Below are 72,089 nucleotides of genomic sequence, written 5' to 3'. Positions count from 1 at the left end.
TTGAAGACATGACACCAAGGCTGATGCGAAGACATCACGGACCAATGGTCGATGCGACGGCATCCCGGATCAGGGTCAATGCGATGACATCAGGAACAAGACATTGACATGATACCAAGACTGATGCAACGGCATCCAGGACGAGACGAGGAACTTGACGAAGTCCAGACTAGACGAGAGATTGGGCGGAAGGACATTGGCACTGTCTCTCAGGGCGCCCTACACAGTCCACCCGCGGGACTGGTTGCAGACCACCCTGTCCCACTGCGCGCCCTACACAGCCCGAGGAGGCTGGTCACGGACCATGCTGAGAACGGGACAAGTGCAGGGAAGAATCCAGTCGAGGTGGGACTCCGACGACGGAGCCAGATGTCTCCCGAAGCACCACAAAGGCTGGCAGGACATGACGGCTCAGGAGCACAGGACACCAGTCCACCTGCTGGCCACTCCATGCTTGGGAAAGATGTTATCCGAGGGAGTCGGGCCTGACAGGACCAGAAGGCTCAGGAGCGCAGAAGCAAACTCCAAGAAGGGCAGGACACCAAGGAACCTGGGACATCAAGAAGCAGAAGATCAAGACGAGACACCAAGACACCTGGACGGGGACCTCAGGCACAAACATGACTTGACATGAAGAAACGAAATGAAGAGGAGCTCCACGAAGAAGACCTGACGGAGCTCTGGCAGGCAGGAGCCTGCAGAGTGAAGTAACTCTGATGCAAGGCGAAGACTGAAGTGATGGAGCAGCTCTTTATAGGGCTGGAGCAGGAAGTCCAATCAAAATGTGGGGCCAGCACACTTCCTGTGTCTGGCCCTTTAAATTAAGTAGAGAGGCATGCGCCGGCGCCTAAGGGAAGCAGGAAGCTGGCTGAGCAGGACCGTGGACAGCGGCCTGCACAGCATTGACGTCGCAGATGCAGGGCTGGCCTGATGGCAGGCCCCGAAGACGGCAGTGGCTCCAGCCGCTGCAGGAGACCCCAGGGGCAGCTCCAGCCACCAATCGAGCCCGGAGCTTGTGGCCTCCGTGCCGTGAAGATGACGTGGACGTCGGGGGTGGCTCCGGCCGTGAAGAGGAACATGAAGCACGGCTTCCGGGCTGCGAGGGGAGATTAAGTCAGCGGCTCCGGCCGCGTAGGCAGGCCCAACTTTGGCGGCGTCTGGCCGCATCGGGTAAAGGCAGCATGGGGGAAGGTGAGTGCAGCCTGCTCGCGGGGAGACCCGTGGGCAGCGTTCCATAACACAAAGATCAAGACTTTACATTAGGCATGAACAAATTCTTTGCTTCTGTCTTTACTGAGGATGATGTAAGGCAGATATCCATGCCAGAAGTGATATTTAAAGGTGATGATTCAGAATGAAACAAATCTCAATGAATCTGGAAGATGTACTAGGGCAAATTGACAAACTAAAGAGTAGCAAATCCCCTGGATCAGATGGTATACTGAAAGCACCAAGGTGCTGAAAGAACAAAAATGAAATTGCAGACCTACTGTTGATAATCTGTAAACTGTCATTAAAATCAGTTACAGTACCTGAAGTTGGAGGGTGGCCAATGTAATCTGGTTTCCTAAAAAGGGTAACTCACAAGTTATACATCTAAATGACAAATTTGGAATATTCAGCCACTTATCTGGCCATAATTTAAAAAATTTCTGGTTAAGTAGTGATCCTTAAAAAAAAAAAAAACTATTGCAGGCCTCCATGCCCAATTTCCATCCTCTACTACAAAAGTCCCAACCCACCCCCATCCCCTTGAAATGTTCAAAAGAAAGAGTTTGAAAATCACAAAAAAGCAGCCAGGAGTTAACCAAATCATCTGGTGTAGCTGCCAACCAATTGCAATATAAAGAAGATTCCAAGAAAAATACATCCCGGATATGAATATCAAACGTTTTCAAAAAAATTAAATTTTTGTAGGACTGTCTCAAACCCAGCCTATGAACTGGAGCTACATGGGCTGATAGGTCTTTGTTTACTATATATTTTTTTGAAATTTTTTAAGCAAGTAAAAACGTCCAAATGAAGCTAAACCACTGCAAATATTCAAAACATAAGTGAGCCAACAACAGGGAAATAATCCAAAAAACAGGAAGGGTACCCCATCGGCTGGGAAGAAATTAGCTGGGCCCAGCGGCAGTGGTGGCTCGGCACTACACCCTCCCTTCCCTCCCTGGGACAGGGCAACGCCGAGCAGAGATCTTTGAGAGCAGATACTGATGGCCATTCACTAGTGAGCCTGAACAGCTAGAAAAGATCCCCTAAAGCAATTCTTCACAAAACACAGCTCCATGTCGTGGAACGTTTTGGACAATTTGCTAAAGTGAAGCTAAGTGCTTCTTTTGGATTATTTTCCTGTTGTTGGCTCATCTAGGACCTGATTTTCAAAAGTATTTACAGGCATAAAAGTGTGTTTTATGCATAAATGGCTTTTGAAAATTTCTCCTTAATTGGAGCGGACTGGGAGGGAACTGGGCACCGGCTGATCGCATCGCCACGTGTAGATTATAAAATCCACTCCCCCATGCGTGAGTCGCGGGCTGCCCACATGTGCGTGTGGCCATTGGATTTTTATAACATGTTATAAAATTGGCATGTCCTTGGACCCACACACGCGGGTCTTAAAATCGACCCCATAAAGTGTACTTATGCAGGTAAATCCTATGGACTAAATGGAACATATTGTAGCAATTTTCAAAAGTCCACGTGCATGAATAAAGTTCATTTACACATGTAAACCCAGTTTTAAGTGAGCAAATGCTTTTGAAAATCTGGCCCTTTATGCACATAAATGGCTTTAGAAAATTGCTACGTGATATGTTACATTTATATACATAACTTCTTTGAACATTCACCTATTATGGTTTGAACCTTTGCAGTGGTTTAGCTTCATTTGGATGTTTTTAATTGCTTAAAAAAATATAAAAAATGTATAGTAAATAAGGACCTGTAATTTTCAGTCTATGTAGCCACAGTTGATAAGTTGGGTTTGTGATGGTCCTACAAACATTCAATTTTTTGGAAAATATATATTTTATGAAGAATCTTCTTTATATTGTAATCAAAATAAAGAGATAGCATCACTGGACCCAGCCTTCCAGCCTTCTCTCCCCGCTAAATATGCATTAAAATCTAGCCTTCTCCCCCCTAAACACCTCCCCCATGCCACCACCCTCTCACCCACCCGGTACCTGAATCAGGGCTCCCTGTATGTATGCCATGATCGCAGTGGAATGAGATCCCAGCCACTTCTAGTAGCTGAATATTCAAAATGTTCCATTTAGACGGACAACTTGTGAGTTTGCACTGATTTTTAAAGCAAAAATAGATGCATACTTTTACTTTTAATATCTGTAGAGTTACACCTGCTTTTTGTGTGGATCTTTTTTCTAAAGGAAAATAATGCACATAGAATTGAAAATACAGTGTATGTGCATGCATTACCTCCCCCAGGAATGTCTCCTCTAAGTGGAGATAAAAGTCAATGGGTTGTGGGACAATCTGCTTACATTTAGCCCCTTTAAAGGTGGGCAATCATCAGACAGTCAATCTGCATGCATGAATCGAGTTCACCCTTCTAAATGGCTTTGAAAGTTGCTCTCAAATTTAGGGGGGAACATTTTTTAAATGTTGCTTTGGGACAAAGTCTGCAGGTGCTTTGTATCCACAGACTTTGCATCAAGTTTCCAAGAGAGAGTATGCATGTACCTTCACTTTGAAATTTGCTACAGGCACAATGTACTCAAGGACTTTATCACCTGCTTTTCACATGGAAACGAACACACGTTGGGGGTAATTTCCAAAAAGATTTACACGTGTAAAACTGGGTTTTACATGTGTACATGCACTTTCCTCATGTAAGTGGGCTTTTGAAAATTGCTACCAATATATGCCATTGAATTGTCAATAGGTTTTACGCTAGTAAGTGCACTTGAAACGTGTAAATGGGCTTTTGAAAATTGCTGTGACATATGCTACTTTTACGCACATAAATCCCCGCCTAGAGTTGAACGTGCAATCTAGGCATGTTGGAGTCAATATTCAAAAGTTGTCCCTTCATCTAAGTTAGCCGGAAAGATATATCCGGCTAACTTACTGGGAGCTTTTTCAAAGTGCTATAAATACAGCGGAAATAGTGTCCAAGATCAGACCCAGAGAGAGCAGGAATTAGGCTCGTGCCAGCTAAAAAAAGTAGGCCCCTGTGTAAGGTTCTGTTGTGATACTTAATAAGAGAAATCGTTTTCTAAATTTCCCAAATAATTTTTTATTTATTTAAGAAGGCTTTACGGGCTTTTTTGTTAGCAAATTCTTCAATTACAATTGAAATTTGTATTTATACATGTTAGAAATAGATATATTTAGCTTTTTTTAAAATTTTGCTCAACAAAAGTAGGCCCCTTGAACATTGTAGGCCCTAGCCAAATGGCCATGCTGCACCCCCTCTCTCCTGGAGTGTCCACGATAAAAAAAAAAGGGGCATGGCATAGGTAATTTCCACAAAGCACGATGCATTTTCGCACCTCATGATACATCTTTGCATCACATGCTGCACTATTTTTTGAGAGAGAGAAAGAGGACACTTTTAACTTGGGGCAGGTTTGGGGGTTGGGGTAGGTTTGGTGGGGGTGAGGAGGTGGTTCTTCATACACAGTCAAAGGAATTAACTGCAGATGTGAATTGACTGAAGAATTTCTATCTTTTGAATCGATGAAAGGTACCAAGAAGAGGAGTTGATTTGTACAATGCAGTCTCTAGCTAGCTTAAGAACATAAGAACATGCCATACTGGGTCAGACCAAGGGTCCATCAAGCCCAGCATCCTGTTTCCAACAGTGGCCAATCCAGGCCATAAGTACCTGGCAAGTACCCAAAAACTAAGTCTATTCCATGTTATTGTTGCTAGTAATAGCAGTGGTTATTATATAAGTCAACTTAATTAATAGCATGTAATGGACTTCTCCAAGAACTTATCCAATGACGCTACTTAGCAGGATAAATTATCCAACTAAGTAGTGCCCCCCCGATCCACCCATTGCCTACCCACAAATTGACCAGCTAAAAGAAAGCCGGATAAGTCCTACTTGTCCAGTTATCTGCCGGCTGAATATCTAGCCCATTATTTGCTTCCCACAACCTAAACACCTCCCCCAGGAGCACCTCCTCTCAGAGGGACTCAAAGTCCACATGTTGCGGGACAATGGGCCTACTTTCAGCCACACTGAGGGAAGGCAATTTTCAGAAGCTCAGTTTATGCAGGTAATTTATCCATGAAAATGGCTTTTTAAAATTGCCCTTCCCAGAGATGCAATTGATTAGCAATACCCAATTATGGAGAGTGTGCTTATGAAAATCCATCTAAAAATCTTCTACAAAGAATAGAGCAAACTGAGAGTTTTCAAAGGTCTGTTTTGTTATAGCTGGCCTGATGGCCCAAGCAGGGACATCTTATGCTCTCATGCACGCAACCCAGTGTGATTTCTGATTTTCTTTTCTGCTCCTCCAGCCAGCCGGTCTAAGAGCTCCTCAGAGTCCGCATGGGCAAGGAGTGCCAGGCATTGCCACAGGGCTGATACCTGCTGACTGACTAAGAATAAACTAGTAAAGTCCTGGAAAGGGATTCACCCGGACACACACATTGGCCAATGGCCATTAGCTGTGATGCGATAAGAGTTTATGTATTCTAAATGATTTCCGAAGGAGGTTACTCTCCTTTCAAATAAAGAGAACAGAGGGAATTTCAATTACTCTGTGCAAATATATCAATCAATGGACCCCATAGGGATGAGGCAGACTACGTCACCGCAGGAAACACGAAGGGAGCAATCTCTCTGGTTAAGGTGAAATACATGTCTCCGTCTTCAGAGGCAGAGATTTCTTCACCCAGAATTTTGTAGCAGTTGGCCAATGGAAACAGCCAAATAACTTCAGGACACCAAATGCTTGTTGGAATGTAAACCGAACTGATAAGTAACCCTGTTACCTGAACTTCGGTATATAAAGGCTATAAATAAATAAATAAATAAATAAATAAATAAATAAATAAATAAATAACTTCAGGAATAAACTGGACAAGTGTTTTGAGAAAAAGAGAGAGGTGAGTATGATTTTGTTGTTAAGCTCTGGAGAATTACTGCTCATACAGGAGCTAAACGCTGATTATTATGGAGGTAATTTTCAACTTGTTCTGTTAAGGGCGGATTTTAAATGCCCTGCTCGCGTAAATCCGCCCGGATTTACGCGAGCAGGGCCCTTGCGCGCCGGCGCGCGCAGAGCCCCGGGACGTGCGTGTGTCCCGGGGTTTTTTTAAGGGGGCGTGTCGGGGGGGCGAGGCCGAATGGCGCGGCATTTCGGGGGCAGGGCCGGGGGCGTGGCGCTGGCCCGGGGGCATGGTCGAGGCCTCCGGACCAGCCCCCGGGTCAGATGACGGCGCGCCAGCAGTCCGCTGGCGCGCGTAGATTTACATCTGCTTCTAGTAGGCGTAAATCGAGGGACAAAGGTAAGGGGGTGGTTTAGATAGGGGCGGGGGGGGGGGTTAGGTAGGAGAAGAGAGGGGAAGGTGAGGGGGAGGGCGAAAGAAAGTTCCCTCCGAGGCCGCTCCGATTTCGGAGTGGCCTCGGAGGGAACGGAGGCAGGCTGCGCGGCTCGGCGCGCGCAGGCTGCCCAAAATCGTCAGCCTTGCGCGCGGCGATCCAGGATTTTATAAGATACGCGCGGCTATGCGCGTATCTTATAAAATCCAGCATACTTTTGTTTGCGCCTGCTGCGCGAACAAAGGTATGCGTTCGCGCTATTTTTTAAAATCTACCCCTAAGCGTGCAAGGCAAAGCTTTTGAAGGAGATTTTTTTTGTTTTTCAGTTACGATCTGATTCAGTTTATTTGTTTATTTCCATATTTTTCTAGACCGTTCATCCAGTACAAGATGACCAGGATGGTATACAGCAAATAAAATCATAAAAAAGCCAATCGTACATAAAAATTAATAAAATAATAAAAATGTTGGGTTTGTTCCAGTCCCGGTCGCAAGCACTGTGACTGGGTCCTTACCTCTGGGCCGAGAGCGAGGGAAGCGCGGTTCGCAGCGGCTACAAGGCTGCGCGGGGCTTGCAGCAGCTTCCCGACCGGGAGCGCGGTGTGTTGGGCCTGCTCGGGCCTGGTCATGGCGGCGTCTCCACAAGGGAGATGCCGCTGAGCTCTCAGAAGATGCTCCGCCCCTCCTGGGCACGCGCGCGCATGGGGAAACCCGTTTTAAAGGGCTTTTCCCGCCGGACCGAGGACCGCCCCTAAAGTGACTTCAGACGCCAGCTTGTATATAAGCCGGCGACTGCCTCTTCCAAATTGCCTTGCAACAAGTGCCTACTTGCTGTAGTGCCTGCCTTCGTTCCTGCTGGACCTTGTTCCTGTTTGGACCTCGGCTCTGACTTCGGATTGCTGACTGCTGCTTCGGATTTCTGCTCCTGCCTCGGATCTCAACCTCTGTTCCAGGTTTGGATCTTCGGCTACCGCTCCGGATCCTGTGCTCCGGACCTCGCTTGTCTTCTTGGTTCCTGACTTCTGCCTTGTTCCTGGCTTCCGTGTTTGCTTCCTGCCTCGACCCCGGACCGGTATCTCTCGTTGCTTCTTCAGTTCTCCTAAGTCCCAGCGGCCGGGACCTCACGAGCTCCTCTCGGGGGGTCCGCAGGCTTCCAGGGTGAAGCCGTCTCCAGTTCTCCCAAGGATTTCCTAAGTCCCAGCGGCCGGGACCTCACGAGCTCCTCTCGAGGGGTCCGCTGGCTTCCAGGGTGAAGACCCCAGTCTCGAGTCATCTGCCACCGCTTCCTGGCCTTCCGCCTATCCGCGGAATTCTCCTCATTACCAACTTTCTACTCCGCCAGGCCGACCCAAGGGTTGACTATCCTTTCCCCAACAGCAACAGGGTTTGTGTCAACTTCATGGCCAGTGCTGCTTGAACAGTTTTTTTTTTGCAAACCTTTGCACACTGGATGGTGAATTACTTTATTCTGCAATGTGATGAATATCCGTTTGTATGATTTCTAAACCATCAAACCATTCTTATGTATAGTGCATGTATTTTAATTGTTTCATGATGATAGGGGAAAGAGGAGAACAGAAGGCAGTCGTGTTTTGCTGTGCACCTGAGATGCATTTCTCCAATTCTGTGTCACTGGTGTGTGTGTGTGTGTGTGTGTGTGTGTGTGTGTTGTGGGGGAGGGGAGTTCTTATCTGCCTGCCACCCTGAGATCTGTGTTTCCAAAAACTGATTTTCCTCTCATTTTGTGTGGTGCTTTCTTTCTTTACCTCTGTTTTCTAATGCTGCTGATGGACTGGCTGCATGAGAAGTCCTTCAGAATGACTAGAAAATCAAATGCAATTGTTTCCATCCTTTGATGGGGGAATGCCACCTTCTCAAATGGCTGGCGGAAACACGGTGTATTTATTAGGGCAGGGCTGATTTTATTTTTACTCTTTTACACTGGGCAATACCAAGGAAACGAGTTTCCTCCGAAGCAAACCATGTGGGTGTTATCTATGTGAGTACGGTAAAAAATAAAAAGAAGATGAGATGGACGGCACAGATAAAGAAAAGTTATAGACAAGCAAAGAAAGGAAAAGCAATTGCTGCTGAGTGCACATGCAGTCGTCATTCTAGGTAGCACTTGACTGTTACATCCTGGTGGAATTCTGTGCCAAATATTATAAATTCCATTCAAAATATTTTAAAATTCTGCCCAGTTCTGCATATTTTATTCGTCAAAGTAACACAGTATAATCACTGTCTTTGAGAAATAATTAATTTGAAATGCAGAATTTTAAAGTTGTCTGTGCAGAATTTCCCTAGTACCTCTCCCTCCTAGGCTGTCCCTGTCTCTCTTTCCCCCTATCCCCAAGGTGTCCCCCATCACACTCTCGCCCTTCCCCCCCTCCACCTGCCAGGAGGTTTCCATCAACCTCTCACCCCCTTCTATGCCACAGCTGTTCCCATCACTCTTTCTCCTCCAGCCCCTTCAAAAGTTGCTCTCATCTCCCTCCCCAGTTCCCAACTCTGTCCTTCTAGCTTGCACAGTGTGATGCGGGTGCTGATGGTTCCTCCTCCCAGCCTGAGTGACTTGATCCTAATGCTGTCGTTGCCTCCTCTTGGCCCATGCAGGCTCCCATAGTGCCAAACTCTGCACACTTTACATCTGCAGGGGGGGGGGGGAGATGTTCTGCACTAATTCAGCATTTCGCAGTAATTCAAAACTTCCCCAGGAGTAAATCCATCAATTGTCGTTTCTGATTAGCTACGATTACAATTCTACCTAGTGATTTATCTAAGTGGAAGAGCAGACTTCCATTGTTTTCTGAATCCTTTGTGAAATTTTCAGTCAGCCTATGATTTCTAGCCTGTCACGGATGTGCTTTCCTCTTGGCATTGCCTCTTTCTTTCCCATGCTGATTTATCTCTTAGAATACATTTTTTTTTTTCCTCTGCAGGGTTCCTTCCAATGTGGCTTCTCAGAGGACCTCCTTTTAGTGCTCTTTGCCTTCAGAAACAGTTATATGCAAGAAATGTGATGGAAACGAGGACAGTACTTGAATGCAAGAAAACATGAGATGAACACAGGGTATTTCTAAGTGATGGAAATTGTACAGTTAAATTAGTTGGGCGGATGGGGAGATTAGATAGACATCCGGTCTTTTTCTGTTGTCATGTTTCTATATGTCAATGTTTCTAACAGAAGTCCAGCAGTTTCCATTCTCTCAGTCAGATAAGGATTTTGTTTTATGACCCAGCTGCATGACAGGGTCAACAGGCATGCAGAAATTTCAGACTCACATGACAAGTGAATCACAGGGTTATAGCACAGCCTTCTACACAAAGATGCGACATCTGCTATATGACCTCTGTACTGCACTGCAGTCTGCCTTTTATCTGAGTTTGCTTTATTTATTTTAGAATGATATGCTAGTTTTATATAATTTAATTGTACATTACCTTGATTTATTTGTTGAAGATTTGTGATTTACCAAGTACCTAATAAACATAGGATTATTACTTATTTGCAAAGATGGTTGCCTCCTGATATATGTATATCATGCCAACTAACCTCCTTGCTTAAAGTGAAATATTTGCCCTAAAATTCTTGCCATGAATATAAACATCTAGGGGGGTTAAAATTGCAATTTTCTTATGGCACTAAATGCCTGGTTGGAATAAAGGCTGATCTAATTTGATGGTACAACTTTCAGCCAAATTTAGAGGGATTGCATTTTTGAGATATTAGAAAAATTAACTTTGAAAATTCCATTGGTTATGTCATGACCCCTCCTCTGTAGAAACCCGAGAAGACCTGTATTGGATTATAGAAACTGGTCTCAGTATTTCAAATTAGAGAGTGGTATGAGTACCACATATGCCCTTTTCTGTTTCTTTACTGTTGAACCTTTGGTACAATTATCAGATATGACGATGCCACCAAAGGTATTATGATCACTAGAGTACAGCATAAGATTATTTTATATACCAAAGACATGAGGTTTGTGAACCTACTAACCCCACTCAGCATTTTTTGGGGTATGTAATCCTATTTTGATATCCCCTTCTGCTAATGAAAGACTAATAACTTACAACAGGGGTGGCCAACTCCAGTCCTGGAAAGCCACAAACAGGCCAGGTTTTCAGAATATCCGCAATGACTATGCAGGAGATAGATTTGCATGTACTGCCTCCATTGTATGCAAATCTATCTCCTGTATACTCATTGTGGATATCCTGAAAACCTTGCAGATTTCTGGCACTTCAGGATTTGGCCACCCCTGGCTTATAACTGTTTTAGTTGTTCTGAAGATTGAGAAGAAGTGGACCCTTAACCCGGTGAGGAGTTGGTACTACCTGAGGAGGCAGCTCCTTGTGTTCCTTCATTGGATGGCGAGGCTGGGTCAAGTAGCAGCGATCGAGACTTCGCCACTGGAAGTCCGCGATTCCTCCAGGAGGAGCCCGTAAGAACCTGGACCTCTGGGACTTAGGCGGACCTTTGGGAGGTCGGAGGTTCGTAGAGAAGGAGGCAAGGGCAACTGGATCTTTTGCCCACTGGAAGCCCGTGGGCTCCCCCCGGGAGGAGCCATAGGGACCCGGGCTACTGGGACTTAGGTGAGCCCTTGGAAGGACGATTGTCGAGGTCCTGTCCGAAGTCGAGTATCAGGGATTCATCACTTGCCAGTCCAGAGTCGAGTGCCAGGGGTTCATCGCTTGCCAATCCAGAGTCGAGTGCCAGGGGTTCATTGCTTGCCAGTTCAAGGTCAAGTGCCAGAAGTCCATCAAGAAGCAAGGCAGAAGAAGTTCGCAGGGGAAACAGAAGACTCACAAAGCAAGCAGATGTGTTGCCAAGTCAAAGGACAGGAAGAGGAAGTCTCCCTATATATTCCCAGGTTCTTTCCCTTGGGGTAGATTTTCAAATACCGCGAATAGGCGTACTTTTGCTGGCGCATCAGGCGCAAGCAAAAGTACGCGGGATTTTAGTAGATACGCGCATAGCCGCGCGTATCCACTAAAATCCTGGATCGGCGTGCGCAACGCTATCGATTTCGTATAGCCGGCGCGCGCCGAGCCGCGCTGCCTACCCCCGTTCCCTCCGAGGCTGCTTTGAAATCGGAGCGGAGGGGAATCCTCTAACGCCCTCCCCTCACCTTCCCCTCCCTTCCTCTACCTAACCCACCCGCCCGGCCCTGTCTAACCCCCCCCCTTACCTTTGTCGGGGGATTTACGCCCTCCCGGAGGGAGGCGTAAATCCCCCGACAAGTAAAATAGGCTCACCGGCAGCAGGGCCCTGCTCGCCTAAATCCGCCCGGATTTGGGCGGATTAGGCGAGCAGGGCTCTTAAAATCGCCCCCTTGAGTTTAGCAGCTGCAGGCAATTAGTAATCCTGCCCTCTTTAAGAATAGGCAGGAGGCGGGGCCGCGCACCTAGGAGAGGTGCTGGCATGCCGAGGACCCAAAAGAGGGTTGTACGGCCTGATGCTGTCGCAGGGAACCAGGAAGCATGCGTCAAGCGCCACCCTGCCCGGGGGGGGGGGGGCGCATTTAGCCCAGAGAGGGAACCAGGCCTCCCCCAGAGGCGCCTTCCCGGCACTAGACCGTGATGACGACGGCAGTTCTGCCGTTGCGGCGCATGTGAGCGTGGCCCAGCCGCGGGTGGCCACGCTGGGAATGCTAACAATACCCCCCCTCTCTAGGCATCTCCCTGGCGGTTTTGGCATGGATGGATGATCAGCGTGAAATTGTACCAGCAGGCCTTCTATATAATATATTGGCAAGAGGTTCCCATGTGTTTTCTTCAGGGCCGAACCCTTCCCAGGCCAAGAGATATTCCCATCTCTTCTTATGTTTCCGAATGTCCAGCACCTCTCTAACCTGATAGGTGACATTGTCTTCCGAGGAGAGGGGTTGAGCTAAGGGAGGCTGACTGGATGGCCAAGGTAAAACCAATGGGGTAGATTTTGAAAAACTGCGCGATCGCGTTCTTTTGTTTGTGTAGCCGCACGTATCTTCTAAAATCCTGGATCGGCACGCGCAAGGCTGCCGATTTTGGGCAGCCGGCGCGCGCCGAGCCGCGCAGCCTGCCTCCGTTCCCTCCGTTCCCTCCGAGGCCGAAATCGGAGCGGCCTCGGAGGGAACGCTCTTTCGCCCTCCCCTCACCTTCCCCTCCCTTCCTCTACCTAACCCACCCCCCTGGCCCTATCTAAACCCCCCCTACCTTTATCCATGGATTTACGCCTCCCGGAGGGAGACGTAAATCCACGCGCGCCAGCGGGCTGCTGGCACGCCGAGACCGGACCCGGGGGAGGTTCCGGAGGGCGTGGCCACGCCCCCGGAACGCCCTGACCCGAAACCACACCCCCGGGTCCGCCCCCAAAACGTCGCGCCCCGCCCCCAAAACGCTGGGTCATTCTGCTCTGCCCCCGACATGCCCCCTTCCGAAAACCCCGGGACCTACGCGTGTCCCGGGGTTCTGTGCGCACCGGCGGCCTATGGAAAATAGGCGTGCCGGCGCGCAAGGCCCTGCTCGCGTAAATCCGGGCGGATTTACGCGAGCAGGGCTTTGAAAATCCGCCCGAATGGTTTCAAGAGGGAGACATGAAAGGTATTGTGAATTTTGAGGGAAGGAGGTAGTTGAAGTTGAAAAGCTACCGCACCTATGCGGCAAAGTATGGGGAATGGTCCAATGAATCTTGGGGCGAGCCGCATGGACAGCAGCTTAAACGGATATACCGTGTGCTCAACCATACTTTCTGACCAGGTTGCAGGGGAGGACAAGGTCTCCATCGGCGATCAAAATATTTTTTTGCCATTTGGTTGGCTTTCTGCAGGGCATGGCTGGTAGAGATCCAAAGTTGATGCAGTTCATCAGCGGAGAGTTGGGCCATAGGAGACAGAATGGTAATTGGAATAGGCAGTGGTGGTCGAGGTTGCTTGCCAAAGACTAGTTGAAATGGAGAGGAGCCAGTGGCCACGGAGGGGTGTGAGTTGAGGGCAAACTCAGCCCACGGAAGCAAATTGCCCATTATCTTGTCTATCGTTGACATAGATATACAGGAATTGTTTGAGGGTTCTATTCGTTCTCTCGCTAACCCGTTGGTCTGCGGGTGATATCCGGACGTGTACTCCAGTGTGACAATCAACATTTCTGGCAGATTGATCTCCAAAACTTAGCAATGAATTGAGGTCCTGATCCGATAGGATATTCTTGGGTAGGCTGTGTAATCTAAAGATGTGATGGATGAATAATTGTGCCAATTGAGATGCGGAAGGTAAGCCCAGAAGAAGTACAAAATGAGCCATTTTACTGAATCGATCCACGATTACCCAGATGACAGTATTGCCACTAGACGGGGGCAGATCTATGATAAAATCTGTAGAGATGTGTATCCATGGTTCGGTGGGCACCAGCAAGGGTTGAAGCAGGCCTAGAGGTGTCCTGAGAGGTTCTTATGCCGGGCGCAAACATGGCAAGATTCCATGTAGGAATGGACGTCCTTGGTTATCCTGGGCCACCAATAATATCGATGGAGGGCGAGCAGAGTCCGGTGTTGTCCCGGATGCCCTGAGCTGCGGGAATCGTGGCCCCAAGCCACACTTGCTTTCAGAGGTGAGGTGGCACAAAGGTTTTCCCTGGGGGAATGAGCATAGTGGCAGCCAGATGTACACGTGATGGTTTGATAATGAATTTGGGGGGTTCGAGAGTTTCGGTGGTGTCGAAGGCTCTAAACAGAGCATCAGCTTTGATGTTTTTCTTGGCCAGCCGATATCGTAAAATGAAGTTGAACCTAGCAAAGAATAAGGCCCACCGGGCTTGACGGGGGTTGAGACATTGAGCCTGGTGCAGGTATTCTAAATTCTTATGGTCTGTGTAGACCGTAATCTGATGTTGAGCTCCCTCCAACCAGGGCTGCCATTCCTCGAAGGCGATCTTGATGGCGATAAATTCTTTATCTCCAATGGCATAATTGCGTTCAGCTGGGATAAATCGGCGAGAGAGAAACGAGCAAGGAAGGAATGTGTGTGTGGCGGATATTTTGGCTGAGAATGGCCCTACACCCTCGGAGGATGCGTCCACCTCCACGATAAATGGTCGTTGAGGATCGGGGTGATGAAAGCACGGCCGGCTCTGAAATGCCTTTTTGAGACGATGAAAGGCAGATATCGCTTCTGGAGACCAGTGCTTGGGGTTGGCACCCTTCCGGGTAAGGGCCATGAGAGGTGCTATAATGGAGGCGTAATTGGTGATGAAGGAGTGATAATAATTAGCGAAGCCTAAGAATCGCTGGAGCGGCTTCAAAGCAGAAGGTTGAGATCATTCTTGTATGGTCCTCAGTTTCTGAGGGTCCTTACGGAACCCCTGACTGGAGATGATATATCCTAAGAATGGAAGGGTTTCTCGTTCGAACAGACATTTGTCGAGTTTGGCATAGAGCTTGTTTTCCCTAAGGCATTGTAGCACTTGGGAAACATGTTGACGATGAGCAGACAGGGATTTTGAGAAGATTAGGATGTCATCGAGATAGATGACACATTGGTATAACAAATCCCGGAAGATTTTGTTCATTGTGTTTTGGAACACGGCAGGGCATTACAGAGCCCAAACAGCATGACTAGATATTCGTATGGCCATCTCTTGTGTTGAAGGCCGTCTTCCATTCATTCCCCCTCTTTGATACGGATCAGATTGTAAGCTCCCCTAAGGTCCAATTTAGTGAAGATCCTAGCGCCCTGAAGATGGTCAAACTGCGAGATTAAAGGAAGAGGATACAATCCTTGACGGTGATGGCGTTTAAGCCTCGATAGTCAATGCAGGGGCGGGGCGTCCCATCTTTTATCCCCACGAGGCTCCAGCGGTGAACTAGCCTGCGCGATCGGCGCTGAAGCCCGTCGGGGTAAGGCCTCTTGTTCCGCTCACCCCGATCGGGCTCCCTCGCCGATCGCCGGCCTGTCTCTCCAGCAGCCACTTACCTGAAAGGCCGCGAATCTCTGTCTTCAGCCCAGCCAGCCCGCATCGGAGCGGAGATACGTCGATCCCACCCAGCCTCGACCCGAAACACGAGCCCCCTCGCCTCCAGCAGGCCCCCAGCCGAGGCCGCGAGCCCTCGCCCCGTACCGCCCACGAAAAAGTCGCGGCGGTGACGTCAGAGGCGCGACCGGCGGGCTATTTAAACCTCCGCTCTCCCTACATCCTCCTTTTATCCCCACGAGGCTCCAGCGGTGAACTAGGCCTGCGCGATCGGCGCTGAAGCCCGTCGGGGTAAGGCCTCTTGTTCCGCTCACCCCGATCGGGCTCCCTCGCCGATTGCCGGCCTGTCTCTCCAGCAGCCACTTACCTGAAAGGCCGCGAATCTCTGTCTTCAGCCAGCCAGCCCGCCATCGGAGCGGCGATACGTCGATCCCACCACGCCTCGACCCGAAACACGAGCCCTCGCCTCCAGGGCCCCCGCCGAGCCGCGAGCCCTCGCCCCGTACCGCCCACGAAAAAGTCGCGGCGGTGACGTCAGAGGCGCGACCGGCGGGCTATTTAAACCTCCGCTCTCCGCTACATCCTCCTTTTATCCCCACGAGGCTCCAGCGGTGAACTAGGCCTGCGCGATCGGCGCTGAAGCCCGTCGGGGTAAGGCCTCTTGTTCCGCTCACCCCAATCGGGCTCCCTCGCCGATCGCCGGCCTGTCTCTCCAGCAGCCACTTACCTGAAAGGCCGCGAATCTCTGTCTTCAGCCAGCCAGCCGCCATCGGAGCGGCGATACGTCGATCCCACCCAGCCTCGACCCGAAACACGAGCCCTCGCCTCCAGCAGGCCCCCAGCCGAGCCGCGAGCCCTCGCCCCGTACCGCCCACGAAAAAGTCGCGGCGGTGACGTCAGAGGCGCGACCGGCGGGCTATTTAAACCTCCGCTCTCCGCTACATCCTCCTTTTATCCCCACGAGGCTCCAGCGGTGAACTAGGCCTGCGCGATCGGCGCTGAAGCCCGTCGGGGTAAGGCCTCTTGTTCCGCTCACCCTGATCGGGCTCCCTTGCCGATCGCCGGCCTGTCTCTCCAGCAGCCACTTACCTGAAAGGCCGCGAATCTCTGTCTTCAGCCAGCCAGCCGCCATCGGAGCGGCGATACGTCGATCCCACCCAGCCTCGACCCGAAACACGAGCCCTCGCCTCCAGCAGGCCCCCAGCCGAGCCGCGAGCCCTCGCCCCGTACCGCCCACGAAAAAGTCGCGGCGGTGACGTCAGAGGCGCGACCGGCGGCTATTTAAAAACCACCACTCTCCTGGCGCCGTGCGCCGGGCGTCGCGCGCACGAAGGAGCGCGACAAAGGGGCCTGCCCCTTGTTTCGCCCCTTCGTTTCGACCGTCGCTTCCCCGAGCTGCATCATCACACCAACACACAACTACCGCACTAGAACCCATCCAGCATCCACCCATCATCCAATTCAACTAACCTCAGCATTCAACCCGCTGTCTCAGCATTCAACTAACAACCTCAGCATTCAACCCGCTGTCTCAGCATTCAACTAACAACCTCAGCATTCAATTCAACCCCTGTCTCAGCATTCAACTAACAGCCTCAGCATTCAAACCTCACCCGCTGTCTCAGCATTCAACTAACAGCCTCAGCATTCAACCCGCTGTCAGTCAGCATCACTACAACCTCAGCATTCAACCCGCTGCTGTCTCAGCATTCAACTAACAACCTCAGCATTCAACCCGCTGTCTCAGCATTCAACTAACACTCACTTCATCAACCTACTATCAACCTCAGCATTCAACCCGCTGTCTCAGCATTCAACTCAGCATTCAACTAACAGCCTCAGCATTCAACCGCTGTCTCAGCATCAACTAACAGCCATCCTCAGCATTCAACCCCTGTCTCAGCACTCAACTATCAACCTCAGCATTCAACCCGCTGTCTCAGCATTCAACTAACAGCTCAGCATTCAACCCACTGTCTCAGCATTCAACAACCCCTCAGCATTCATCCACCCTTCAGCATCAACCAACAGCCTCAGCATTCAACCCACTGTCTCAGCATTCAACCCACCTCAGCATTCATCCAGCCACTTCAGCAGCATTCAACCAACAGCCTCAGCATTCAACCCACTGTCTCAGCATTCAACCCACCTCAGCATTCATCCAGCCACTCAGCAGTCAACAGCCTCAGCATTCAACCCACTGTCTCAGCATTCAACACAGCCTCAGCATTCAACCCACTGTCTCAGCATTCAACCCACCTCAGCATTCATCCAGCCACTTCAGCAGTCAACCAACAGCCTCAGCATTCATCCAGCAAAAGACACAACAAACATATCATTCAGACCTCCTTAAAGAACATTTCCACAACTATTACCGCCACAATGTCATAGGACACCTGATTTGACAATACCATCAAAGTCATCTCCCTCGTACAACCATGTTGCAAGGACACCCAATACATATATACATCACAACCCTTCTCCAAGATGAAGCCTACACTAAGATATCAACCTATAACCCGTAGAAATCTAACCCCGGTAATGATCTCACCAGTTACACAATTACTTGGTTTGGCTCTATTCACCTTATCACTCTTCAATGCCCAATCAATCACAAAAAAAACCCACATCCTTAATGACCATCTGCTTGATACCAAACCAGACATCTATGCCATCACAGAGACCTGGTTAAAATCCTCAGACACAGTCCTAATAAATCAATTGCCTACACAGACATATGATGTCTTCTCCTTACCCAGAAAGAAAAAAAAGGAGGAGGTCTCCTAATAGCTGCAAAAAAACTTTTTAACCTCACGCAACAACCTATCTACTATACCCAAACTTGAGGTAGGCTTATTCAAGTCTAAGTCACTTCAAATTCTCCTCACCTACGCTCCTCCCTTTTAGATCAAGATGCCTCTCCCATGATAGAGGTTATAGCCAAATACTTAAAACTAGACTCTCCTGCCATAATCATTGGAGATTTTAACCTCCACATTGATGCCAATCCTCGATCGACCAACTGTGATGCCTTCCTATCAGCACTCTCGGACATGGGCTTCAAACAGCACATTAACCAACCAACACATAAAGCGGGTCACACTCTTGACCTTATCTTCACAAATTCTAATCTCACCCACTCTCACCCCCCTTATGCCTACCAGTCCCATGGTCAGATCATTTTATGATCAACTCCACCTTCAGGTCATTGACAGGATTGACCACACCTCATCAGCCTACAACTCTATACTACAGGAAAACTTGTTCTTCAGAAGATCTTGGCAAATCCCTGATCAGAAAACTCCCAAACTTGGATCTTTCAAATCCCAATTCAGCTATCACCTCATGGCAAAACATCACTGAAATGATAGCCAACGAATTATGCCCACTGTCAAAAAAATTAAACCCCTCCCATAAAAATAAGCAACCATGGTTCTCTAATGAACTCCGCACTCAGAAGCAAAATCTAAGACGGAAAGAAAAAGAATGGAGGAAGAATCTAATCCCCTCACTCTTTCCATATACAAAACTACTCTCCACCAGTACAGATCAGCAACACTACTCGAACAAAAAGAGATTTCTATGCTCACCGCATCCACGATATGCTGTATGATGCGAGGGCCCTCTTCTCCTATGTTTCGGAACTTACCAAAACGGCTCTTCCTAATATCCCTGACGATACAGCTCAATCAAAGGCCAATGACCTGGCCTTATTCTTTCAAAATAAAATCACCAATACCCTGGCTAGATTACCTGTCAACACAAATCCTACTCTTCCGGACACAGTTCTCCTACCAAACTCAGACATAAGATTGGACTCCTTTGATTCGACCCACACTTAGAGGTAGAATCGCTGATAAAAAGAATGAAACCTTCGACCCACCCGCTGGACCAAATACCCTCCAAGTTACTGATTCTCATTCCAGAATACATATCCAAATATCTAGCTGATATCATCAACTGTTCCCTTACACAAGGAACATTCCCGGACGCGCTCAAATTGGCCACGCTCAAACCCATACTCAAAAAATCCAACCTGGACCCGGAAGACCTCAACAATTACCGTCCCATATCAAATCTCCCATTTGTATCTAAGATCATGGAGAAAATTGTAAATAAGCAACTTTCAAATTACCTAGAAGACCACAATATACTTCACACGTCACAATATGGTTTCCGAAAAGAACACAATACGGAAACCCTCCTCACCTCCCTCCTGGATCAACTATACTTAGGTTTTGATAAAGGACAGTCATTTCTCTTAGCTCTCCTCGACATCTCTGCGGCTTTTGATACGGTAAATCACAATATCCTCCTAAACCGACTCTCAGACATAGGAATTACAGGCTCAGCCCTCAGATGGTTCAAATCTTTCCTCAGTAATAGAGGCTATAAGGTAAAAATTAAAAACATGGAATCACCTCATACTAATGCTCCTTTTGGCGTCCCCCAGGGCTCCTCCCTATCACCCACCCTGTTTAATATCTACATTCTCCCCCTCTGCCACCTACTTTCAAACCTCAAACTCAAATTTTATATTTACGCAGATGACCTTCAAATTTTAATCCCTATATCCAAATCATTGGACTCAACACTCAGGTTATGGAACTCTCATCTACAAACTATAAACCACTACTTATCCAGCCTCAACCTTGTGCTCAACACTTCTAAAACCGAACTCTTGCTAATTACTCCAGAAGGTAGTCCCATACTTCTCCAATCACAAAATATCCCTCATATATCACACGCCAGAGATCTTGGAGTCTTAATCGACAGTCACCTGAACCTAAAGCATTTTATAAAACACACTACTAAGGAGTGCTTTTACAAGTTACAAGTACTCAAAAAACTCAAACCGCTCCTATTCCACTACGATTTCAGATCCGTCCTCCAAGCCATTCTGTTCTCCAAGATCGATTATTGTAACTCCATTCTGCATGGCCTTCCAGCCTCTACCATTAAACCGCTCCAGCTGCTACAAAATGCAGCGGCAAGGATTTTGACAAATACCAATCGGAGAGAGCATATTTCTCCTATTCTAAAAGATCTCCACTGGCTCCCAGTAAACTTCCGGATCCTCATAAATCTCTCACAATCATTCATAAAAATATCCACCATCAAACCCCGCTTGATCTGTCTCATCCTCTCAGACTGCACTCGACAGCCAGGCCTTTAAGGGATGCTTACAAGGGATCTTTACACGTTCCTACAATCAAATTAGTGCACCACGCAAACATCAGAGACCGGTCATTTTCTACCGCAGGCCCTTCCATGTGGAACGCCATGCCTCCGGACCTCAGACTGGAGACTTGTCTAACAACTTTTAAAAAGAAACTAAAGACATGGCTGTTCAGCCAAGCCTTCCCCACTACAAACTCCATTGCCTGATCTAGAATTGTACACCACACATCTCTGTAAACAAAACTCTCCAAATTTTTCATGCATAATATCCATTAAAGAGAGGTTGGCCCCTTGCCCCCTCTTCTGTATATAGTATTTATTCTATTTTATTTCACTTTATATATTTATTGCTCCGTTCACCCCCTCTTTATTTTCCTACTCCAAGTTAAGGCTTCCTTGTTATAATGTAACTGTATGCTCCGTATCTCTTGTTGATTGGTTAATTGTATATTCTGCTTAGTTCATTGTAAACCGAATTGATTTGATTTGTATCAAGAAAGTCGGTATATAAAAGCCTTAATAATAAATAAATAAATAAATAAAATCTTTCTTCTCAACAAACAGAAGCCAGCCCTCGCTGGAGAAGTAGATTTGCATATGAATCCTCGATCCAGGTTCTCCTGAGTATAATGTGACATGGCTTGGGTCTCAGTGGAGGAGAGGACGAAGGTGCACCCTCGAGGGGGTTCTGCACCCGGTAGGAGTTTAATGGCACAGTGAAAAGGCCAATGAGGTGGTAATTTTTCCGCCTTTTGCTTCGAAAAGACGTCCAAATAGGCGGCATAGGGGATCAGTAGACCCTGGGGATAAGTAGCGGTAGTAGAGCATGGAACCGGAACAACAGCATAGAGACAAGTGTTTTGGCAGGCTGGTCCCCATCGGACAAGTTGTAGGGTTTTCCAGTCGAACTGGGGGCAATGAACGGGGTCCTTTGACCCACGTGGTTGGTTCACCTGTAGTTTTTGGCGGCTTCTGCTAACTTTAAATACCTGTCAGTATTGAGGGGAAGTGCACTCCCTGTCATTTCTAAGCTACTAGCTGTCAGGTATGTTGTGACTTGCTTTATTTTTTGAATAATGTTCGGCTATAAGTCCTGTTATGTATCCTGATGTTTATTTGTTATTTACAGTATTTGACTTTTGAATTCCTGGTGGCGAGCCCTCCCGATGCAGCCCGCGGCAAAACACGGGACCGTGTCGGGGGACACCGTTAAGACACATGCTGTATAAACCAGTGGAGTTGCCGTATTGAACTAACAAAACTTTTTGACCTTTGAACATCTCGTGAGTGTCCTGTCAGGATTGAACACGTACCTGCACTTTGTGTGTTCTGCGGCAATGCGTTTGAAGCCAGAGGAGCCCCAAGACAATGGGGTGAATTGAGCATTCAAGAATATGGAAAGAAAGTTGTTCCACGTGAACTAGTCCGGTGCGGACTTGAACAGGCGTAGTGACGTGGGTGACATGGCCTGGGAGCGGTTTACCCTGAATGGACGAGAGGACCAATGGAACCTGGGGGAGAAGAAGTGGAATTTTGAGGTGGTCCACTAAGCTCTTCATGATAAAATTTCTCCCGGCTCCTGAGTCCACCAAGGCTAAAGTATGGAATTCGTGCCCCCCTGACGTCAGCGCAACTGGCAGAGTTAATGGAGGTGTAGACGATGTCAGGCCCAGGAAGAGTCCTCCTTCAGGTCCTAGGCCCGAGAGTTTCCCAGACACACCGGGCAGGATGCTAGACGGTGACCGGCGGCGCCACAGTAGAGACAGAGTCCATCTTATATACGTCTACGATGTCCCAGTTGCATGGGCTCTTCGGTTGTCGCCCGTGAGGTCCCTGGCTTGCTCTTGGGGGACGGCAAGCGTTGAGGGCGTCTGATGCTACTGAAAGTCTTTTTGGAGAGCTGGACCTCTCAAGAGCATTCCTGGTGGCGTCTGTCAATGTGCCCGGCCAGGTCAATGAGGGAGTTCAGAGACCTTGGTGATTCTCGACCAGCGAGTTCATCTTTAATTCTTGAGCTAAGTCCCTCCAGGAAGATGGTCCTTAAGCACTCGGAGTCCCAACTAAGTTTTGAGGATAATGTTTGAAACTCTATCGCGTACTCCGCGAGAGTACGGGAACATAAGAACATAAGAACATAAGAAAATGACATACTGGGTCAGACCAAGGGTCCATCAAGCCCAGCATCCTGTTCCAACAGTGGCCAATCCAGGCCATAAGAACCTGGCAAGTACCCAAAAACTAAGTCCATTCCATGTAACCATTGCTAATGGCAGTGGCTATTCTCTAAGTGAACTTAATAGCAGGTAATGGACTTCTCCTCCAAGAACTTATCCAATCCTTTTTTAAACACAGCTATACTAACTGCACTAACCACATTCGCTGGCAACAAATTCCAGAGTTTAATTGTGCGTTGAGTAAAAAAGAACTTTCTCGATTTGTTTTAAATGTGCCCCATGCTAACTTCATGGAGTGCCCCCTAGTCCTTCTACTATCCGAAAGAGTAAATAACTGATTCACATCTACCCGTTCTAGAACTCTCATGATTTTAAACACCTCTATCATATCCCCCCTCAGTCGTCTCTTCTCCAAGCTGAAAAGTCCTAACCTTTTTAGTCTTTCTTCATAGGGGAGTTGTTCCATTCCCCTTATCATTTTTGTAGCCCTTCTCTGTACCTTCTCCATCGCAATTATATCTTTTTTGAGATGCGGCGACCAGAATTGTACACAGTATTCAAGGTGCGGTCTCACCATGGAGCGATACAGAGGCATTATGACATTTTCCGTTTTATTCACCATTCCTTTTCTAATAATTCCCAACATTCTGTTTGCTTTTTTGACCGCCGCAGCACACTGCACCGACGATTTCAGTGTGTTATCCACTATGACACCTAGATCTCTTTCTTGGGTTGTAGCACCTAATATGGAACCCAACATTGTGTAATTATAGCACGGGTTATTTTTCCCTATATGCATCACCTTGCACTTATCCACATTAAATTTCATCTGCCATTTGGATGCCCAATTTTCCAGTCTCACAAGGTCTTCCTGCAATTTATCACAATCTGCTTGTGATTTAACTACTCTGAACAATTTTGTGTCATCTGCAAATTTGATTATCTCACTCGTCGTATTTCTTTCCAAATCATTTATAAATATATTGAACAGTAAGGGTCCCAATACAGATCCCTGAGGCACTCCACTGTCCACTCCCTTCCACTGAGAAAATTGCCCATTTAATCCTACTCTCTGTTTCCTGTCTTTTAGCCAGTTTGCAATCCACGAAAGGACATCGCCACCTATCCCATGACTTTTTACTTTTCCTAGAAGCCTCTCATGAGGAACTTTGTCAAACGCCTTCTGAAAATCCAAGTATACTATATCTACCAGTTCACCCTTATCCACATGTTTATTAACTCCTTCAAAAAGTGAAGCAGATTTGTGAGGCAAGACTTGCCCTGGGTAAAGCCATGCTGACTTTGTTCCATTAAACCATGTCTTTCTATATGTTCTGTGATTTTGATGTTTAGAACACTTTCCATTATTTTTCCTGGCACTGAAGTCAGGCTAACCGGTCTGTAGTTTCCCGGATCGCCCCTTGAGCCCTTTTTAAATATTGGGGTTACATTTGCTATCCTCCAGTCTTCAGGTACAATGGATGATTTTAATGATAAGTTGCAAATTTTTACTAATAGGTCTGAAATTTCATTTTTTAGTTCCTTCAGAACTCTGGGGTGTATACCATCCGGTCCAGGTGATTTACTACTCTTCAGTTTGTCAATCAGGCCTACCACATCTTCTAGGTTCACCGTGATTTGATTCAGTCCATCTGAATCATTACCCATGAAAACCTTTTCCATTACGGGTACCTCCCCCAACATCCTCTTCAGTAAACACCGAAGCAAAGAAATCATTTAATCTTTCCGCGATGGCCTTATCTTCTCTAAGTGCCCCTTTAACCCCTCGATCATCTAACGGTCCAACTGACTCCCTCACAGGCTTTCTGCTTCGGATATATTTTAAAAAGTTTTTACTGTGAGTTTTTGCCTCTACAGCCAACTTCTTTTCAAATTCTCTCTTAGCCTGTCTTATCAATGTCTTACATTTAACTTGCCAATGTTTATGCTTTATCCTATTTTCTTCTGTTGGATCCTTCTTCCAATTTTTGAATGAAGATCTTTTGGCTAAAATAGCTTCTTTCACCTCCCCTTTTAACCATGCTGGTAATTGTTTTGCCTTCTTTCCACCTTTCTTAATGTGTGGAATACATCTGGACTGTGCTTCTAGAATGGTATTTTTTAACATTGACCACGCCTCTTGGACATTTTTTACTTTTGTAGCTGCTCCTTTCAGTTCTTTTCTAACAATTTTTCTCATTTTATCAAAGTTTCCCTTTTGAAAGTTTAGCACGAGAGCCTTGGATTTGCACACTGTTCCTTTTCCAGTCATTAATTGAAATTATGATCACTATTGCCAAGCGGCCCCACCACCGTTACCTCTCTCACCAAGTCCTGTGCTCCCTGGCGTAAATGGAGGAGATTGGCTCCGGAGGATACCTTGCGAGTGGGATCGCCAAAGCTAACACGGAACAGTTCCCAGAACTTTCTCAAGTTGCGTAGCACAAGGTTGTCACGCTCCCACAAGGGAGATGCCCACTCTAGGGCCTTCCCCTCGAGAAGAGAGAGAATATAAGTGGTTTTAGTGACGTCATCTTGAAAAAGGGCTGGTTGCAAGCGAAAGTGCATATTGCACTGATTAATGAAGCCCCTACAAGAGTGAGGTTCACCTGCAAAACATGGAGGAGCCAGTAGGTGAATTACTGGACGGGAGTCGGAGGTTGTTGACATTGAGGGCAAGGTAGGGTTCATGGTTCCGAAGGCATTGAACAGCTGATTCAAGCTCTCCACGGTGGAGATGAGAGCGTCCAGGGTCTTCTGTTGATCCGAAATTCATTGAGCCATCCCTGGAATGGCCTGATGGACACAGGCCTCTGCCGGATCCATGGACTTGGCAATCTGTTCTGAAGATTGAGAAGAAGTGGACCCTTAACCCAGTGAGGAGTTTGTACTACCTGAGGAGGCAGCTCCTCGGGTTCCTTCGTCAGATGGCGAGGCTGGGTCAAGTAGCAGCGATCGAGACTTTGCCACTGGAAGTCCATGATTCCCCCAGGAGGAGCCCGTAAGAACCCAGACCGCTGGGACTTAGGCGGACCTTTGGGAGGTCGGAGGTTCATGGAGATGGAGCAAGGGCCAACTGGATCTTCACCACTGGAAGCCCGCGGCTCCCCCCCAGGAGGAGCCCATAGGGACCTGGGCCACTGGGACTTAGGTGGGCCCTTGGAAGGACAATTGTCGAGGTCTGGTCCAAAGTCAAGTATCAGGGATTCGTCAGTTGCCAGTCCAGAGCCGAGTGCCAGGGGTTTGTCACTTGCCAGTCCAGAGCCGAGCGCCAGGGGTTCGTTGCTTGCCAATCCAGAGTCGAGCACCAAGGGTTTGTTGCTTGCCAGTCCAAGGTCGAGTGCCAGAAGTCCATCAAGAAGCAAGGCAGAAGATGTTCTCAGGGTAACCAGAAGAGTCACAAAGCGAGCAGACTTATTGCCAAGTCAAAGGACAGGAAGAGGAAGTCTCCCTATATACTCCCAGGTTCTTTCCCTTGAGTTTAGGCAGCTGCAGGCAATTAGTAATCCTGCCCCTTTAAGAATAGGCAGGAGACGGGGCTGCACGCCTAGGAGAGGGCTGGCCTGCCGAGACCCGGAAGAGGGTTGTGCGGCCTGACGCTGTCGCGGGGAAATAGGAAGCGTGCGTCCAGCGCTGCCCTGCCCAGGGGGAGGGGCACATTTAGCCGGGAGAGGAACCAGGCCTCCCCTGGAGGTGTCTTCCCGGCGCTGCCGTGATGCCGACGGCAGTTCTGCCGTTGCGGCGCAGGTGAGCGGGGCACAGCCGCGGGTGGCCGCGGCTGGGAATGCTAACATTAGTGAAAAATTACAAAAGATAAATATCTTTCCTATCTTTATAAATGCCATTTTGTAACGTGTTTATGACTTTTCCAAAGAGAAGCTTTGAAGGTGCTGAAGCCTCCTTAGTAATAAATTGGACAGGTTGTATTAGAGTAGTTAGATTGAATTAATTTCTATTTAAGTTTATCTGTTCCTAAACTTCCCATTCTCGGTTTCAGAGTCATTTGTCAAACTCAGCTGAATAATTAATGATTTTATCTTGTTGGTGGAAAAGGCTAGGGGGTCACTTTAAATTGCTGTAGTTTGGAAAGGCATTTAAGAATATTAGGCACAGTCACTGTGTCTATAGTGCTCCCAATTAAAGATGGGGCATCTTCCTTGCTTTCCTTGAAAAGGTATTCTTGAATGCTCGGAGATATCCATTTTTCATTCTCATTCTACAGATTGAGAGAGAGATTGCTAGGCTGCATCCCTCTTTTCATCTCCACATACCTTTTTAAGGACCTATATGGACATAGGGAGGTCTATATTCAAAAGCATTTAGCCAGATAACCCAGATGTTATCCATCTAAATGAGTATGTGGGCACTTATTCAGCTAAATGTTAGTCGGATATCTTATTAACTAGCTAAAACTGTCAGATAAATTAGGGGCATTGTGGGGTCCTAACTGGGAGGAGCTGAGGTAGCCGGAAAAGTTCTCCGGCGAAGTCTGGTCATCCTGTAGATAAACATCTGGCTAACTTTAGGATAGCTGGATATATTCAATGGTGAGGCCGTGCCACTGAATATATAGGCTCAGCCAGGTAAGTTTATCCAGCTAATTTTCCAAGCCGCATAGCAGCTGAATACGAACCTCAACATTACCACCTCAGTGCTTACAATTCAACTTGAGCACCAACACTGACTTCATCCCTGCCTCCTGTGCTGGGGTGGGGATGGGGGCCAGCGACGGAGGGCACTGGGGGACCATCAGAGCCCAGAGCTACAGCATGTCAACGTCCAGCCAGCACACACTGCCATCCTTAGCCTCCACAGAGTCTGCCTGATTGGCTGAAACTTGACCATTTGGGTTAAACTTTACACCAGTTATGTAGTAATGGTTTCTTGGTGGAAAATTCCACTTAGATATGGAACCAAAGGAATCCACGTCTCAGCATTTAACAAATAATGATATTTATATTATGCATTGGTGAATAGTGTCTGAACTACACATACAGCAAAGTCAGGGAATTAGTAACCGGAACCATTCATGCCTCAGCTGAAAGAAAACATTTTAGTGAAGGTAGTAATGGAGAAAAATGTCTTAGTATTCACAGCCACAGGAGGAACCAAATTTGCTAAAGGGTGGCAGCTGGACATACCTATAACATTTTGTGTTTTTTCTTTGTGACAATTTTATATTTTATTTTATTTTTTAATTTATATACTGTATAACCAGTAACATAATACAGTAACATCAGTTTATCAAATAACACACGCAGACAGACCGGGGCGATGTTCCCAATTTGTTAGTGTTGCTGACTTTCAGCTGGAGTAACAGTATATATAATCAAATAATTAAAAATCAAGGTCCTTAGTATTAAATTCATTAAACTAAATTGTTTTTAAAAGTCTTATGAATTCAATAAATATATATGAACACCAAAAAAAATTGACCACCTACATTTCCAGATGTTTCTCTTCTTGCTGATTTAAAATGTATAGAAATAAGAATATAAGAAATTGCCATACTGGATCAGACCAAAGGTCCATTAAGCCCAGCATCCTGTTTCCAACAGTGGCCAATCCAGGCTACAAGTACCTGGCAAGTACTCAAAAACTAAGTAGATCCCATGTTACTGATGCCAGTAATAGCAGAGGCCATTCCCTAAGTCAACTTAATTAATAGCAGTTAATGGACTTCTCCTCCAAGAACTTATCCAAAACCTTTTTAAACTCAGCTACACTAACTGCACTAACCACATCGTCTGGCAACAAATTCTAGAGCTTAATTGTGCATTGAGTGAAGAAGAATTTTCTCTGATTAGTTTTAAATGTGCTACTTGCTAACTTCATGGAGTGCCCCCTAGTCCTTCTATTATCCGAAAGAGGAAATAACAGATTCACATTTACGCATTCTAGATCTCTCATGATTTTAAAGACCTGTATCATATCCTCCCTCAGCCATCTCTTCTCCAAGTTGAACAGCCCTAACCTCTCATAGGTGAGTTGTTCCATCCCCTTTATCATTTTGGTTGCCCTTCTTTGTACCTTCTTCAGTGCAACTATATCTTTTTTGAGATGACCAGAATTGTACACAGTACTCAAAGTGGGCCTCCTATAGAGATATAAATACCTACCTAGGATGAGGACATTATGGCTAGGTTCTCTCTCTCTCTCTCCCTTCCCTCCCTCCCTCCATAACTGAAAACCAGAAAGGTTGGTCATAATCTGAGCCAGTTTTAACTCAAGGGCCCACTGTATATTGAAAGCATGGGTCCCAGTACAGAACCCTGAGGCACTCCTCTGTTTACACTTTTCCACTGAGAAAATTAACCATTTAATCCTACTCTCTCTTTCCCATCTTTTAACCAGTCTGTAATCCATGAAAGGACATCACCACCTATCTCATTGCTTTTTAGAAGCCTCCCATGAGGGACTTTGTCAAATGCATTCTGAAAATCCGCATACGCTACTTCTACCAGTTTACCTTTATCCACATTTTTATTAACCGCTTCAAAAAATGAAGCAGATTTGTGAGGCAAGACTTGCCTTGGGTAAATCCCTGCTGATTGTGTTCCATTAAACCATGTCTTTCTATATGCTCTGCGATTTTGATCTTTAGAATAGTTTCCACTATTTTTCCCGGCACTGAAGTCAGGCTAACTGGTCTATAGTTCCTCAGATCACCCCAGAACCTTTTTTAATATTGCGGTTATATTGTCCACTATCAAGTCTTCAGGTACAATGGATGATTTTAATGATAGGTTACACATTTTAACTAATAGATCTGAAATTTAATTTTTGAGTTCCATCAATACCTTGGGGTGCATACCATCCTGTCTAGGTGATTTGCTACTCTTTAGTTTGTCAATCTGGCCTACTATATCTTCCAGCTTCACAGTGATTTGGTTTAGTTCATCTGACTCATCACCCTTGAAAACCAGATGTTATAAAAAATGTAGCCTTGAATTTTGTCCTTTATCCTTGGATATGGATGCTCAGTAGCAGATGTAATCTAGTTTAAAATTTATATTCTGCCTTTCCAGATTGTGAGGCCAGTTCAATGTGAATTACAGCACCAATAACTTCTAATAAAGATCTATAAGAAATGACAAATAGATTATGCGTAATCTGTAAGACCCATGGAACATGCTTGAACATTAAGCAGATGAAAATCATGAAAATCAGCAAAAAGAATTGTAATGCTTTAGAACTAATTGTTGCTGATTATTATTATTACTACTGTTGTTGTTGTATGGTTGTGTTTGAAACACATGAATGTTTCAGTTTTGGAACCAAGTAATGGCATCAGGTGTGGCTGCATGAATGCTGGTCCTGTGTCCTAGAAAAGATAGAAGGGGGGGAGGGGGAGTCTTTAAAAATAAATTCCAAATAAAAAGTCAGCTAATAACAGCTGGATACATATATACAGTAGGCCCTATACAGACTTCAAGTAGAATAACCAATCAAAAACTAAATAAATAAATGATTAAACTTAATAAAATAAAATACAGTAAATTACCCCAGGAATATCTGATCAAAAAGCCAATAAACATTTAAAGGGAATTCCAGAGCACTGAAGTGCAACCAGGAAAAGCATGTTGGTGAATCTGAATAAATTAACCATTTTTACAGTGGAGGCTATGAGACGTGCATCACTCAAGGATCTGAATGGGCAAGAAAGTACAGGGACAGGCAAGTGCAAAGATAAGCAGGGGCCTGGCCATGAAGTATTTTAAAAGCTAGAGTCGAGATTTTGAAATGGTCATGCCAATGAATCGGGAGGCAGTGCAGGTCTTTTAGTATAAGATAATATGACCTCTACATCTTCAATCGGATACTATTAGAGCTGCAGTATTTTGAATCAACTGTAATTTTTGAGTGGTCTTTAATGGAAGACCCACAAAATGCCATTATAGTAGTCTATGCATGGATCACCATTAGAAAGTCAGTTTTATTTAAATATGCAAACAATTAAATGGATGTAAGTGCCTGAAAGCAGTGAAGCAGTGGCTGAATAATAATAAACTTGTCCTTAATGTTGCAAAAACTGACATCATAGTATTTAGTAGAACTCCTTTTGCGGATAGTCCGGCAAATGTCCAGTCGAAGACTGGATAGTTTCTTCACAGGTGCATCATTTTGGTGTGCTGTTGGAGCAGGACCTGTCAATATATGCATATATTAAATTGGTGGTAACATTTTCATTATTTAAGCTTAGGGATGCTGGGAAATTAAAACCTTATTTGAATTACTCTGATTTTAATATAGTCCTAGAAGCTTTGGTGTTGACAGACCTTGACTATTGCAATTTATTATATATTGGACTACCTGCAGCTGTTATGGTTTTGAGGTGTTGGAGTGGAGTCTTGGGTACTGCGGTGATGGCCACTCCCACGGGGAGGAGCCCCGTGAGGAACCGCAGTACTAGGTTAGACTCTATACACGCAGGCACAGAGAAGTTGTATTTATTGTACAGCTCAATGGTACTGCCCGGGGAGTGGGCAGCAGTGAAGGTAACCCAGTGAAGTAGTCCAGGGGTCCGCAGTAGTGGAGACCAGTCTCACACTCGAGTAGGTGATAGGCAGCGCAGCGTAGCCGGGACAAGTCCCAGATGTAGACACAGAGCGCTGAAGCTGCAGGTGAGACAGACTGAAAGGGTTAGTACTCACTGAAGCAGAAAGCTGTATTGTTGAAGGTCCTGGCAGGCAGAAGTTGTTCAGTGGCAGGCACCAGATTAGGGAGAGCAGGCCCTCGAGGAGCGAGTACCCGGTATCCCAAGATAGGTACCTGAAATAGAGCAGAAGGGCCCTAGAGGAGCGGGTACCCAAGTTAGTGAAGAAACATAGAAACATAGAAATGATGGCAGAAGAAGACCAAACGGCCCATCCAGTCTGCCCAGCAAGCTTCACACATTTTTTTCTCTCATACTTATCTGTTTCTCTTAGCTCTTTGGTTTTATTTCCCTTCCACCCCCACCATTAATGTAGAGAGCAGTGATGGAGCTGCATCCAAGTGAAATATCTGGCTTGATTCGTTAGGGGTAGTAACCGCCGCAATAAGCAAGCTACACCCATGCTTATTTGTTTTACCCAGACTATGTTATACAGCCGTTATTGGTTGTTTTTCTTCTCCCCTGCCGTTGAAGCAGGGAGCTATGCTGGATATGCATGAAGTATCAGTTTTTCTGAAGGGCAGAAAGAGCTTCCTGCAGCAGCTGGGAAGCAGCAGAGCAGCTTAGACCGGAGGCAATCCAATCCTTGCTAACTCAGTTTGTTAGCAAACGAAGGGCAGGCTAAATACCAGGATGTGATGACGTCACTTGGAGGGGACGCCCCCGAGGTTCCCACCATGACGTGGATATAGGCGAGGGTGGTGTGCGTGCGCGCACCCTAGGAGGCCTTCGGGAAAATCATGGCGAACACCATCGCCGTCGCCGATCCAGGGACACCGGATAGAGAGCAGCATGAAGACGCGGCAGCAGCCATCTTCCCAAGGCTTGAGGAGAGAGAAGGAGAAAGGTGAGGCACGGAGGTCGAATCTGTCTGAGGCCGACGGACGCAACAGCAGCTACTTTAAGACCTCTGCAGGTAATCCACAATATGGTGGCTAAGTAACTGTTCTTGTGGGTTTAAAAGAAATGTGAACATATTACCATTTGTTGCATGGTTGACAAACATGAAGTTCAGGGTATATATATATGGGGATAAAATAGTGGGAGGGTCAATGTGTGGACATTTGGATTGAGGAATAGTGATAGATCTTCATTGATTTTGTTCTTAAATACAGATAAATGTGAGGCTCAAGGTGTCTCTATGTAAATAAAATAGCAAGAAGATCAATGTGAGGGCATTTGGGTTGCAGGAACAGTGATGAATGTCTGCAGATTTTGCTTTTTATGTTTCATTATATATATGTTTTATGTACCTGCCTTGAATATTGGAATGTGCAGGTAGGAAATCATTTAAAATTTCTCTCTCTATATAAAAGGCTTGTGTTGGTGGTTGGTCTGTCATCATGTGGCACTCCAGCCACTAGATGGCACATGGATATTGGAAATTGCTTAGAGTAAATGTAGCCTATAAGTTAAAGTGCGGAATTTTCCAGCTTTAGGGGTCAAGTAGAGTGTGCGGAAGAGTTTGCCAGTAGTAGTGGCAGAGTGACTCAGTCCAGTAGGGGAAGGTATCAGCGTGGTATAACCGTTGTTCCACAAGGATTAGCTGCTGGTCACTGAGGAAGAAGTCTCGGGGTGGGAGACTCTGGAGGGGCTTCAGCCAAAGAGAAGGAACAGATGTTCCAGAAGGAGTTATGGAGTGAGAAACTGAAAGGAGATTAGCCCTAGAGCAGTTGAGAATGAGAAGAAGCAGAGAGAGATTGTCTGAGGAGGACCAAGGTCAGAACGGATTGGAGTTAAATAAGAAGCTGTGTTGGAGTTCTGCAGGACCTGAGGGATTGTGGTGCCTGTGAGAAATTCCAGTTAGGGCTGACAAACTGCATCTGCCTGCTGAGCCAGACAACCCAAGCAACGCCGGGTATCTTTGCCTAATAAATAAAGAAATAAATGAATAGCTAGGCATCAGCGGCATAGACCTAGAAGTTTAACGCTACATTTCCTGATCATGCAATGCTTTCATACATTGAATAAAAAGGGGGAGAGTACTGAGACCTGTGGCCCTGCATTTAACCAGTCAGGGTGCTTGAATAAAACCCTTCCAGGGCCGCTGCTTGAGATCAGGCCTCTAAAAAGAAATGAAAACGGTTTCAAATTATTTCGCCAAGGCCAAGATCCCTTAACAGCTCTATTAAGATACCAGGATCTACAGTGTCAAAATCCAGAAGATCCTCGACAGAAAATCCGGCCAAAAGAAAAATGAAATTAGCTGGTCATGTACTCAGAAGTTCTGGTGGCAAACTAGGTAATTTAGTATTGGAGGGCATTATAAAGAGCAAAACAGAGAAAAGCAAAGAGCTATCTGGGTGATAACATCAAAAAATGGTCCAACTCTGTAAACATGGGGGAAGTAAAGAGCAAAGCTGAGCAGAGAGAACTGGAACATCATAGCTGATAGCCTTCATATCAAAGATGGCATTTGATGATAATAATGCCAGAGGTGCTCAATCCTGGTCTTCAAGGCTACAAACAGGTCTGTTTTTTCTGAGTAACCAGGCTATGCAAATTAATCTGGTTCTCAGAGCAAATGTAGCTGATGAATATTCATTGTGAATATCCTGAAAAGCAGGTCTGTTTGCGGCCCTTGATGACCAAGGTTGTACACTTCTGCTCTATATCTTCCTCCTTACTAGAACTGCAAAATAAGATGATGATGCCATTAACATGCTCCTGTAAGACAAAATATGGTCATTATATTTCATATGTTATTCAATTCATATCGATCAGTCCTTTAGCAATATGAGCTCTAGTTATGTAATGGATTGATTGCAGGTTACTGTGCCTTATGACTTCAGGATTATATAGTTTTGTTATCGTAGTCCAATTATGTAAAGTGAAATTGTAACATTGACTTTCATTGATCATGCCAGTGGCACTTCTCTCTGATTCATTTCTCTTCTTATAGCCTTCGGTTAGTTCCAGGGAGAATGACACATTATAGAAACAATGAACAGTTAGCTATATGGTGTGATCAATGTGTTTGAAGACACCTAATCCCTCTTCATCTGGCATTTCTTATCATCGAATTATTCTATGATACTTTACACCAGTGGTTCCCAAACCTGTCCCTTGGGATCCCTAGTCTGTCAGTGTTTCAAGATATCCACAATGAATATGCATGAGATAAATCTGCTTGCAATGGAGGCAATACGTGCAAATCGCTCATAAGTGTTCGTTGCGGATACCCTGAAAACCAGGCTGTAGGTCCCCCAAGACTGATTTTGGAACCACTGCTCTTTGCTATTCATTCATATTATGCATCCCTTTATTCCTTGTGCTTTATTCATGTGTATATCTTTTGTATGATGTCAAAGTTTTTTGTTTCTGTTCTGTCATGTTGAAGTCACTCTTTTCAGTTGTGCATTTTATTTGTCCCTGAATGCTAATTCTTAAAAAAAAAAAAAAAAAATTCTTGAAAGAGAACTTGAAAAAAAGATCCCAGATTGTCCATTATTCATTTTGGAAGTTCATGTCTGATAAACTGCTGCCATTAAATTTGGAAATAGTATTCTTCCATTTTTAGGACATAATGTATTTGTCCACTGGATGTCCCTCTTGTTCAGCAGACAGGCATTCAGAAAGAGCTCTTCTGTATGCCATTAGTCATCCAAGCATGTTTTCCTGAGAGGAACGTTTGCATGCCATTTTAAAGATCATGGGTGTGTAAGACCACTTGCAATCATGAGATTATCGAGGAAAGGTTGATGCCCTGGAGAAAATGCTTGGTGGAAAAAAAAAGGATGATAGTATCATGAGACAGAAGTCAAATGTAATGGAGGTAAATTTATAACAGCCTGCACAAATGGTAAATAATGTTTACGTACACGTCGCATCACTTTTCAAAGGGAAACTATGTGCTTACCTCCCCTTTGAAAATCATCCCATCAATACCGCTCACATGTAATTACAACTGCTAATTTGTGCACAGTTTTTCTTTTCTGGCAGAATTCATGTGCATGGTTCTGACAATGCAAGCCCCTCTCCAACCTTGCCCCTGGAAATGCCTCTGCCCACCGCGGGTAAATCTATGCGCACATAGGAAAATGTATCTGTATATCAGGTGTGAGTCATCCCTTCCGGTAAAGCAATGTTCTATTCAATTTGTATAGGTACCAAGGAAACAAGTCCATAATAAACTGAGGCCCTCCCTTGACTAAGAAAGTTGCTGGAAAGATATTTCTAACTTAACCGGATAGTCTAACATCCTAAACAACATTAGCCACATTTAGAAATTTATATAGGAAGAAGACGGGAATCATGATAGGATCTGTGGCAATGTACAAGCTTTCCTATATTTTAGTGAATTTAACTTCACTCTCCAGGTCATCTTCCTAGCTATTTAAAAAAAAAAAAAAAAAGAAAGTGCTTCTCCCCTAACCCCCCATTTATCCTCCTCTCCCACCTGCAATCATATTGCCTTGCAAACCCCCCTTTCCCTCCTGATATTTACAGGTTGTAATGAGAGCCCTCGGTGAGCTCAGAGCCAGTACACCCAACTCTTCCTATTGATCTAAAGCAGGCAGCACAAGGTGAATGAATAAAAGGTTTACCTTTATAGATTTGTTTTTGTACTTTTTAAAGGTATTGGGTTAGGCTTGCCTATGTGAAGTTTGTGAATAGACAATGACCAAGGCTGAAGCCTTGATGATCAGTCCTATTGCTTACAAATTTCAAACTTATGCTACCTTAGGCCCAGTCTGTATGCACATATTTTTCTGGCCATGTTGAAAAGTGCATGCTTAAATCTGCTTCAGAGGATGTTGTTTCTTTTGACATAATATATATTTCTCTTCCTCATGTTACTTCCATGTAGTACAGAATATATTTTATCTTCCGTATTCTTTTATGACTACTAAATTGATAATGGAAAAAATACATTTAAAATGTAGTGTCTTCCCCTTTGCCCCCATACTGCCTAGTGTGTATGTCACAGATCACTTTGAATTAGTAATTGTAAAGGAAATGTAGTTTCTCATCTGTAAAAGTTTATCGATTAACAGCTGTCCTGGTTTCATAGCTTATTTCTACTTGAAATGTCTTCAGAGACTGCTATTAATTTTCAGAGGATTGCTTGCCACACAGCAATTTCTAATTAAGGGGGTTATTTTCTAAGGCTATCGCACGCGAAAAGGGTCTTTTCTCATGCGATAGCTTGCTGGGGGCGGAGTCGGGTCGGTGAGGAAGCAGTCGCGGCACTTTCTTCGCTGGCAGTGATAAGGTAAGACACATTATCGCCGCCAGTAGCGCGCCCAATAGCACCAACTTTCACGGTGGCGCTATTAGGTGCGAAAGTCGGCAGCGATAACACCGTAGTAGTGCGATCGCTGCCGGCTTTCGCAGGCCCACCCCCTCCCTTCGCCCCCCCCGTTACCGCCGGGATTCACCATTCTCTGCGAGAATGGAAAATCCTGGACTTAGTTAAAGCTCTTAATGCACCACTGGTTGAGCATTGGAGCATATGGTAGAGACTTAACAAAGCTTTCTAGATGACACATTGGCACTCCATTAATTGACAGTCGAGGTGAGAACAAATTGCCAGCAGGAGAAGCAACGTCTTGGCACAGGTCATGCAGGTAGTAGTGAGTTATTAATACCTAGGGCCCTTTGTTTTCAGTTTTTATTTTATTTTGCCTGTGAATTTCAATGTTAGAACAAAAAACGTTAGTGGAAAAATGACTGATATAACAGATAAGAGAAAAATCAGTGGAAAAGTCAATTTTTCCAATGATTTCTTTCTGTTATAGCATTGAAATTCCCTGGTGAAATGAAATGAAGGTCCTATTAATACCTTATCTTAACCAGAAAGGCATATCAAAATGGAAAGATGAGTATATACACATGAAAGTTCACATTTATGTAGGAACTCCCCCAAATCTTCCTGATTTAAGGGCCTGTTTACTAAAGTGCACTAATGTCTTGTCATTAAAACACACCAATGATAAGACATGAATATCATGCTTACTAAAAATACATTTTCAAAAAAATAAATAAATAAAAGCACGCAGTAAGTGTAATTAGCATGCACTAATGTACCCGGAAAACATGAACTATACCTATTGAGGTGCAGTGAAAATTCTGGGTTAAAAACCTTCTTACATCATTGTCACATGTTATTGTAACATGTGATAATGAGTAATGAGGTCATGAGCATTTGTCTATGCCCCTTTTCCTTCCCTTTTTAAATTAAAATACATTTCTCTGCTAATGCAATTAACACAAGAATTAGCCCGTGTTATTGTCAATTAACATGCACTAACTAGGACATTTGCACGTGCTATTGCAGTAGCACACACTAATTCCATACTAATGCATTAGCACGCTTTAGTAAGTAGGTCCCTTAGTAATTTCTGACATATTTATTGATGTGCTCTCTTGTATGCTACAAGTGCATCAACCGCTCATTGCTAATGAATTTTACATGCGTCACTAATCAGTTGATAGCTGTTCAGCAGTGCCTTACCACTGTAAGGCCAGCTAGGCTTCACTAGCGTTAATGTTAGAAACCTTCTAGAGATGGGAGGTTCAGGAGGTGGTGGTTTCTGGACTGAGTGACAGGAGAGTCCATTCCCCCAAAAGGGGTGGGCCATTGTTAGTGATCTAAAGGTTGACCTCCTGAGTTGTAGTTTGGAGTTGGTTAGCATCGTGTTGGAAGGAGCTTGGGAGGGGCTGTGCTTTGCCCGGACTTTGAGGGGTATGCAGGAGAGGGGTGATCCAGGAAGATTCAAACCTTTAGACCACTGGGAGAGGACTGCTCTCGGCTACTCTGCAAGCAGTAAGTAACTCTGGGAGCAAGAGGACGAATTCACTGCTTTTCATCTGGGCCTTGAGAAAGAAAGGATCTCTGGGAAAGAGAGCGAGAAAGACCCTCCTAGTAACTCGCACTCTAGCAACCTGAGAATCCTGGGTGTAGTGAACCTTTGGGATTGTTTTGCTTCTGACTGTGTTTCCTGCAATTTGGTTTTTTTTTTTTTTGGGGGGGGGGGGGTTTTGCCTTTTGGAATATTGTGGGCTCTAGTAAACTTTATTTTGTTTGGAATACAAAACATGGTGTGGACTGATTTTGTTGTTGTTGTTGTTGTTGTGATCCTCTGGGCTTCACAGGGGAATCCTACTCCTCACAGCATGAAGCCTTGCATTTCCCAGATAAAAGCGAGTGACAAACTGCTCAGCAGTCTTTAAGGGTGATCTTCTTGTTAAGGTGGGGTTAGATTAGTACTTGGGCTGTGAAGATCAATGGAACTCAAGCAGCAGATTCACCTTCATTTTGTGTTAGAGGTGTTCCACTGACTGCAATATGTGGGATCCCGATTCATGGATCACTTTGGAGGGAGACTTTAAAAATGGATTTTGTATATTTCTAATCACTTGAGCTTAAGTTTCCACAAACATATGGAGAGCCCCTGTAAGTCTCCATCAGATGGCCCTAGTCCAAGCCCTTGGGTAAGAGAGTAAGGAGAGGATGTTCCATTCTGAGGCTTGCTAGAGGGGTAAGCTCCTGTTTGGATAAGGGGCAGGGGGGTTGAGAAGAGAGAGTAGAGTGGCATTTTTGGTTGGAGTTTGCAGGGGAAGGAGCTGTTTTTCTCCTGTCTTTTGTTTGGGCCTTACAGCCTAGCCTTTTTGAGCGAGATAGTTTTCCCTATCCAGTGCACTCCCTGCTTGGAAGGGTCAGCCTCGGGTTGTGGACAAAGTGAACTGTTTTTCTAAAGTCAGTTTGGAAGGATTTTTTTTCCTTTGGTGAATCCCTGGACCCGGCCAGAAGAGGGACAGGTCCTGCCTTGAGAGGAGAGGGTAGAGAAGACCTGTTGTGCCCCCTCTACCCATCAGTAGAGGGACAGTAGTGACCTGCCCCAAAAGAGTGTTTTCTGGCATTCCATTCAGGGCACCTACCCCTAAGACTCATCAGTAACACACCTGGAAGGAATTCCACCTACATGCCCTGGGCCTTGAAGGTGAGCATTCCCCCCATCGAGAAGATTCCGCACCCCGGGGCAAAAGGACTGCTGACCAGGACTAAACTGTAGATAAAAAGAAAGTGGAACTGTGGAGCAGTGTGGAAGTGAATGGGGCCGGGGTCAGATGTGAGCTCTCTCCTAAATACTCCTACACACACACACACACACACACTCTCTCTCTCTCTCTCTCAACTTTCTCGCACATAGATATGCGATCACACCCTGCAGAAGCAGTGGGGCTGACAGGCATGCACCTTGGGTCTCTTCAACCTTTCCCATGGCCTTTCAATTGTGTCAGTAAAATTAATGCTATGTGGCGGCTCCATCACTCGCTGCTCTGCTTTCTCTGAGGCCTGGCAGGGCCAGAAAGGTTCCTGCCACCACCACCCCCTCTGCTCCGTTTCTGCAAGTTGATGAAACTGATTTACACCACCGGCTCTGCTCCGTTTCTGTGGGGGAGCCCGAAGTAATTTACAGCCAACTCTACTTTTTTCCTCTTGGATCCTGGAAAAAAAGGAGGCCAAACCCCATTCTTATTTGTTCTGCCAGAAATTAAACCCTGGGTAACAGACAGAAAAAGGGGTTGAGTTAGCACGAGTTTGAAACTTGTGAGCTGTAGTGCTTACCAAGGTCAGTTTCAAATGTGTGGATTGAACCCCTTTTTTTGTTTGCATTTGCTCTGTAGCATCTGCTTCATTATCATCCCCCCCAAGCCCTTCCTTGTAGAAGAGGAGGGGAGGGGCTGGATTAGGGAGTAGCTGTTCTCTGCTCGGTCTGCTCCAGAACCACACTCCCCTCTCCTCTTCCCTGCAAGGTGGCAGAAAGGGAGGGGCTGAAGCAGAACATCCCCTGCTGCTCTGAAAAGATGTTCCAGAACTGCGTTCCAGGTCATCCCCACCCCCCCACACAAATGAAGCCCTGCTGGGGACTGTAAAATTGGGACTTAGCCCTGGGATTGAGTGTGGCGCCTGCAAAGTTCAGTCAACGCCCTGAACTGGGGGCTACACCTACAAAGACACCAAGCACTTCGGACGATCTCTCTCTGGCATCGTGTGCATTGAGAATCATCTGACAGCAACAGACGGAATGTACTTTTTTTTAGGATTCTTCTTTTGTCTTCTGCGCCCAAACAGAGAAGCCCTGCTGCCGGCATTACTTCCTGCTGCTGCTAGCTGCAGCTGAACAGGTTTTTGTATTAAATTCTGAAAAGCTCTAGTTTCCAGAAGCCTGCTCTTTTCTCTCCTCCTACTGTGGCTGTCATGATTGACCGACCTTGATAGCCATCCTTGGAGAATAGCAATGACAGATATTTACTGCAGATCCTAGCCCCGGTTCTGATTGAGCTGGAGTTCTCAAAGCAGCAGGAAGAAAATGCTGTCAGCCGTCAGATTAATTACAGAGAAGGGTGTATTTGCTCATCTCCAATTACCACAGAAATCAAAACACAAACAAGGAGGTGCTTGCTAATGAACTAAACACATCTAAGAGGTGTGAGACAAAATTATTTATTGATGAATATTTGAGATTCCTCCATTTCACAAAAGTTGGTCTCAAGAAGGATTACAATGAATTTAAATGAGCAGAGGCAATTGAGCAACTTACAGTCAAATCAGAATTTGCAATGAAGCATTGGGATCCAGCACAGGAAATCCCGTTTGAGAATAGTTTCAAGACTCGGTTGCATTCCCTGTTGTGTTCAACACAGTCTTTCACAGAGGGTTCAGGAAGTTGGGTCAAAGACGGGGATCTTAGGGGAAGGCCTGGCTGAAAAGCCATGCCTTAGCTTTTTCGTGAATGCAAGGTAGCATGGCTCCAGGCGCAGGGTTAGTGGTCCTTTATTCCAAATTTTTGGTGTGAAACAGCTGAAAGTGTGGAATCTCCTGCACGACAATCTGGCAGTGGCCAGCGGAGGAGAGGAAAGAAAAGTCATTTTGGCAGACTGGAGTACCCTTGAGGGCATATAAGAGGAGAAGAGTTGAGAGGGGTATTCAGGAGCCTGTTTATTCAAGAATTTGTAGGCCAAGCAGAGTCTTAAAAAAATGTCATCCTGCTTTCTACTGGGAAGCAAGTGAAGATGATCTAGAATAGGCTTGATAAGATCAGTTGCTTTTGCACCTACCAAAATTATCATGATACTACTTTGTAGGAGCTGGAGGTGCTTCAAACTGTATTGAGAAATGTCATTGTATAAGGAATTGCAGTAATCAATTTGGCTGGTGATTAATGCATAGATTACAGTAGCAAGATTGCATTTATCAAGGAAATTACACAATTGGCTGATCTGATGCAGAACCATGAAGGAGTATCTTACTACTTTTTAAATTTGGAGTTCATAAGAACATAAGTTGCCATACTGGGTCAGATCAAGGGTCCATCAAGCCCAGCATCCTGTTTCCAACAGTGGCCAAACCAGGCTACAAGTACCTGGCAAATATCCAAATATTAAATAGATCCCATGCTACTAATGCCAGAAATAAGCAGTGGCTATTCCCTAAGTCAACTTGACTAATAGCAGTTTATAGATTTCTCCAGGAATTTGTCCTAACCTTTTTTAAACCAAGCTAAGCTAACTGCTTTAACCACATCCTCTAGCAACGAATTGCAGAGCTTAATTATGAGTTGACTGAAAAATAAGTTTCTCCTATTTGTTTTAAATGTGCTACTTGCTAACTTCATGGCGTGACCCCTAGTCATTGTATTATCTGAAAGAGTAAACAACTGATTTACATTAACCCATTCTAGTCCTCTCATTTATGTATTTACTTTATTTATTTAAAATAAATTTGTTGTGCTCCTGCTCGCGGGCTGTGCCGCAAGCAGGTGCTTACCTTGCGGCCCGGAGGCTGCCGTCTTCACTGCTCCCGCGGCTGGCCAGAAGCCACAGCCTGTCTCCTTCTGAAGTGGCAGGAGCCACTCTCGTCCACCCCTCCACTGTGGTGGTGAGCCGCGGCCTCAGTGCTGTTCTTTGCGGCACGGAGCCGCCTCCAGCATCGTCTCCGTGTCCAGGAAGCCACCGCTCCGGCGTCGGGCCTGTCGCGGCCTGCTCTGGCTCCTCTTCCTTCTCAATGGCGAGGAAGCCGCTGTCCAAGCTCCTGCACTTCCTGCTTCCTGTCTCCATAGACGCGAGGCCGCGCCTCTCTTCAATATTTAAAGGACCCGTGGCCGGATATGCCCCGGGCCCCACCTGTGCACTCCTCCCTGGGCGTCTCCTTGTTTAGCCCTATAAAAGGGCTCTGAGTTCAGTTCTTCCTTGCCTTTGCAAGGGGCTAGTCCTCTTGTGGACTTCTTGCTTCCCGCTCCTGCTTGGCATTTGCTTTCTTCATTTTGGGATCCCTCGTCGTCCATGTTCCTGGTCTCTGCTGATGTCTCGTCTGTTCCTGATGTTCCAAGTTCCTGATGTTCCTGAGTCTTCATCTTTCCTGATGTCCAGATGTCCACCTGTCCTGATGTCCGTGAGTCTGGATGTCTTTCCTTTCCTGGGTTGCCCCGCTCCCCTCGTGGTCTGCGACCAGCCGGCTGGCTGTGTAAGGCACGCAGGGGACAGTGTGGTCCAGCCCAGCTGGGCTGGTAGGGCACCTGAGGGACCTTGCCCGCCTGTCCGCTTCCTTCTTGTTCCAGGACTCCCTGAGGGGCTGCCGTCCATCCTGCACTTCTATGCTGTTCTTCACCGAGTGTCCAAGTGACGGGAGGTCCTACGTTCTCTTGGAGGTTTTGGACTTTTAATTGCTTGATTTTAACTTGCCACACCACGCCATGCTGTACCATGCCTTGCCTTGCCTTGTCTCCAGTGCTTGATTTTTCATCTTCTTATTTATTTATTTATTTAAGGCTTTTCTTTACCGACATTCGTCAGGGACATCATGCCGGTTTACATCAAACAAGGGAGAGGCTGAGAGGTGAAAAGCATTAAAACAGGCGCATAAACTGTGACTTGTGGAAGTAATATGCGTATAGGCAAAGTAAACAGGCATAGGTAAGAGGATATCAGATTAAATAACAGATAACATAACATGAATTAGTATTCTTCAATGCCTGAGTCTTCATTTTCTTCAGTTTTGAGTCTTCGTCTTCATCAGCACCTGAGTCTGACCTGTACCCACGGTCTTCATCCAACTCTGCCTCCTGCCCGGCTGCCGCCTCTGCCGTTACGCAGCGGCAGGTCTGAAAGGGCTTGGAGTGGTCGGAGGACTACCCAGAGACCAACCTTACGTGGTTGGCCTCACGGAGGCCATGCAGGTTGGCGGGGGCCTGGGCTTCTGGTTTCCGCCCAGACGAGCTTCCATCTCACCTGCCTCTGCGTTTCCTTGGAGCTCCTCTCCCAGTTCGCAGACACCCAAGGGCACATTCTACTTGTCCCAGCACAACAGGTCCCCAAGGCCTAAGCGTATACCTCATCTCCCAGAAGCAGGATCGCTCCCCAGCGCTCCTGCAACAGATTGCCAAGGCCTGTGTGCGCGCAACAATTTATAGAATCAAATAAAATAAAACATTATGTAAAATAAAATGAAAACAAAGCAATCCAGGACATAAAAAAAGAGTGGTCAGCTCTCAAAGAATTAACAATCGAATGCCTGTCTGAATAGATACGTTTTTAGCAGACCCTTAAAGGTTTCAGTATACTCAATAGTTCTCAACTCAAAAGGCGAGGAATTCTAAATCACAAAAATAGCAACAAATAATAATTATGATTTTATAGACCTTCATCAAATCTCCCCTCAGTCGTCTCTTCTCCCAGCTGAAGACTCCTAATCTCTTTTGCCTTTCCTCATAGGTGAGCCATTCCATCCCCTTTATCATTTTGGTAGCCCTTCTCTGTACCTTCTCCATCACAATTATATCTTTTTTGAGATGCGGCGACCAGAACTGAACACAATATTCAAGGTGCGGTCTCACCATAGAGCGATACAGAGGCATTGTAACATTCTCCATTTTATTCACCATCCCTTTCTAATAAGAACATAAGAACATGCCATACTGGGTCAGACCAAGGGTCCATCAAGCCCAGCATCCTGTTTCCAACAGTGGCCAATCCAGGCCATAAGAACCTGGCAAGTATCCATAATTCCTAATATTCTTTTCTGTTTGCATTTTTAACTACCATATAAGCCGATGATTTCTATGTATTGTCCACTATGAAGCATAGATCTATTTTCTGGGTGGTAACTCCTAACATGAAACCTAACCATGTAACTATAGCATGGGTTATTTTCCCCTATATGCATCACCTTGCACTTGTCCACATTAAATTTAATCTGCCATTTGGATGCCTAATCTTCTTGTCTCACAAGATCCTCCAGCAATTTATCACTATCTGCCTATAATTTAACTACTATGAATAATTTTGTGTCATCTGCAAATTTGATCTCCTCACGCGTCATTCCCCTTTCCAGATTATTTATAAATCTATTGAGAAGTACTGGTACAAGTACAGATCCCTGAAGCACTCCACTGTTTATTTCTCTCCACTGAGAAAATTGACCATTTAATCCTACTCTCTGTTTCCTGTCTTTTAACCAGTTTGCAATCCACAAAGCTACATTGCCTCCTGTCCCATGACTTTTTAATTTTCTTAAAAATCTCTCATGGGGAACTTTATCAAATGAACATAAGAACATAAGATATTGCCATGCTGGGTCAGACCAAGGGTCCATCAAGCCCAGCATCCTGTTTCCAACAGAGGCCAAACCAGGTCACAAGAACCTGGCAAGTACCCAAACACCAAGAAGATCCCATGCTACTCATGCAATTAATAGCAGTGGCTATTAGCTAATTAATAGGGATGTGAATCGTTTTTTGACGATTTAAAATATCGTCCGATATATTTTAAATCATCAAAAATCGTTAGAGCCGCGATACAATAACAATTCCCCCGATTTATCGTCAAAAAATCGTAAATCGGGGGAAGGGGGAGGGCAGGAAAACCGGCACACTAAAACAACCCTAAAACCCACCCCGACCCTTTAAAATAAATCCCCCACCCTCCCGAACCCCCCCAAAATGCCTTAAATTACCTGGGGTCCAGAGGAAGGGTCCCGGTGTGATCTTTTACTCTCGGACCTCCGGTGCTTGTAGAAATGGCGCCGGTGCTACCTTTGGTTTTTCCGTACGGAAAAACGATTCGCATGCAGGAAGTCGTTCTTGGACCCCCGCTGGACCCCCAGGGACTTTTGGCCAGCTTGGGGGGGCCTCCTGACCCCCACAAGACTTGCCAAAAGTCCAGCGGGGGTCTGGAACGACCTCCTGCAGTCGAATCGTGTTGTCTACGGCCGGCGCCATTTTGCGCAAAATGGCGGTGCAAAATGGCGCCGGCCAAAAGTCCCTGGGGGTCCAGCGGGGGTCCAGGAGCGATCTCCTGCCGCGAATCATTTTTCCGTACGGAAAAACAGCTCCGGCCATACAGCGTATGGCCGGCGCCATTTTCCGTACGGAAAAATGATTCACATGCAGGAAGTCGTTCCCGGACCCCCGCTGGACTTTTGGCAAGTCTTGTGGGGGTCAGGAGGCCCCCCCAAGCTGGCCAAAAGTCCCTGGGGGTCCAGCGGGGGTCCAGGAGCGATCTCCTACGCTCCTGACCTCGGGGGACAAAAAACAAAATGGCGCCGGCGCTACCTTTGACCTGTCATATGACAAGGCAAAGGTAGCGCCGGCGCCATTTCTACAAGCACCGGAGGTCCGAGAGTAAAAGATCACACCGGGACCCTTCCTCTGGACCCCAGGTAATTTAAGGCATTTTGGGGGGGGTTCGGGAGGGTGGGGGATTTATTTTAAAGGGTCGGGGTGGGTTTTAGGGTTGTTTTAGTGTGCCGGTTTTCCCGCCCTCCCCCCCACTGGACCCCAGGTAATTTAAGGCATTTTGGGGGGGTTCGGGAGGGTGGGGAATTTATTTTAAAGGGTCGGGGTGGGTTTTAGGGATGTTTTAGTGTGCCGGTTTTCGATTTACACGATTTACACGATATTCACGATATTTAAAAAACCCAAACGGCGACGATCCGATTCCCTCCCCCTCCCAGCCGAAATCGATCGTTAAGACGATCGATCACACGATTCACATCTCTACTAATTAAACTTGATTAATAGCAGTTAATGAACTTCTCCTGCAAGAACTTATCCAAACCTTTTTTGAACCCAGCTACACTAACTGCACTAACCACGTCCTCTGGCAACAAATTCCAGAGCTTTATTGTGCATTGAGTGAAAAAGAATTTTCTCCGATTAATCTTAAATGTGCCACTTGCTAATTTCATGGAATGCCCCCTGGTCCTTTTATTATCTGAAAGTGTAAATAACAGATTCACATCTACTCGTTCAAGACCTCTCATGATCTTAAAGACCTCTTTCATATCCCCCCTCAGCCGTCTTCAGCCTTTCTTCATAGGGGAGCTGTTCCATTCCCTTTATCATTTTGGTTGCCCTTCTCTGTACTTTCTCCATCACAACTATATCTTTTTTGAGATGCGGCCACCAGAATTGTACACAGTATTCATTATGACATTTTCTGTTTTATTAACCATTCCCTTCCTAATAATTCCTAACATTCTGTTTGCTTTTTTGACTGCTGCAGCACACTGAGCCAACAATTTCAAAGTACTATCCACTATGATGCCTAGATCTTTTTCCTGGGAGGTAGTTCCTAATATTGGAACCTAACATCGTGTAATTACAGCAAGGGTTATTTTTCCCTATATGCAACACCTTGCACTTGTCCACATTAAATTTCATCTACCATTTGGATGCCCAATCTTCCAGTCTTGCAAGGTCCTCCTGTAATGTATCACAATCCTCTTGTGATTTAACTACTCTGAATAGTTTTGTATCATCCAAAATTTGATAACCTCACTTGTCATATTCCTTTCCAGATCTTTTATAAATATATTGAAAAGCACTGGTCCAAGTACAGATCCCTGAGGCACTCCACTGTTTACCCTTTTCCACTGAGAAAATTGACCATTTAATCCTACTCTCTGTTTCCTGTCTTTTAACCAGTTTGTAATCCACAAAAGGACATCACCTCCTATCCCATGACTTTTTAGTTTCCTTAGAAGCCTCTCTTGAGGGACTTTGTCAAACGCCTTCTGAAAATCCAAATATAGTACATCTACTGGTTCACCTTTATCCACATGTTTATTAACCCCTTCCAAAAAATGAAGCAGATTTGTTAGGCGAGACTTCCCTTGAAGAAATCAATGCTGGCTGTGTCCCATTAAACCATGTCTATCTATATGTTCCATGATTTTGTTTTATAGAATAGTTTCCATATAGTTGGTCTATAGTTTCCCAGATCACCCCTGAAGCCTTTTCTAAATATTGGGGCTGCACTGGCCATCTTTCACTCTTCAGATACAATGAACGATTTCAATGATAACCTACAAATTACTAGAAATAGATCTGAAATTTCATCTTTTCAGTTTTTTCAGAACCCTGGGGTGTATACCATCTGCTCTGGGTGATTTGTTACTCTTTGGTTTGTTAATCTGGCCTACTACATCTTCCAGGTTAACTGTGATTTGATTCAGTTCATCCATATCATTATCCTTGAAAATCATCTCCAGAATGGGTATCTTCCCAACATTCTCCTCAGTAAACACTGAAGCAAAGAATTAATTTAGTCTTTCTGCGATGGTCTTATCTTCCTTAAGTGCCCCTTTAACCTCACAATCATCTAATGGTCCAACCGATTCCCTTGCAGACTTCCTGCTTTGGATATATATAAAAAAGTTTTTATTATGAATTTTTGCCTCTTCAGCTAGCTTATTTTCAAATTCTCTTTTAGCCTGTCTTATCAATGCTTTACATTTAACTTGCCTTTTCCTATTTTCTTCAGAAAGATCCTTCTTCCAATTTTTGAAGTAAATATTTTTGGCTAAAATAGTCTCTTTCACTTCACCTTTTAACTAAGCCAACAGGCATTTGGCCTTCCTTCCACCTTTCTTAATGCATGAAATACATCTAGACTGCACTTCTAAGATGGTATTTTTAAACAATGCCCATACCTGGTATAGTCTCTTACCCTTTGTAACTGCACCTTTCAGTTTTTTCCTGTCTTCTTCATTTTATCAAAGTCTCCCCTTTGAAAGTTTAGTACTAGATCTGTAGATTTACTTATTGTCCCCCTACCAATCATTAATTCAAATTGGATCATGTTATGATAACTATTGCCAAGTGGCCCCACCATTGCCTCTCTCACCAAATCCTGTATTCCACCGTGATCTAAATGAGCTCCCTCTCTTGTTGGTTGCTGAACCAATTTGTCCATGAAGCAGTTATTTATTCCATCCAGGAGGTTTACTTCTCTAGCATGCTCTGATACTACTCTTAAGAGAAACAGGGGGGTAACCTGCATGGAGCAGCAGTTACTACCTTGGTAAGCTTGCTGGTCAGACTAGATGGACCATTTTGGTCTTTTTCTGCCATCATTACTATGTTACTATGTTACTATATTACAGGCTTGTCCATGGGACATATTTTTCTGTCCCATCCCATCCCATGGGACGTGTCCCATGGGATTCCCATGGGAATAACATTCCTATGGACAACACTGATATTATATTTACCCAGTCAATATTGGGTAATTGAAATCTCCCATTATTGCTGCATTGTCAAATCGGTTATTTTCCCTGATTATTCTTAGCATTTCATCATCCATCTCATCATTTTGGCCAAGTGGATGTTAGTATACTCCTATTGCTGTACTCTCCCCCAACACACATGGAATTTCTACCCATAAGGATACTATTGTCCATTTAGTCTCTTGCAGGATTTTTATCCTGCTGGATTCTATGCCATCCTGAACATAAAGCACCACCCTGTCCCGAAGTTGATCCACCCTATCATTGCGGTATAATTTGTACCCTGGTATATCACTGTCCATTATAAGATTTTGGTTGAGTTGAACCCCTAGGTTTTGTACCGACTCCTTAGGTTATAAGGTGTACCTACTAGTGAAGGAAGTCATTTTAGGGGGTGAGTTTGGTGGATAAGCCAGAGGAGTTCCAATTTAGATGGATTTAGTCTGACTTTGTATTTACTAAAACATTGGGATACATCTGTAAGACAGTTATTGAGATTAGTAATTGATGAAGTTTGGTCAAATCCCATTTTGATGCAGAGTTGGATGGCCCTTGATATTGAAGGACTGGATGAAGTCACAGATAGGATGCATGTAGATGTTGAAAAGTATGGGGAAAGGACTGAGCACTGAGGCACTCCACAGGTGAGATGTCTAAGCCAAGACGTTTTGTTGGCCGACATAACTGATTGCATTCTGTTGGGGAGGAATGATTTAATACTCTTTAGGGCAGTGCCATCAATGCTGATGTCCTTAAATCGCTGGATTAGGAGATGGTGATCATCCATATTGAAGATGGCTGAAAGATCAAGTAGGACAATAAGGGAGTCACCACATTGATCTGCATGGTGGATACTGTTTGTGATGGCCAACAAAACCAGTTCTGTTCCAGGGCCTTTCCTGAACCCAGATTTGCACCAATGTAGGATATTTTACTCCTCAAGGAAATCTAAAAATTGGAGGTCAACTACTTTTTCACCACCAAGATAAGAAGGAGAGGCTGGAGACAGGGCAATAGTTGTCAATTATTTTAGGATCAGCACCAGGCATTTTATTTATTATATACCGTACATCACTCCTCCTCCCTTTCCTTCTACCCTGTCCTTCCTGAATAGATTATAGTTTTATATAACTACATCCCAGTCATGGTTTTCAATGTACCATTTCTACATGAGAGCTACTACATCTAACTCAGCCTTTTCTATGACTGCTTCTAAATCTTGGGTTTCATTTTATCATATTATGGGGTTTCCAAAGGTTGTCCTTTTTTCCCTATCGATATACAAGAATTTAATATTTTACTTACCTTTTATCACCCATCCCCGACGATCCTAGTTAAAGCTCTTCTCAGTCGCTTTGCCAGTCTGTTCTGGAATATACTTCAAACCTTCTTCGATAAGTGCTCAATAACTCCTGCCCCACTGGCACCAAAATTCAAAATGGCACTGACTAATGAGTAAAAGGGAGCTGCGGGTCAGCCAGCACCATTTTGAATTTTAGCACCAGCAGGGCAGGAATGATTGGACTTTGCTCCTGCCTGCAAGATGCTCGGTCTCCTCTGGGGGATGGAGGGTAATAAGAATGGAGCTGGGGTCTTGGTTGATGTATTTAGGTGGGGTCTACTGCCAAAACATCTCTTGAGCAGGGAAAGAATGGGATCTCTAGAGAGGGGTGTTATGTTGTTGACGGGTTGCCAGAGGGGGATATTTTTTGGAGGGGTGATCTGTACAGGAGATGAAGGGAATTTTCACTCTTGCCTAATGCCCCTTTACAAATTCCAGAGGGAAGACCTGAGAGCATTGGCAGATGAGTTAACATTTCAGGCTAACTATACCTCTTAAGGTGTAATTAGCTCTCAAAGATTTAATGAGGATAATGAGATCTATCACAATCTGCATTACTCCATTTTAATATTAATAAACTGCTTTACATGTGATGTAGTTCATTCTTTTTTTTTTTTGCATTGGCACAAACATTTTTGCAATATTGGCAATGTTTGTATGAGCATTGACAATATTGCACACTAATGTGATTTTAACATGCATCAAATGCCAAACACAGCTTAGTAAACAGGCTCCTAAATAAATACTGAGAATATGATACTACTACCTTACAGCCCTCTGTGGTTGGGGTGAGCTGTACAATGTTCTAAGGGAGGCACCTGCTCTCTTAGCAAGCCCAGCACTAGAAGAGACTCTGAAACAAGGAGAAGCCTGACATTTATTTTATTTATGTATTTTCTGCTTTTCAACCCTTCCAAGTGGATCACATTCAGGTACTGTAAGTCTTTCCCTATCCCCAGAGGGTTTACAATCTAAGGGGCCAATGCAGTAAACCATGCACTGAAAATGGGTGGAAGTATTGAGTATTGCGTTGTCTTAATGGATGTGCAGCCACAACCCCTGGGCAGCGTTAAAAAGGGCTCGCTAAAGGAGAATTGTGCACCCTTTGCACTCGATAGTTTATTGCATCGGGCGCCCAATTAGAAAGGGCGCTCAGTACGAGCATCAGTCTTCATCCCATTTCTTTGTTTGTTATAATACACTTCAGCAACCTCAGCAAAATATTAGGCAGCCCTTGCTATGGACATCTAAATTATGTGGCCATAAGAACTGTGGGTTTCTTTTCATCAAGTCAAAATATACATTAATTTTTCTCAACCGCAAGCAGTAAATTCGTATCACAATGATACTATGGAGAAGGACACACTTATCGCAACACAGAGAACCCTGTTTTTGGTTTTTTTCCCGTGAGCCCTTGACTATGAGTTGACTTTACTCCGCCTCCGAGGCTGGAGTTAAATTTGCTGTGTTAAAAAGTATGCGTTGGGTGCCCAGTGGTTTACTGCATCAGGTGTAATTGCTAATGCGCTCATTTACATGAAATTTACATCTGACAGGCACTATTGGGTGTGCATAATCTCCTTACTGCATTGGGTGCCATAACAAACATCCAACCTCGTGCTAGGCTGGGTGCACTTTATCGAATCAGCCTCTAACTGTTTGTACCTGAGGTAATGAGAGTAAAGTGACTTGCCCAAGGTCACAGCGAGGGGCAGTGAACGCTGGTTTGGAGCCTGCTGCTTTAACCACAAGACTACTTTCCCCTCCATCTGCAGCATTCACTGCAGTACCTGGTCCATTATGGAAGGGACATGACCCATGCAGAGAGAATGCAGGATCAACCGCATGAATACTTCTCTGCTGGGAACCAGGAAAGAGGTAGTTAAGAAAGAAGCCCCTGAAGCAGAGAGGAAAAATTCTGAACTTAATGGGCAGGGCTTAATTTGTAGATAAACAGGAAGTGGAACTGTGGGGGTGGGGAAGAGATGGTATGGAGATGAACCATTGGGAATGCTCTCTCCCAAACACACACATTATTCCTCCTCTTTACCCGAGAGATCCTTCATCCTCAGCCCCCACCAGAGCTCAGCCTTCGGCTCTTCTTCACCCACCAGAACTGATTTACACCATCAGTTCTGCTTCCTCAGGTCCAAGAAAAACGTGGCAGAACACCATTCTCGTTCATTCTGCCAAAAATTAAGCCCTGAGTAACAGACACAAAAAGGCATTGAATTCTCACAAGTTTGAAACTTGTGATCAGTAGTGTAGTAGCCAGGGTTGATGCCTTGATGACTGCATTATTCCTCACAGGTTTCAAACTTGAGCTAATTCAATCCCTTTTTGTGCCTGTTCTTTAGGCTGCAGTGTCTGCTCCAGGGTCACATCCTCCCCTCCTGTTCTCTGCACAGTAGGAGAGGAGGGGCTAGAACAATAGCAGGAGAGAGACTGAGAATTTGGAAGCAGAGTGTTCTTTGCTCTCTCTACTCCAGGCTAATCTGCCTCTTCCCTGCAGGCTGCCTGGAGGGGAGGGGCCGGATCCCCTGCTATTCTCCTCTTGAAGCTGAAAAGAAGTGGTGGTTCTCAGCTCCAGGAAGCTCCTGCACAAGTTAAGCCCTGTTAATGGCGCTACAATTCTGTGATGCTTATAATCAGCAGATCAATGCTACATATTCTACACCTCTTTAAAGCATGTAAATTCAAAACAGCTTTTTTTTTTTTTGGAGAAAACAGAAAATAAACCAACCTACTGTACTTTGGGTCAGTGACCCATGATTATATGAAGAGGGAACAAAAGGCCACCTACAGGATATGATTAATTCTCCTGAAAGCTGTAAGTCCCACACGAAGACAATGGTTTGACGCGTGAATTGATGACTAAGGAAATGAAAATGCTACCGTGTCTGCATTATTTTCATTGGTTGCGTATCAGGTTCAGAAGTTCTGCCAACAATAAAAATTGCAGGAAAGCAAACAACAGGAAGAATCTGTCAGAAGGAAACGCCGTTATGACTCATGTGTCATCCCGATGCCTCCAATTTCCTACTGTATGCTATCTGTATACTGTTAAATATAGCACATCATACGCCGAGCTTAGAAAGAATAAGTCTACTGTGTCTTGGCTTATGTAACTCTGACATTATATGCAGCACATTACAATAACTGGAGAAATACTGATCATCTTGAGGTATATTGTACTCTCCAACTATAGGACATTCAGTACTTCAGAAACATGCATGCAGCCACCACTGGGGTAGGTGGTCTGGGATCACACGTCTGACTCTTGTGCTTCATGAAAGCTTCCAGGATAAAGAGGGTATGAGGACCAATGTTGTTATCACTGTTAACCCCATTGCAATCGGAAAAGCTGAGGCACTGGGAGATTATGTGACTTGCCCAAGGTCAGCGAGAGACGCAGCAGGGGAGGGAAGGTTGCAGCCCATCATCCAGGATTTCTCTTGACAAGGAGTTCAGTAGCCCTTGAGCACTGGCACCATCTCATCCTTCATATTAATGGCATCACATTGGGCTATGGAAGTTAGCAGAAAGAGATACAAGCAGAATGTGGGGTCCTGATCTCACGAAAGTGGGTGGAAAGAGAGAGACGAGAAGGCGGGATTTCCATACGGCAATGCAAGGTTTGATTTTCCTTACAGTAAATAAGCAGTATTACCCAAGTCTTGGTAAGCAGTTCAGCGATGCCAAGTGACCCAGTGCGAGGAGGGAGATTGTAGGCCAGTCCTGGATTTCCGACAAGCCCCCCCCCCCATCCTGATGCATTCCGGTTCCTGCAGGGCCAATTTCATCAGAATGCACCAGGATTGTAAATTCGGACACCAGACCTGGCCAAAAACTCTCCCTTCTTGAATTGGGTCACTTGGTAGCTCTGTGTCTAATAGGTGAAGACAGCATCTCTATATAATACATGCAGGTTTCAGCATGTGCAAAAGGAAATGATGAACTACACCATTTCACAAATATAGATGACCTTCAGGCAGAATAATGATTGCATTTGGAATTACATCAGTTAGCAAATCTCCCAGTTTTTCCAGTGCTACTCCATTGAGAATGTAGGATTAAACAGATCACAAATCTTTTTTAAATCAATAAATATAAAGCAGAAGTTTCAGCTCCTCACACTCCACATGAACAGAGCTTGGTCAGTAGAGGGGAGCTTTTATGGCACAGGGAGAGAGCTGTACCCTGCCTGCTGTCCAATCCATTCCAAACGGCTTCCAGACAGGCGTCTGCTATACACGCTTTGCTGTTTGAGAAAAACAGATCTGGGACTTAGACTGACAACTGTGAATTTATCTTTTGATCATCACTGCATGCTATTGTCAGTGGAAACCGCTGGCGGCTGGGTCAATATTTATTACTCAATTCCCATGACTTTTAATTTTTTAATTCCTTTCTGCGGTCAAACTTTGTAATCCATTCTTAAAAGTCTTACACTTAGGCAACTGTACTTCCTTGGCATTTTTAATTTTCAGCTGGTTCCCATTTCTCTGATGCTTGTGCTCTCATTCAGAGTTATGTTGCTGCAAGCTGCCAGTTGTTTAAAACAGTCATGGTAGGCCAGTGTAGGGATTCTTACAAGAAAGCTTTTGCTGGTGGCCACTTTGAGAAATTTTTCCCCCCAGTGCACTCCCCCACTCCCATTTCTATCCAATGCACTTTCCCACCTCCACAACCCCAGTCAGATGCACTCAGCTGCTCATGTACTTCTCCATCATCCAATCCCTTTCCAATGCACTCAATTACCCATCCCTCCCCCATTTGCTCCCTCCCCATGGCCAGCAGGAGGACAGAAGAAACCTCCCTCCTCCCAGCTGCCCTCTGCCACTGTTCACAGCTGACAGCAGCTGGCAAGAGGGAGGTAAAGTGCGCTATATTTCTCATGCCGGCTGGTTATGGGGATAGGTGGAAGATCAGTTGGAGGGAGGGGGAGGGGATGGTTAAGTACTTGGGGATTAAGTGCATCAGAGGGGAGTATAGATGGGAAAAGTGCATGGGGTGGAACAGGAAACCGAAGGTGCATCATGCCCACCCCACCCAAGCTTCTACTAGTCTTCTTCTCAAGCTGCCTCTGATCTGCACTCTTGCCATCAGGGCCTTCTAGACGCCTGACTCTGCATCTGCTGCTTCTTTGGCTCTGTGCTACTCTTAGTGAATTTGAGCTGCCTGGCTCAAGTCACTGAGACACACACAGAGCTATAGAAGTAGGAGCCATTGGGCAGAGAGCCAGATGGAGGTAAGGACCCGTGAGTTGTGGCTGCATAAGAAAAAGTCATTATTGGTTGCATTTGAGAAACATGGGCTGGAGACTGCCTCAAAGCTACATGTGTGTATGCAAGCTTCCTGTTCCTCTGCTCTGTGTCCACTAGAGGGCAGACTAAAGCTGTGGTAAATTCATGGTGGACTGAACTGCAAGGCTCCCAGAAAACAAGCAGAAGACAGGGAGTGCACAACAAGATTAGTGGAAAATAGACAAAACAGACTAAGACCAGAAGGCCACAAATTAGGACCATGAAATAACACAGTTAAGAAGGCCTCAAAACTAGACCCATACACTGAAAAGGATAACCAATATAACAACATAAGAATTGCCGTGCTGGGTCAGAACATGGTCCATCAACCCCCAGCATCTGGCAGTGGCCAATCCAGGTCACAAGTACCTAGCAAATAAAGTAGATCTATTTCCTCTTACTCCCAGGGATAGCAGTAGCTTTCTCTAGTCTACCTGGCTAATAATATATTATGGGCTTTTCCTCTAGGAACTTGTCCGAAAAACATATTTAAACCTTTCTATGCTAGTTGCCTTGATCACACTCTGGCAATAGATTCCACAGCTTGATCGTGTACCGACTGAAAAAGCACTTTCTACGATCTGTTTTGAATCTGATGGTTGTTAGTTTCACAGAGTGTCCCCTTGTTATAGTATTTGAAAGGGTAAAGTGACCTTTATTTAACCGTTCCACCCCAATCCTTAGCAGCACCACAACTTCCTCAGCATAGGGAATTCATTCCTCAGAAGAAAAATCAGTCAATTCCTCAGATCTTTGCAGCTGAGATAAATTACGAGTCTTCCAAAAGGCAGTCTGTTCTTTCTTCTGTTGTCCCCATAATTCCTCCAAGGTGCTCTTCCAAAAAGAAGCTAGGCTGTAAACCTAGCATAGAGGTTTAGATTTACTCTCTCCGTGGAAAAAAGATGTTGCCTTCACTGGTTTCTGCTGCAGTATCTTCTAGAAGTAAGGAGATCCTGGATTTTCTTCAAGGAGAACTGTTCTGTCAATTGGTAACGGAACCCTCACGGGAGTGAGCAATACCGGACCTGGTGCTTACCAGTGGGGAGAATGCTTCTGATATCATAGTGGATGATCATCCAGGATCCAGTGGTCACTGGCTAGTGTGGTTCAGTATTAGAGTTCAGGCAGTGAAGGCTCATTCAAAGACGAAGGTCCTAGGCATCAGGAAAGGTAACTTTGCTAAAATGGGGGACTGGACTACCTCAAAGCTGGCAAAATCAGGGGGAAGCAGAAGAGTAGTGGGCAAAACTAAAATGGAAATATTGTAAGAGCAAATCCTTTTATTTACCTTCCTAACAGAAAGGTTAAGAGGGAAAAGAGTTCACTATGGTTTTCATAACAAGGAGCTGATAAAGTAGTATTCATAAACTACAGGAGATTGCAGTAAGAGGAAGACAGGAGACAATATCTGGAAAAGCTAAAAGAGGCTGTAAAGGAATTCAGGAAAGCAAAGATGCAAATAGAAGAAAAAAATAGCTAATCCGGTAAATCAAGGGGAAAAGACTATTTTTAGAAATGTTAGTGATAAGAAGCAGTTCAAACGTGACATTTTGAGACTCAGAAAAGAAGGGGAGGAAAGTGTAGCGCCTGATGAAAAAAGTGGAATTGCTTAACTAATATTCTGTTCAGTCTCCACTGAGGAAGGGCCAGAAAAAAGGACACAAATAGTATTAGAAGCGAGGTAATGCTCAAATTATTTTCAGAAGACTGCATTTGTGAAGAGTTAGCTGAACTAACAGTACATAAAATGCTGGGGCTGTTCAAGATACATCCAAAGGTATTAAGGGGTGGAGGTTCTGGCAGCTCCACTGACTGATCTTTTTCAATGCGTCCTTAGAATCAGAAGTAGTTCTGGAGGCTTGGAGACTGATGGAAATGGGTTCCTCTTCACAAATGTGGGAATGAGAAGGTCGGAAACCACAGGGCACCTGGTCTGACCACTGTGATGCGTAGTTTGACTGCTGTGTTAGTCCTCTCTCAAAAGCTAGTCAAGAAACGTAGTAAATTAATCCAATAAAAAAAAATGTACTTATTTTATTTACCATCATTTATAAAACCATTTATAAAGAGAACCTCCTACTAAGCGGAGGTATCGCATATATTTTTTTTATTTTTGTTAACTTATTTCTGTGCACTGTGGTGAGTAAATTAATAGAATCACTGCAAAAAAAAAAGAGGAGGATATAGTGCACTTTCTGGACTCCAGTGGATAACAAAATCCGAGGCAGCATAGTTTTACCAGAGGTAAGTCTTGTTAGGTGAATCTCATCAATCTCTTTAATCGGATAATCATAGAGAGTCAGATCGATGAGAGCACTAGATGTAGTGTACTTGGATTTTATTAAGGCCTTTGACCCTGTTTTGCATAGGCGACTTATAAATAAACTGAGCGCCCTCGGTATGGGTCCTAAAGTGACTGGGTCAGGAACAGGCTGAGAGGGAGGCAACAAAGGGTAATGGTAAATGGAGCTGACTCTGAGAAGAGGGGACTTACTAGTAGTGTGCTGGAGGGATTAGTCCTTACACTATTTCCTTTCAACGTTTTCATAAGCGATATAGCAGAAGGACATTTGTGAAAGATTTGTCTTTTTGCAGATAATACCAACATCGGTAACAGGGTAGATACCTAGAAAGGTGTAGAAACCATGACGAGGAATCTAATGAAGCTTGAGGAAAGATCCAGAGTCTGGCAGCAAAGGCTGAATGCTAAAAAAAAATACAGAGTCATGCAAAATCCCAGTGGAGTGGTACAGTCTAGGAGGTAAAATTCCTCTAAGCACAAAGCAAGAGTGGGATCTGGGGTGACCATATCTTATGATCTTAAGGTGGCTGAAGAGATGGATAAGGGGACATCAAAAGCCAGACAGATGCTTGGTTTGTAGCAAAAAAAATACCCAACCCAAATAAGGTGGTATTGCCCCTATATAAGACCCTATTGGGACCTTATTTGGATACTGTGTACAATTCTGGAGACCACATTATTATTATTATTATTATTATTGTAGAGTTTTATATACCGTTGTTCGGTACTGCCATCACAACGGTTTACAATTCTAATATTTTGTTAACATGGTTAGCAATTTTTCATAGGAAGTACATTCTAATGCTAAATTTTTTAAAAGGTAACAAAGGTCTAAATAAAAAACAACAATTATTAGGAGACAGTAGGAAATACAGTATAACGTTAAATAATTAAGGGTAGTCAAGTTATCAGTATATAGCAAGGATATAAACTGAATAGAATGGGTCCAAAGGAAGGCTACTAAAATAGACAGTGGTCTTTGTTATAGCATTATGGGGACAGACTTAAAGATCTAAACATGTATAGGTGAAAGGCAGGGTAGGGAAAATATGATAGAGATATTTAAATACTTCCAAGGTATCAATGCATAGGAGGTAGGCCTCATTTAATAGAAAGGCGTCTCAGGGGTCATGAGATGAGAGTGAAATGGAGTAATCTAAGGAAATATTTCTTTACAGAGAGAATGGTGGATGCATGGAACAGCCTTTCAATGACGGTGGTGGCAACATAGATAGCATCTGACTTTTAGAAGGCATAGGACAAGCATGGAGATCTCAGAGAGTGGTAGGGATTATAGAGTTGAGTAGTTGGTGTGGATGTGCAATCTACATAGGCCATATGGTCTTTTTCTGATGTCAGATACAAGAATTCATGGGTCTTCACCAAGACTGTTCAGTTTGGCTTCTAAGCCCTCAAATTGCTGGAAATGCTGGGGAGTTCCCAGAGTTCTTTTTAAAGTCCTGAAAACCAGTCATGTTCCTCAGGGGGCAGAACCACTAGACTACATCAAGCTCTATATACAAGGCCTTTTGAGCCTACATTTACCTAAACCATGTCATGTTGCCACATAAAAAAAAAACACCAGTCTGCGAGTGAGCAGACCTTGGTTCAAGGCTGGCCAGAGCACTTTTTGCCCTGGTTGTCATTTCTTTTGTGCTTCTTGCCGATCTCATCCTCATTCTGTGTTTTCTTCATCCAGTCTCTCTTCCACTAATAGTACTTGTCCACTGTCTTTTTAAGAAGGCTGCTCCAGGTCTTGGAATCCTTGTCCTGTCACTTATTCTCTCAGGATGCACGGCCTTGTGCTCTCCTCAAACCACTTGCTTGGTTGAGGCCTCTCCAGGTAGGCTACTCTGAAAGTTTCTGACAGTCAGGTCTGAAAGCCTGGTCTAGCTGTTTCTTATACTACAGTTTTACTATCACCCCCTATCAGCATTACAAAGCAGCAAGATAGGTTCTATTACTATGGGCCATCCAGTCTCTATTTGTGGCTACAAGGCAACTCTTTCTATAGATCCTCTGGAACACTGATTCTTCAGTTTTGGAGATAAATCAACATCTTCCTCCCATTTCTCTCTCCACTTATTTTAAACTGCCTGAACAGGGCATGATTTTAGAGTTCAGGTCCTTCTGCTCAAAAATACTCTGCCTCCAAGGATCTTTCCAAAAGCCACAGTGTTACACTCCTGCTTGCGGGCCTAGCCACGAGCAGGCACTTACCTTCACAGCAGGAGGCCGCCGACGCTCCTCAATGTGGCTGGTACCACCGCCACCATCATCTCTGTTTCGCGGCCTGGAGGCCGCAGTCCCTGGCCTTGCCTCCACGGCAGGAGCCGCCCTCTACTCTCCTCTTCGAGCGGCAGGACTCCGCTACTCTATGTAGGGGCTTGGCCCTGCTCCTCCTCCTCCTTCTCCAGTGTCAGCGGCAGGGACGCCGCTGTCCAGGGTCCTGCCCACTTCTCCTAAGGGGCGGGGCCGCGTCTTCTTTCTATATTTAAAGGACCCGCGGCTGGATATGCCCCGGACCCCACCTGGACTCCTCCCTGGGCGTTTTCTCATCTTCAGCCCTATTTAAGGGTCCTGCTTCCTCTCTGTCATTGCCTTCGCATGGGGTTAGTCCTCCCTAAGACTTCTCATCTTCACTCCTGCTTGGCATTCCTTGTTCTTCATGGGATCCCTGGTCTCTGCTGATGTCCTGATGTTCCGTGATCCAGTCCTGATGTCCCTGATGTCTGTGATCCAGCCTTGATGTCCTGAATCCCTGGTTCCTCATCCACCTTTCCTGGCGTGCCACTGTCGTGGTCCGTGACCAGCCCATGAGGGGCTGTGTAGGGCGCTTCGTGGTACAAGGCCTTCTTTTCATCTGCCGGATAAGCCTTCGGAGGGTCGTCCTTGCTTGAAGCCAAGTCCCATCTTGGTTCCCTGTCCTGAATCTCGTTCCGGCCCTTGGATTCTTTTGTGTCTGCTTCCGTTCATGACCAAGACTCTGCCAGAACCTGCTCCGCTCCAGCATGGTCCGTGACCAGCCATGGGCGGCTGTGTAGGGCGCGCACCAGTGTAGGCTCTACTGAATCTTCGACATGTTCCAGTCTCAAGTTCCACTTCTACTCCTGGAGTCTGCTTCGCGCTCAGCATGGTCCGTGACCAGCCATGGGCAGCTGTGTAGGGCACACTGCGTTGCAGTTCTCACCCAGTACTTTTGTCTGAATCCTGAATCTTTGTTCCGAGTCCTTCCAAGTTCCAAGTCTCATCTGAGTCCTTCCAAGTTCCTCATCTGAGTCTTCATGTTCCAATGTCTTCATCCGCCCTTGTCTCCTGCCCGGTCTGCCGCCTTTGCCATTACCCAGCAGCAGGTCCAAAGGGGATTGGAGTGGTCAGAGGACCACTCAGAGACCAATCTTGTGTGGTTGGCTTCACCAAGGCTGTGCAGGTCAGCAGGGGCCTGTTCTACAGTCTTCTCCCTTGCTTGGACTCATCTCGCCAGCCTCAGTACTACCTTGGAGCTCTCTGGGGTTGTGCTGTGGTCCAAGGGTGCACAATTCCCTCGGAAATGGGACCATTCTCCTAGTACTCCCTAACAGATTGCGAAGGCCGTGTGCCCAGTGGGACTGTCCTTGTTTCAGGTTCTGTTCCTGGACTTTTATTCCTCTCAACCCCAGAATTTTTTGGGGGGGAGTTTCCTTCCCTATGACCTGTAGGGAGCACCTGCTACTGTTCCAGGAAATCTTCGTCTCTCCCACTGTGATGTGGCTACTTACTGGGTTCCAACTGACCTGCAGGAGGTGCCTGCACCCAATTTCCACATCTAGTGCCACTTTAGACTTTCTTGTCAAATGTCATCGAGCTTCCGGATGTAGCTCTTCTATCTGAGTATATTCTACAGTGATTCCAGGTTGGGTTCCACGACCGGCAGGAGGCGCCTGCACCCCACTTGCTTACATCTCGGCATTCCAATTTAGGCCCTGCTTGCCTTGTTCGGATCTGTCCGAGACCATTATCTACCTAGATCCTATCATTGCCAGGCCAAGCTGATCCCACCCTTGGATTCCCTCCTGGATCTTCAGAGATGCCTTTTGTCATGACTAGACAAGGGCTTGGAGTGGTCGGAGGACCACTCAGAGATCAACCTTGTGTGGTTGGCCTCACCAAGGCTGTGCAGGTCAGCAGGGGCCTGGTCTACAGTCTTCTCCCGTGCTTGGACACATCTTGCCAGCCTCGGTACCGCCTTGGAGCTTTCTGGGGTTGTGCTGTGGTCCAAGGGCACACAATTCTCTTGGAAATGGGACCGCTCTTTTAGCGCTTCCTAACACAGTAAGGCCTTTCTTTTTCTTCAGTTGTACCTCATCTTGTGGGTCTAGCATCTGGACCAAAAGAGGAGGCCTTGGGGCTGCTGGTGATGGCCATCCCACTGGCAGCTGAAGAGGAATAGAAGTTCTGGGTCCGACGGTGGTGGCAGAAGAAGTGAGTGAGAAAGGGAGTATGTGCATGAGTGAGAATGAACATGTGTAAGTGAGCAAAGAAGAGAAGTATGTGACTGAAAGAGAGAAAGGGAGGGAGCATGAGTGAGAAATGGAAACAGTCTGTGTGACTGAGAAAGCGTTTGAGTAACAAAGAAGGAGAGCACTGTAAGGGGGGTTCCTCTCTGCTTGAGGGAGAGTGGTACGTGAGAGAGATAGAGAGGGAGAGAGTGTGTATGAGTGAAAGAAAGGAATAGAGCTTTAAGTGGACCCCCATCCTTGCTCCGCTCAAGGTGCTTCAAGGGAAAACCCTCCTTCCCGCATTCAAAGAGCTCCAAAGCCCTTGTTACAAATGAGAGCCAGTAATGTGAACCTAGTTAAAAAAAAAAATAAATAAATTTGCCCACCTCTAGTCCAGCTGCTACTGGCCCTCCTCTTTTTCTCATCTGAGATATCAACTTTATCACAAGAACACTGAGATGGATTAGTATAGAGCTATTTTCTTGCTATTGGGAATCAGACTATAGAGTGTTTGTTTAAGGCTCATTTTAAAATCCCCTGCCCTGATATTTGTTGTGCCCGTCGGTCACAGGCGGCTGCGATCTCTCATGCTCACCTCTTTTTTCCCTGTACTGTCTATTATTGGGAGAATGGCGGCCTCCGCCCACCAATGCCGACTTCCCCAGCATCCCCGGGACAGTGTGGGCGCTGCTGACCGCCATCGTACTTTCGGTATCATCTAGGCGCGCACGTGTGCATGCAGGGCCTCCTTATGAATACGTCATGGTGGGAACCTCGGGTGCGTCCCCTCCCAATGACGTCAACACCGCTAGTGTACTTATACGGACTCGCCCATTGCTAAGATGAGTTATCAAGGAGTTCTCTCGCTTGTTAAATCCACTCTACTTGGATCTTCTGTTCCAGATTCTCCTTCAGGCAATTGGATGCTCTGAGTACCCACTCCTTGGGAGCTCTTCCACGTCTTGGCTATCTGCTCATCGGAGGGCCCTCCTGCCTGGGACATCTTGACCCGCTCCTCGGGTATATCTACTGGGACTTCCTTGCATGAGTACATTCTCCAACTTCTATCATCTCTACTGAAGATTTCACGGCATACCCCGTTCCTCAGGCCACTACCATTCTTCAGTCCATTCACTCTATGCTATCTGTGCCTCAGGATACTTCATCTCCTGTACTGGGTCTACGGCCTTGTTCCTGTAACACCAACCTCTGCCTCTTTGACTTCTACAGTATAGTTTCCTCGGCATACCCCGTGCTGCGGGCCACTACCGGATCTGCACTCAGAGGTATTACACCAGCCTACAGGAATTCCAGGGTGTACCCCATGCTGCAGGCCATTACCAGGACCTTTGTTTATACATTATCATCCTGACCACTGTATTTTCTAAGACTGTGCTATTTACATTTCCCGCTCCTCGGGTCATGTTCTATCTTTCTCCTTAATAAAGCCTCTCACAGCTGTGTTCTACATCGCTGAACCATGCCTACCGATGGTGAGGCCCACGGGGCTCCTCCCTGTGGGCGGAGATCTCTCACCTCTGCCCGGGGTTCACCAGTTCATCAAAACCATAACAATATTCACTGATTGTAGCAGTTCTAGGGTAGCTATATTTTGCTTAATCTTGAGTGGGACTACTGGTGATTTTATTCAAATAAGTGGTGGCAACACTGATTGCGATTCCTCTGCAGGCCAGTTCAGCTGTAAAGTAAGGCAAAGATAAGGGCTGATTGTCAGAATCTTCTTGACTTCAGCCCATGAATGCAAGAGGTGGGTAGGTAGAAATGAGGATTCCCTTGGTCCTCCCTTGGAAACATGTATTGTGCTTAACCGGTTTAAATATCTCATCAGCCTGCACTGGTGGAAACCAGGAATGGACATGTTAGTTGAGCTTGCATGCAGATCGGATCAGGTTTGGATTTCATGCAGCCTCCATTCCCTTATAGAAATATATGCATGCAGCATTTGGAAAAAGCAGCTTCTGTAACCGATTTAGCAGGAAATCCCATTTACTCAAGACAGTTCATTTTTCTCCCCCTTTCACCTTATCATGTGGTAAAAGTCATTCCTTGTTGTGGCTACTTACACAAAATTTATCTCATTAGTTACTTTACATAGCAAGACATTTTAAATGACAGAAGTAACTCAAATCCTACCACCTATTCCCTTGCTGTGTTCTTTTATCTAAGAAGCTCAGATTCATAAAAGTGTGCAGTTTACTGTATTCTGGGGATTTTATGGTGCTTCCTCACCAGCCAGCTCCATCACTCCGAGCAGATATTTTGTGTATTTAAAAATATTTATTAATCGCTTTCCAGATTTCAACAAAATTGCCCAACGCAATGTACAAAATTAAAACACAGACTACAATACATAAAACAAAACAACATAAAAAAAACAATCCATTGACAATGCAGACTCAAGTAATCATCAGTGCTAAGCCTTGAGAAGTCAGACTGGAAGGTGGCAGAGGGAGAAGCAAGCACCGGCCCTCAAACGCAACCGAAGCAATGGGGCAAGAGAGAAAGGGGGGAAATGAAATGGACAACAGAAAGCGAGGACAGGGAAAGATATAGATAAAGAAAGATTCTTGGCGCATCAAGCTGCTTTCAATAAGAAAATCTTGGCTTCTGACTGCTTTTATGAGGAAGTAAAAAAACCTTCCACCACTCTACTTGCATAGAAGACGTTATCTGCATCATGCTTTTACTGGCATGAATAAGAAAATCCATAAGTGAACTCTTTCTAACCATTTCCATTGTTTTTCTGTACATGTTGTCTATTTCACCTTGCCTTACCGTCCTTGAGCAGACGTCTTTCCTGAAGCAGGAAATGAAATTTATACTATTCTGTCTTCATTCCCAGCCAAATAGAGAATTTGGCAAAGCACCTTTTTCTTGTAATCAGACACCGGTAAGCCTCATGTCCCACGGCAACACTTTTCATCCTGTCTTTGCTTCCTGCATCTGCTTAACTTTGGTGAAAAGCCTTCTTGCATTTGTGTGTTCAATTATAGAAAGCTTGCGGGATAGTGTTCTCTATTTCCCAACCAAGTTTCTGTTTTAGCAGCCTCTATACTGTAAAATTAAAATTTTGCTGCAGGTCAGAGGTGCTATGAGATGAAGTAGGGATGCAATAGAAGATAAAATAGAAGTGGAAGGGAGAGAAAGGGAGGCTGATGAAAGGGAGACATGTTTGGTGAATGGTAAGCTGGAGATGGTCTGGATGAAGACAGAATGGAAAAGAATGTTGAAGAAGAGATAAAAAGATGGAGGGAAGGGTGGTCAGGGTAAGAAAAAGTGTTAATAATGCCTGTGTTAAGAAAAGGAGTGTATTTATGGAAATTTTACAATTACTGCTTTGCAGCAGTAGTATTGCATGGTACAGTAAACTTAGCACACTCTATGATAATTCCTATATCCCTATTTTCACTTCTTGTCCTGGGGGGGGGGGGGGGGGGGGGGAGATAGAGAGAGAGCCTATATCTAATTATCTATAAGGTTTTCACCCTAGCTTGATGGACTCTGTAACAGGGTATCATCAAGGGTGAGATAACATAGTACAAAATGTCATCTTTGTGAGACTTTCCTCCCTCCAAATGATGTCAAATCTTCACCAAGGTGTACTGTGCTGTTTGAATGTCTCATTCTACATGTGAAACTGGCCTCAAACCCTAAACCACCATCAACACTTCACCTCAACCTATTAGGCATCCTTCCTATAGAAATATAAATAGGTGCACACAGTGAGTCCCTCCCCAGAGTCTCTCTCTCTCTCTCTCTCTCCCCCCCTCCCCCCTCCTCAAGCCCAGAAATGGCCGAAATGCAATTCCAAAAATTTATCATGAATTGCATTATAGCCATTTCAGGCATATCGCACAGCCTAACACCAGGAAAAAAGGTGTAGTTATTTCCAGCATTAAAACCATGAAATATTGCCCCTCATTGAACTAAATCGCTCCCAATCCCACCCCTCACAAACATTTGCATTCACGCCGTGTATTACAATTCTTTTCACATTCATTATGGCAGTCTCTATTTATTTGTTACTATTGTAGTTTATATATTTGCTTTAAACCTGTTTTGATTTTCTACCTGTAATTGTATTTTATTCTTATTATATTGTAAACCGTTGTGATGGTATATCTGATACGACGGTATATAAAACTCAATAAACTAAACTAAATTAAATTAACACGTTATCACATGCGTTAACACCATAATACATTTTGATGAATGACCCGGTAAGTTTGGAAGCACTTTATTTCCATTCTGAATGTACCAGAGGCTTCATGGATTTGTTTTGGTTTTTTTCAAGAACAGGTTGTTTGGTGAAGAATTGACTTATACAAATGGTAGCCTTTCCATCATGCGTCAAGAATACATCTTTGGTCTATAGCCAAATATCCCCTAAGCTAGAGCAAACATATGTTTGGCAGTCAAAAAAAAATGCCACGGCTCAAATGTCGGGACACATCCAACCATTTACCCAACTCTGGAGGGTTGCAGCACAGAGGACCTTAGCTTTTCATGCTCTGTCAACAAGATCTCCCTGTATTTCTGTTTCCCCTGCTGGTAAGTGAAACTGATAAAATCAAATCCTCTCGTAAAACTCTTTACGTTATTGTTAGATAAGTTGCCAATCACAGGGTTTCCTGCAATCATTTTCATGCTTTGGATTTGTAATTTTGATTTAATTACGCTCTTATTGCAGTGTTCTAATGTCTCAGCTTGTTCCTATGAGGGCTTTGTTTCAGAAACATTGTACGTGTGCCGAACAGATGTGCAAAAGCTGAGAAGTGAGACCTGGCAGGCTTAGTAGAGGTATATAGCAAGAAAGTGATGGGTTTTTTTTATATAGTCTGCGATTGCCCAGAGGAAGAATAATCCATCTTACTGAGTTAAACAGAAATTTGACAGCATTTCTGCCTTTCAGGCTGGAAAACTCATCACTGACATTCTCAATCAATGCCCAGCAACTTATTACTCAGCTTTGGTGAGCAAATCTCCTCAGTCCCGTGCATCTGCTTGCAAACAGTAACTACAATTCTTTCTTAGTTACCTTTAGAACTCCAACATGAATGTAAATAACTGTACTGGAAGGAGACTGCATACATATTCCAAAGCGTGCTTGAAAGGAAAAACATTTAAAATATATAAAAGCTATGTTTATCTGCTGGGTATAAAGAGAGGAGGAGGAGGAAGTGGCGTGACTTCTGTGATGGCAATTCATGATAAAGGTCAAAGTGACTCACAGGAAACCGTCAGTGTGACAAATGGATTCCATGTGCATCAGAAGATGAATTGCACTGCCTCATTTGTTGCCCGTAGTCAATCTGCTGCTCTCTGTATACAGGTGAGATAAGAAATCAGCCTGCAAAGCCCCGGAAACAAAAAAAGCAGCAGGAAGCAACGGAGAGGGTCAGTCTAGCCATTGCTACATACAGAAAGCAACATTCTGAAAATTGTGCATTTCTGTTGAATTCCAGATCTGTTTTAAGGCTCAGCCCACCAGATTAAAGGACATTGAAGAAATATCCATCTTTTCTGGCAGGAGTATTGCTAGGTACTTCAACGATACAGCGCACAGGCCCAGAGGTCCTTTTCTTCACCTCCCCATCCCCTTTTCAGGGTTGCCAACTTTCCCATAGACCAGGACTGGACACTTGCAGAGAGGGGAGAAACACCTGACTCTCCCCTCATTTGCATAAATATGCCACCCACTGCCCGTGAACCAGCCTTCTTTCTCTTGTTCCTCTGCTCCTACTATTCTAGCAACCCCAGGACAGTGGCAATGGTCAATCTACCAATGGATCAACAGAACCAACAGGGCTATCAATGACGAATGATACACTCATGAATCTATTTGAAATACCATAAGATTGATGAAGCACAATCTGCAAAAATACATGCATTCCATAAATTTTGTATGCACATGTGTATTATGGGTGCATTGCTCATTGTTTCCAATGTTACAGAAATATGAGTGCATCCATACCCTTCACTGATCTCTTCTTACAGTGCACTCACAGCTGGCTGAGGGACCCAGACACAGCATAACACACAGCCACTTACATTCAGCCTTTATATTACAGTAGATATTTAAAAATTGAAAACAAATTGGTAATGAATCATCTGAAAAAAGTGAATTACCATTACAATACCTCGTTTTAGACACACATGTAGAACAAAGAAGACAAACCCTCATCCAACATAGACTAAAGCGACCATAAAATATAAATAGAAGTATGCAGACACCATGAAACCAGACTTTGTATGCATGCAACAATGGAAAAACATCATCAGTCCACAAAAACCATCAAACAAAATCAAGAAATATAAAACATCATAATAATAAAACCATCCTTACCCACGGCGAGCCCAGACGCTGACCACGAGGCAAGTCACTGCCGCTGCTCGCACCAACGCGCCGCCCCTCCGATCGGCCCTCCGGCCCTCCCCCGGCAACAGACCCAGCCAATTAAAGCTCGGAGAGGGAGCTTTAAATCTGCTGCTCCACAGGCGCCGCCGTCTCTTACCTGCATCGCCGCGAAGGGAGGCCTGCGTGATCGGCGCCCAGACCCGCCGGGGTAAGGCCCTTGATATCCCTTACCCACGGCGAGCCCAGACGCTGACCACGAGGCAAGTCACTGCCGCTGCTCGCACCAACGCGCCGCCCCTCCGATCGGCCCTCCGGCCCTCCCCCGGCAACAGACCCAGCCAATTAAAGCTCGGAGAGGGAGCTTTAAATCTGCTGCTCCACAGGCGCCGCCGTCTCTTACCTGCATCGCCGCGAAGGGAGGCCTGCGCGATCGGCGCCCAGACCCGCCGGGGTAAGGCCCTTGATATCCCTTACCCACGGCGAGCCCAGACGCTGACCACGAGGCAAGTCACTGCCGCTGCTCGCACCAACGCGCCGCCCCTCCGATCGGCCCTCCGGCCCTCCCCCGGCAACAGACCCAGCCAATTAAAGCTCGGAGAGGGAGCTTTAAATCTGCTGCTACACAGGCGTCTCGCGCCTGCGTCGCGCGCCGAAGGAGCGCGACAAAGGGGCTGGCCCCTTTGTGCGCCCCTTCGTGCAGCCACTGAGTGCCTATCCACACCAGCATACATCCAGACACTCACTCAGCCACGTCTGCACTCATCCAGCCACACCAGCGGGACTCCAAGCGCTCCAGCATTCACCAGCCACACCAGCGGGACTCCAAGCGCTCCAGCATTCACCAGCCACACCAGCGGGACTCCAAGCGCTCCAGCATTCACCAGCCACACCAGAGCATTAACACGATTTTTACAAGTCCCATTATGCCAACACCATCGTCTCGTCGGAACCCTAATTCCCCTTCACCGCAAATCCTACTCCTACAACAAATCCTGCCACCTCATCTATGGGAAGAAAGACTAATTAACCAAATACCAATCAGACATCTCCGTCGCCAAACCAGCATCTATCCTACCCCAGAACTACCATCAAGAAGTCGCAGCTCCCTCATACCAATCATGATCACCCCTCTTACCCAGTTCTTAGGACTCACACTACTCTCGGTTACTCTATTTAATGCACAATCACTGACTAAAAAGACGCACATCCTCAACGATTATCTACTGGACTCAGAACCCGATATCTGTGCCATCACAGAAACATGGCTAAAAAACTCCGACATCGCGCTCATCAACCAATTACCTATACACAAGTATGAAATACTATCAACCCACAGACACAAAAAACGAGGGGGAGGCTTACTACTAGCAACCAAAAAAGAACTCAAACTTATCCCACATACAATCAAGTCCGAGTCCAAACTGGAACTGGGCTTAGTCAAATCACAACATATGCAACTACTACTAGTCTATGCTCCTCCAGGATTACTTGAAGCGGACACCTCTCCCCTCATCGAATCCATAGTAAAGCACATCGACTTTGATCTCCCTACCATGATCATGGGAGACTTTAACTTACATACCGACGCTTCACCCCTCTCCCCCAACTGCGAAACCCTCCTCAATTCCCTCAGTGCAATGGGATTCACGCAAATCGTCAACAACCCCACTCACAAAGGAGGACACACGTTGGATCTCATCTTCATCAACTCAAAATTCAGTTGCTCATCGACACCCACCTGCACTCCAGTACCCTGGTCAGATCACTTTCTGATAACCACCAAGATCGCCGCTAAACAACAAACTTACAGCCCGCAACCTCAGTCCACCATTCACTACAGGAAAACATGTTCATCCGAGACTCTCAGCGACCATCTTACGAAAGAACTCTCAAACCTGGACTTATCCAACTCTGAATCGGCAGTTCTTTCATGGCACAACATCACGGAAGCAGTAGCTAACAAGATATGCCCTGCAGTCTCCAAAACAATAAACCTTGAAAAGAAAGGAAAACAACCATGGTTCTCCACGGAGCTAATACGGATGAAACAAATCCTTCGCCACAAAGAAAATAGATGGCGCAAAGCCCCCAACTCTGTCACACTCTCATCCTACAAAGGAACCCTACACCATTATAGGACCTCAATCCTAAAGTCAAAAAGAGAATACTATGCAAGTAAAATCCACAACCTCCAATATGACGCCAAGGCACTTTTCTCTTATGTGTCACAAATCACAAAGTCATCCCCACCAACGATACCTGATGATATAGCACAATCCAAGGCCAATGAACTTGCTTCTTTCTTTCAACAGAAGATCACAAATACCCTGGCTCTCCTACCAACCAACACCACCACATACTCTACATTCTCCACCACTCACTCCCATACTGGAATCAAGCTCGACAACTTCGATCTGACATCTCCCGGGGAGATTGAATCTCTCCTTAAGAAACAGAAACCATCTAGCCATCCAGCAGACAATATACCATCCAAACTCCTGCTACTGATTCCAAACATGATTGCAGGACCTCTAGCTAATATTATAAACTGCTCATTAGCTCAAGGGAGATACCCAGATAGCTTAAAATCCGCTTCCCTTAAACCCCTCCTCAAGAAGCATAACTTAGACCCCAAAGAACCTGCTAACTTCCGCCCCATCTCAAATCTACCGTTCTTAGCCAAACTTACAGAGAAACTGGTTAACACTCAGCTATCAGAATATCTAGAGGATCACAACATCCTATTCCCCTCCCAATACGGATTCCGCAAATCTCGCAATACAGAAACACTCCTCATTTCCTTAACAGACCATATCATTCTGGGATTAGACAAGGGCCATTCCTTCCTCCTAGTTCTATTGGACATCTCAGCAGCCTTCGACACCGTCAACCACACCATCCTTCTGACTCTCCTAGCAGAAATAGGTATATCAGGTTCAGCCCTCAGTTGGTTCACGTCTTTCCTTAGTAACAGAAGTTACAAAGTTAAAATAATAATAAAGAATCTCCTTCAACAAGGTCCTCACTCGGAGTACCCCAAGGATCATCGTTATCACCCACTCTCTTTAATATATACCTCCTCCCACTCTGTCAGCTTCTAACAGACCTTAACCTTATTCATTTTCTGTATGCAGATGACGTGCAGATTTTGATTCCGATAACAGAATCCATCGCAAAATCACTCTCACTCTGGAACAACTGCCTAAATCGGATCACCAGCCTTCTTAACAGCCTCAACTTGGTCCTTAACGCATCCAAGACCGAACTCCTCCTCATCT

This window comes from Rhinatrema bivittatum, chromosome 5 (assembly GCF_901001135.1).
Source record: "Rhinatrema bivittatum chromosome 5, aRhiBiv1.1, whole genome shotgun sequence".
In the NCBI taxonomy this organism is placed as follows: domain Eukaryota; kingdom Metazoa; phylum Chordata; class Amphibia; order Gymnophiona; family Rhinatrematidae; genus Rhinatrema; species Rhinatrema bivittatum.
Note: the sequence above shows the minus strand (reverse complement) of the source record.